Source organism: Ziziphus jujuba, chromosome 1 (assembly GCF_031755915.1).
Source record: "Ziziphus jujuba cultivar Dongzao chromosome 1, ASM3175591v1".
Lineage (NCBI taxonomy): Eukaryota > Viridiplantae > Streptophyta > Magnoliopsida > Rosales > Rhamnaceae > Ziziphus > Ziziphus jujuba.
In genome coordinates, this window is record NC_083379.1 from 24,262,278 (window position 1) to 24,334,366 (window position 72,089).

General features: G+C 32.4%; 2 protein-coding genes across 2 annotated transcripts; one reads left to right on the forward strand and one right to left on the reverse strand.

The window, feature by feature from the left end:
• Positions 1–5,522: 5,522 nt before the first annotated feature.
• LOC107425203 (protein UNUSUAL FLORAL ORGANS) lies at positions 5,523–7,012 on the forward strand. The gene has a single exon (XM_016035160.4). It carries the CDS (start codon positions 5,571–5,573, stop codon positions 6,888–6,890), a length of 1,320 nt encoding a protein of 439 aa, XP_015890646.3. The 5' UTR covers positions 5,523–5,570; the 3' UTR covers positions 6,891–7,012.
• An 827-nt stretch (positions 7,013–7,839) lies between these two features.
• Positions 7,840–18,420, reverse strand: LOC107425316 (GTP-binding protein ERG). Its single transcript, XM_016035304.4, has 8 exons — positions 17,672–18,420; positions 16,186–16,275; positions 14,932–15,077; positions 12,913–13,071; positions 12,720–12,790; positions 9,603–9,706; positions 9,329–9,468; positions 7,840–8,265 (listed from the first exon to the last, which is right to left on the reverse strand). The coding sequence occupies exons 1-8, from the start codon at positions 18,185–18,187 to the stop codon at positions 8,181–8,183; spliced, it is 1,311 nt and encodes a 436-aa protein (XP_015890790.3). The 5' UTR covers positions 18,188–18,420; the 3' UTR covers positions 7,840–8,180.
• Positions 18,421–72,089: the final 53,669 nt, after the last annotated feature.

Here is a 72,089-nt window from a genome sequence, read left to right on the forward strand (position 1 = left end):
AAATAGCATCTTGATTTCTTTTTAGAAAAATCCATTATTTTCTTTATATTTATATCGAATTTCTTTGAAAGTTGCTAATTTTTTTTTTTCCATTGGAAAATAAGTGAAATTATTTTATATCATTACTCAACCTAAATTTCTTTTTTTTTTCTAGTAATTATTAGTATTTCATATGATTAAGACCTCTATTTTATTAATTTAATTAGCTTTTTAAAACTTGTATAAAGTTAATTAAAGGCTCTTATGTAAGAGGGGAAAAAAGTTTTTGACTCCAAATTATAGCTAATAAATTTTAATTTAAAATTTAAAATTCACGTAAATGAAAAGTTTTGCTGTAGCATTTTAAACATTATCATTGCCTTCAAAAATATCTTTCATCCTACAATGAAACCCTAAACTAAATTTCTGAATCCGCTACTGTATATATATATATATATATATGTTCGTTTCTACCACAGGCAAAATAGGGCACTAGTTAAAACATTCAAATCATAGCCTTACTGATGTCTGGATGTCTGTTTTATTTTATGGGGTAACAATGATGAATTTCTAAACTAATGGGCTCAAATTGTATTTACCGTCAAACTCATTGGTTTTTTATGCATTTTTCCTAATAAAATATTGTAATAGCAAAGCAACAATATTATTATTTTTATCTAAAAATATTTAAATAACTACATATTAGTAATTATGGAACTCATGGTAAAATAAATTAATTTTTATGTGAAGAATACTTGAGACATGTTATTTTATCACGTAGAAGGGGAAAAAAAAATTATGGTTAACATGCTTTTCCTCCTTGAGGTTCAGTTTAAACTCAATCAAATCCCTTTGGTTTCTAAAATATGCCTCCCCTACTGTTATATCATACCCCTTGCGTTTAAAATATTCATTTAATCTTTCCAACGGTTTCAAAATACTCTTCTATGCCTTTCCTTCTGTTGAATTTAACATCAATGTGGATCATTTGCTCTTCTATATGAGTATAAATGACATATATTTTCAAAAACCAAATAAGTTTCTTGGAAATAAAAAACAAAGCTGAGAGAACTAGGGAGAAATTATCCTAAAAAATTATTTGGAATCAAGTTAACTATTAAGGAATATATATATATATATATATATTTTATATATTAAGTTTTTTGAAACCAAAGGGACTATCAACAATCAACTTGAAATATCACTAAATCTGTTAGAGGTTTAGATGATATTAACCCTAAAATTTATAGGGGTAACATCATTTGAATAATAGTGTAGATGTGCATATTGGGAAACTTGGCATGCTGGATTCATGCCTAGTCCTTGTTGTGTAGGGGCCGGTATGGACTCGTTCACCTTGTGCACCATCAATACCTATTTTATAGGTAGGCAGCATCAATTTCTTTGTTTTTCTCACTATCACAAATAGTACTACTATATCTCATTGTTTCATCTCCTTTTTCTTTTTCTTTTTTTGTGCACGTCTGAAGAGGCAGAGAAGGGTACGTGGAAGTTGGTAATAACAATCAAACCTTGTTTGAATACATGCATAAATAAATACGGTTGTCGCTGTTGCATTGGGTTTCTTTAATTATGAAGTTTTTGAATTTAAATTCCATGGCTACATATATTGTTCTACATTGTGGTGACCCTCCAAACTAATATATAATCTGACCCGAGCAGTTCCTAATTGGTTTGGACTTTGGAAGACAATATATATATATATACTAAAACAGGATGGATTTCTCTCCCCCGCTCTCTTGTTGTTATGTATATATATTTGCATACTTTATTTGTGTATTCTAGAAATTAAATAAAGTAAGATGGATCATGTCCTGACAACTAAAATATTCATGTCGCGTGGGGCCTCTAGCTCTCTTCTATAAAATATGGCTTTAGTTCGTACGATATGCTTATTTATTTGTGAAAGTTAGATATGTGAACGGCAAAGTAAGATCAACTTCCCATACAGCTGCCTACTTTCTCAGACCCCTAGAATGATATTAAAGTCTGAGCTACATCTGTTGGATGGGGCATATGTAGTTGATGTTGCATAATTAGTGGGTAAATTGAGAGCAAATAGAATTATGCATGCATACATACATATGCATAGATAATATCCACGAAAAATTAAGACAGTAAAAAAATGCACTCGAGTAACGTTTGGTATATATACTATTTGTTTCATGCACATTTTTATATTGTTTTATTATTTTTTCACACCATATAAGGTTAAAAAACAGTAGGACACTCCATGAAATTTTGAGCAATAAAGTCAAAGTGTGATACCAACCGTATACATGGGGAACGAAATCTTTAGTGCAACGAGATGAAAAGAATAATATATATATATATATATTAAAAATAAATGACCCAATAAATGATAACCCATGTCAACGAAAAAGAAAGAGAAAGTAGAGAGGTTGCTTGAAGGGAAACACAATTTTCCAAATTAGTGGATAAAGCTTTTTCCAAAAATGGAGATTTCTTAGAGGAACACTTAGATTTCCAGATCTGATCACCCCAACTTTTTCCATTTTTGAAAGGTAAACTCTGAGACAAATGATAATACTAAATAGATTGACACAAACAAGACAATGTGATTGTTTATTATTGTTTTTTATTTTTTCTGACTTGGATTTTGCTTCCCTTAACAAAACCAAACAAAAGCCAAGAGTGATACAGAAAGAGAATATTATGATTCATACAAAGGAGAAAAGGGGAAGAGGGGGGTGTGAGTCAGAAAGCGCAAAAGACAGGCTCTTAAGTGCGTACTTTAATTACAGAGACAGTGAATCATATAACTATATAAGAGGCTTCTTTCCACCATCTGAGGTCTGAGCCTTCAAATTCAAAGGACATAAAAAACCAGAGAACCTTCTCGTAGTTGACGCCAAACTGCATCAAGATCCATCAATGAGATGGCATGGGATTGGACGTATGATCTGACAAACTGTTTGCATGTGTGATACAACACTTCATTAGGGTTACCCCAGACTCCATGTCTCTCTCTTAGCCTTTACCCTCTAGTTCATATATTTTCAACTTATACATTATGCATGCAAATTTATAATTACCATGTAAAATTTAATTAACATTGAGTTATTTGGCTCATAGTACTTCTTTTACAATGTACCTTCATAATTTGACTTTTAGGTTATGTTCCGATTAATTAGGTTGAAAAAAAAAAAAAAGGTTTTTTATTTCGTACCATCTACAATCATATATATATATATGCTTTACTACTGTAGTACATTAAGTTTATTGTTTGCGTACTTTATGTTTTATTTTTCATTTATTGGAAAACAAATATATAAATTTATATAATTATAATATTTTATATAATATGTTTTGAATAGGCTATCTACGTTAGAGTAACGAGAGGTAGAATGTTAATGGAAAAGCACAAAAAAAAAAAAAAAAAAAAAAAAGCTTAGCTACAAAAGTTTAGTTTCAAATCTGCTCCGCGTTTCATTTTGCTCCAAAATTTTAAGTATAGTAATGTCAAAATTTCAATATTACCCCCTTTATTATATATTTTGGTAGAATTAACAAATTTGACCATTGAACATTCAAAATACATGTTAAATGAGAGTAACTTAAATGGTAAGCCATTCATTTTCTCTACATGAACTTTAATTTATTTGAATGATAAGTCGAAATTTCATTCACATTCTAACAAATTAATTTAATAGGGAGTATTAATTTTAAATTATCTTAGGCTTTAAAAAACTGATATTGCTATTTATACTTTAGGGCTAAAATTGAAATTTATGGCCAACTTTTTCAAATGAACCATATTGAAATTAATCCAGAAATAAGCAAATAAACTTTTTGTTGCGAAAGAGTCAAATGCATATTTAGTTGGATTATTAAGCAAATATGGACTCGACATCCAGGTACGCAAAAGTTTTCTTCTTTATTATTATTATTATTATGATTAGTAGAGCTTCTCAGAAACAATGAATTTTTTTTAAAGGTGTTTTTCTTTCCTTAGTTCTTGACCTGTTGGTCAGTTAGGGATTGTTGTTTCTTCTCTATATTTTTGTTTTGTTTCCCCTCATTTTTTGTATGACTTTTTCTTCTTTCTTTAATAAAATTGTGGGGTTTCCACATCCTTACTGATTATTATAATTATTATTATTATTTCTTCTTTTTATTTTTAAAGGCTTATTGTTGTTTTCGTTGTTCCACAGGAACAAATGATCATAAATCTCATTTATTAAATTGATTGTAAGATTATAATATTATTTCAACTGCTTATTGTTTATAAATTTACTATGTACGATGATTGATATTCTTCTCATAACTTTTTAAAAGCTGATCAATATACTTTTAATGGCAAAACGTTATAACACAACATTAATTACCTCCATATCTTTCTTGTCTTTTTATTTTGCTATATGACTTCACCAACACCAGTTGTTCGTTTATGATATATCTTCTACACAGAAAGTAATATTCACTAAGCTGAGGAAGTACGGGTGCATTCACCTGGAACAGTTCTTGTAGAGTGAATAAATGAGTAAAGGAGTTCAATTATGGTTTTTTCCAAAAGTTTAGAACGATGAGGGTGGATTGTCATTTTTTTCAATATTCTTTTTTATATGTAAATTCGATATCTTTTGAGCTAATTTTTAGATCTTTATATATGTTTTGATTTTTGAATTTCAAGAGTTTTTGAATAGCTGACTTTAATATTAAATTGAATTATTATTTTTTAGAAAAATATAATCGAACTATCAATTTTTTTTTTATATGTATTTAAAATTTAATGGACTATCAATTTTTTTTTATATGTGTATTTATTTTTTTCTAACAAAATGCAAGTACATTCGAGTTGGCTCTCTCTCTCTCTCTCTCTCTCTCTCTCTCTCTCTCTCTCTCTCTCTCTCTCTCTCTCTCTCTCTCCCCGCCTGAATGTTGCACTTGTCTTGCTACCTCGGCCTTGACAAAACAGCACTGAATAGACAGATGCATCGATCAGAATCTCTCACCAAAAGAAACAACAAAACAAACCAAAGGAAAAACCAGAAAGAAAGAAAGTCCAAAACTTATCCTATTTAAACACTTGTCCAACCCCCAATACCAAAAGAAAAGCAATCCAGAAAGAACCAAAGCCTCATGAGTTTCAGTACCTTTCTTCTTCATACGAACATAACACTTTGTTTTCTCTCTCTCTGTATTTGTAGCTAGTAGTTTTCTTACACCAGACTCCTTCTCCCTGCTGCTAGCTCCAAACCCTTTCTCTTTGACAAACATGAGAAAGTTGGCATACTAAAAACAACCAATTTCTTCTCTAACAGAGCTGTCTTCTAAAACCCCCACCTGAGATTTTCCATTTATATGTTCTATTTCCAAGCTTTCGCCTATTATATCCCACCATGCACGTCTATTTCTATCTCTACTTTTAAACATTACAAGCAAGTTTTACATATATAGGCCTGTAATTCCTTCACCTGCTTACCCTTTTCCTACCCACCCCCCCCAAAAAAAAAAAAAAAAAAAAAAAAAACTCTAGACCAGTATTATCGCTACTGAAACCAAAAATCCAAGATCACACACACACACACACACACACATATATATATATGGAAGCATTTCAGCATCCCATCGGCTTACCATTTTCCTACAGCTTCACAACCAGTACTAGTTCTTCTGCTACTCCCGATACCATCAGTGGTCTCCGGATGGACACCAGGATATGGAGTAAACTTCCACAAAATCTGCTTGACCGTGTGATCGCGTTTCTTCCACCGCCGGCTTTTTTCAGAGCTCGTTGCGTCTGCAAGAGATGGTATGCTCTTCTTTTCTCCAACAGCTTTCTCGAGCTGTACCTTCAAGTAACACCTCGCCGCCATTGGTTCCTCTTCTTCAAGCACAAAAGCCTCAAGAGCTACATATACAGGAGGGATAACAGTGGCGGAAGCAGTGCAGGAGATGGTGGTGGTAGACAGGAAACAAGCTGTGAAGGGTACCTTTTCGACCCTAATGAGGTTGCATGGTACCGACTTTCCTTCTCTTTGGTTCCTTCGGGATTCTCTCCAGCTTCATCTTCAGGTGGTTTAATCTGCTGGGTTTCATATGAAGCTGGACCAAAGTGCATGCTTCTCTGCAACCCAATTCTCGGTTCTCTGACTCAGTTGCCTCCAACACTAAGATCTCGGCTCTTCCCTTCAATAGGCTTAGCTGTTGGCCCTTCATCCATTGATGTGACTGTCGCCGGAGACGACTTGATTTCTCCATATGCAGTGAAGAACTTGACTGCTGAAAGCTTTCATATTGATGGTGGTGGCTTTTATTCAATATGGGCTACTTCTTCTTCGCTTCCAAGGCTCTGCAGTTTCGAATCGGGTCGAATGGTGTATGTTCAGGGCAAATTCTACAGCATGAATTATAGCCCTTTCAGTATTTTAGCTTATGATATAGCGGCAAACAACTGGTGGAAGATCCAGGCCCCAATGAGAAGATTCCTAAGGTCTCCAAGCCTTATGGAGAGCAACGGCAAACTGCTCTTGGTTGCAGCTGTAGAGAAGAGCAAGTTAAACGTGCCCAAGAGCTTAAGACTATGGGGATTACAAGCTTGCGGGACGACGTGGGTGGAGATGGAAAGAATGCCTCAGCAACTTTATCTTCAGTTTGCGGATGCGGAAGGTGGTAATGGGTTCCACTGTGTTGGGCACGGGGATTTCATCGTGATCTCCATTCCTGGCACTAACAAAGCGTTGCTGTTCGATATGTGTAGAAAGATGTGGCAGTGGATTCCTCCATGTCCGTACATCCATGGTGATCAGGAAGATGATCATGGAGGTGGTGAACTGCATGGTTTCGCTTATGAGCCCAGACTTGCTACTCCTGTGACCAGGCTTCTTGATCCGTTGACGCTTCCATTTCATACTTTCACTGGTTAGTCAAAAAATGTATGGGTTTATTTTCCGCAAATGGCGTTTGATCTTAGTATCTTTGGGGTTATTATTGTGATGTAGTAGCTAAATGTCAGAATTATAAATCTGATATGCCGTATTTACTATGTCTAGCTTTTTACTCTCTTTGATGTTGCAGATCCATGAAGTCTTGCTTTCAATTTGCGTCCTTTTAAGCCAAAAAATAAAAATAAAAATAATAGGGAAGGCATCCTTAAATGTGTGTTATATTCTGGCCCTGATGACAATCCTACCTGGGGAAAACAATATTTATGCGAGAAACTTCATATCATTGAATGAAACCACAACTTGTGAATTTCTTCATTTATAGTATAAATGTCGTAGGTCAAAGCCACATAGCAAATTTGAAGGGTTCATTGCTTGCTTGCATGCAGTCTTTATTAATGTTTTTTTGGGACATCGCAGTCTTTATTTGTTCGATGTCGGCGTTTCCGTTAATGTGGATTTAAATTTGGAATTATTCTTGTTAAAAACAAATGGTGCCACCACGTGTACTTCTGATATGTGTCACTAAAAATTTTAATTGGACTTTATATTGTTTCATAGAGATAAGGTCTTCTTAATTTAAATATTGTTTCATAGAGATAAGGTCTTCTTAATTTAAAATATATATATATATATATATATAAAAAAAAAAAAAAAAAAAAAAAAAAAACACAGTCCATCAATAGGCAAGACAGCCAAGGACCTTAAGGTACCTTCAACACAATTCCTTTCCTCCTTAATTTATTATGCACTAATGAACGGAATAATACTCATAACCACGACCGAATAAAAGTAAAAAACCGATGCATAATGAACTTTGGAACATGATTAGTATATTTGTAACTCCTTTTTAAGCATAAGAAATTTAAGTAATAAAAACAGAGACGACTAAAACAAAACAAAGACTAATCCAATAAATAAATTAAAAAAATAAAATGAAATAATCTCGATTTAAGTTTTCATATATCAGGATATCAGTACGACAAAAAAAAAAAAAGCAAAAAAAATAAAATAAAATAAAATTGGCAGACTAGATAATACGAATTATAAACTTTTGCAACTGTAACAGAGTACAAAAACATATTGTGGCCAACAGCACCAAAATCGGGGTCATCCATAAATCAAGCTGATAAGTCACTGCCACTAAATGGTGCTAAATTCTAGATGGCCTTCATAAAGTTAATCATTCAAGAAGATTCCCGTACGCGTAAACTCAGATGCCTTTTTATGTACACTTCAAGAAAATACAACAAGAGCATGCAATTCTTAGCATCATTTAAGTCGAACCTGGAGGATGAGATGCACTTCCCTCTTGAAGATTGATCTTAGCTCCTCATTGGCTTCAACGCCAATTCTCCTGTTTCAGAATTACAGATTTCTGAATGAGATTGTATGAAATAGTGATTCAGATATGTTATATACTTGATCAGTACAGTGCAGGTTTACAAGAGCATCAATACAAGTTTTCCATAGTAAAATCTACACTGATCTCTACTTAGCTTCGCCTGCCTCCCAAAACAAACAATGACATCTATTTACACATAAATGCAGACGCATGCAATGAAATAGCTTCGTGATTAGAGAAATCTCACTTACCATTTTCATATTGAGTTTCTTTTTCTATTTTTCTCTTTTTCAAATTTTTTTTATTTTTTTATTTTTTATTTTTTTTTGGTGTGTGTGTGTGTGTGGTGGGAAGGGGGTTGGAGGACTAAAGGAGATAAAATTGACATGGTTTTATGTACATGCAGGCTGTCCAAGTACCTGGAACTTTAAACGAAAACAATAATATCCAAACTACACGGAAAATTTTTTTTTTTTAAAAAAAAAAATAAAATAAAAAAAAGAGAGAGACCAACCTAATAGACTTGTGAACAGTTCTGGCAAAGTCTGAAGATAAACTTAAAATTGATCAAGTGATATAACACCAGGCAAAAATCCAACAATAAATAATGCAATAGATGTTTATATATCAGGGGACAGATTGATGATTCACATACATGGTCCAAAAGACTTCAATTTATAGGAGGAACACTATGATCTTTTTTTAAGGGTGTAACAGCCAGACACACGAGTATATATTTCAAGATAAACTGGCTCATATTGCATGCCAGTGGGATTCAAGATCTTTTGTTAGTTGTGTAGATCCTGATCTTATTTCTCACATTTTGTGGACATTATGAATCAGGAATGTGGCCCCTCGGCTGCTACCTGATTCTTGGCGAGATTTCCCTTTTCTCTGCCTTTTTGGTTTATAAAATGCACCATTTCCAGCCAATTTATGGCCTCATTACCCAAAAAAAAAACGAAAAAAGAAATTGTACAGCCTCCATGTTGTTAAAGACTAAAATAAGTCACAATGTGAGGAATAATATATAAAGGTGGTTCATCTTGGAAATACGAGAATTTCAGTAGAGTACCCTATTTTGGAGCCATTCTTTCCGACAAGAATCTTGCGCTGACTTAATTTGTTGGTGATCAAATGTTGTTCAATCCTAAGTGAACCATTTCGCAACTCCTTCCAATCCATCAAACGGTGTTGGATACCATATGGGATTTCCTGATTGATATACTTTATAGTCAGCATTTAAAGATTAAAATTCTCAAATTGTAATTTTAATACTTGAAAGTAAAACCTCATAGGATATAAATATTACAGCCACAAAATATAAAATTTAATAAATCTGAACGCACCTGATGAACATGGTCTAACAACCTTTCCCGGACAACCTCCAAAGATATGTTCTTCATAACTTCCTCACTCATATTAAGCGGATCTTCATCCCAAGGTCTTTTGACTGCCTAAACATAAAAGCCAATTGAAAGCCTAGAATTATGTTTGAATAGACACAATTAACATAATTAGACAGAATGATAGGTAGATGAACACATACAAGAAAAAAGTAAATTTTAAAATGATTTTTTCCATCTCCAGTATTATAGTATGTGGAAATTTTCCAACCTGAGCATGGAAACAACAGGTATATATTGAAGCCATTGGGAGCAATATAGTGTTTGTTTCTTTTTTCAATCAATACATACATCAATTGTCCAAAAGAAAAATCAATTCATGCATGAGATTCAATACTTCCTGAATTGTTTATATGCATATATAGAATAGTATTATAGCAATTAGTAAAAGATTTGTAAACAATAATACGGCTATACTAAGATGACAGATTTTTTAATTGATTGGATTTGACCGAACATGCACATGTGTGGGTGTATTGGTCATTAGTGTAATACATTTAATTGCTTCTTACATAAATTGAAACCTAGTTTCCAACCTATGCAATACACAAAAATAAAAAGAGCATGCTTTAACTACATAAGGGTTATTAACCATACAGATATTTGAAACCCATAAACATTTAGAGAAAAACAAAACACGCTTAGAGAAATTTAAAACATTTTTTAATCTCTTTTATATACAAATCATAGCCATAAACTTGCATGAGCCATCTAAACCATATATGTTAACATGAATACTAGGGCCTAGCCTTGCAAAGGGTGTGGTATAGCCTATGATATTCACACATTCAAATTTCAAGCTTTAAACGCAGATAGAAAACTGTATATGATGCATAAAATCTTACTAGGATGCAAGTTCAAATTAAGAATTTTAGCCACCAAGATTAATATTGAATCCTGGACGTTGAACCAACCAAAATTCTGCAAAATACACAATGACTGAACTGCATGAAAGTTTAATGCCATTTTAGGGGCATCGAATTTCCATTGTTTAATATTTTAAGAAATTTTCCACTATCATCTTGATTCTAGAAAGTCTTTGTCCATCATTATGGCCAAGAATAGGATATTTTATTGTTTAGACATCAAAAATGATTTCTCTGAAAAGAAAATGATCTTCATGGTAACTCCAAAAAATAAGTATACAGAACAACCTCCAGTGTGTGTTGTTGAAGGAGAGTCTGAGAAGGATTGTTGACTTAAGAAGGTTATTTATGGACTTGAACAATCCCCACAGTCTTGACTGGATAAGTTGAAGCTGATACAGATCAAAGTATGAAGAGCAGAATATGAATCACAATAAGTATACAGAACAACCTCCAGTTTTTGTTGTTCAAGGGGAGTCTGAGAAGCATTGTTGCGTTAAGGAGGCTATTTATGGACTTCAACAATCCCCACGGTCTTGATTGGATAAGTTGAAGTTGTTACAGATCAAAGTATGAAGAGCAGAATATGAATCACTCTGTTTTTGTTCGTCAATAACCAATAATCCAGTACAGATCACACTTCAAACAAGTGATAAAGATGGGTCTACTGAAAGAGCATTCACACAAATACTTCGACACAAAGAGGGAACTGAGATTCCTGAATTCCTTGTACACTATTTTCAGAAAGAAAGTGCATCTTATTGATCTTCTAAAGAGACTAGGAAGGAAAAAGCCAAGGCTATTTAGGGAACTTAAACGTTGATTGGAATAATGATGAGACAATGATCCATAAGTATATAGATGATTAAGTTAGCTGATACGCTTAACTGTACCTCAACTTCAAGTTTTTGAAAAATTTGTTAACCAGTTTCTGCATAATCCAAAACTTGTATACTGCTCTAATGTATGTCACATTTTTAAGTACTCTAAGTGCTCTCTTAGAAAGGGGATGCTTCTCAAATCTTCTAGCTCACTTGATGTAATTAGTTTCCCCAATGCAGATGGGCTGGAGGTTGTATGGGCAGGTCAATTTCTGGCTAATTTGTAGTCAGATCAAGTGCTAAAGCTGAGTGCATAATCATGGCTCATACTGCGAATGAAATGATGTAGGACAGGTCTCTTCTTATAAAAGATGGGAATCTCATGGAATGAAGCCAATGAAAATATTGTTACCGTAAGTAGGAACTCATAGCACCTCTAATCCTATCTTTCATAAGAAAACAAAACAAAACATAATGTAGATGGTAGTTTTGTGAGAGAGGAAGCTATATTAGGACGTCAACTAATTCTGCTATCCCGGACATTGTTGTTCAGGATTGCCTGGAACACATGGGATGCATAATTTGATAACACGTCCCAGCAATGTAGTGGAATGTGTTACCTCGCAACCCTGGAAGCTATTTTACAGGTTAAGAGAATTTCTATTAGGATGTTTATTACATAATCATGCCCTTTTCAATAATTTAGGATTTTATTGGGATTTGATTTGATTTAGTTACCTTATATGTTTAGGCTTCTTCATAACAAATAGGATTCTATTAAACCACTAATATTAATTGACCATTGAATACTTCCTCCCTTTCTCTAGTTACTCCTATTTTTATATTTTATCTTTCCACTCTGTTTCTCCTTCCTAGCCCTGCACTTAACTGAACAGAAGGTTACTACGTACCTGAATTTTGAAGATCTATTAAGTGGTATGTGTAATCAAGTTCTTGAAACAAAACACTGCTTTAATTCTGTAACAAGTTGTGCATCATCTACTAAAGTTCCTACTTGAGGAGGAGTTTTTGAGATATCTAGGGTTAAGCTGCAATAATATTTATACCAGGGCTTAACTTCTTAGTTTTGGGACTTTTTATCATATATATCTGATGTAAGGGTTAGATGCTGTAACAAAATTTCTCTATTCTTCTATTTTTCTTTTCTTTCTGTTCTTATTTCTAATAACCCTAAAGATAGAATTGTGTCGACATATTTCTTAAGCAATTCAATAACTTCACAAGAGAGATGAAATTTAGACAATTGGTAAAATGGATGTTTCAATGTTTGTTAATAATCATAATGTCAAATTCATTTTTGACATGTACATGGAACTTTATGGCAAAATTTTTGGCATAATCAAAAGTATTACATGCCTGCTCCACCAAGTATTGAGTAAGATCTTTCACTCCAAAGCCCTTCAATCCAGAGATCATGAAATACCTACCAGATAAAACGAATAGACAAATCAAGAAAAGAACTTTTAACAACCAGGGCCAATTTTCAAATTCACAAAAGAAAAGATAAAACTTATTCTTCTTTCTCTTGCTACAAGAAAACCACACCTTTCAAAACCAGGAAGCCCATTGAATTGTTCTGCAACCTTTAACAGATCTTTCTTTTTCTCAACTAAGTCAACCTTGTTCATACATAACACTCGCTTTTGTTTTGGGTGTGGTTGTGCTCCCAAACGCTGAATCAATCCTATCACTCTTTGATCAGGACTATAATGACAGAAGAAGAAATGACCAAGTGATCAATAATTCAAGTATGATAGAGAATGAAAATAATAACAAAAGCATATCAATAGCGTATTAACAAATTGGCAAAGAGGGAAGACATTTTACAGGTTGAGAGGTGTGAGCAATTCCATTCAGATAAGCGTACAAGATAAAAACCAAAAGCCTATCAGAAAAAAAGACCCTCTATTTTTCTTTTCACCCAAATACATGCAGTAGTTCATAGGCTTGATGGTAAAGTAGGTTGTAATAAGACGGGTTGTCAAAATCCAAAATAAAATGTCCAATGAGACTTTAATGAATGATCTATAATGCAGTCTAGAACTCACATAGATACAACCTCTACAGTGAAAGGATACCACCAAGCAAAAGCTTATGCTAAATCCTTGTAGGAAGGCAAATAGTTTACTAAATGCTTATGGTTATTTCATCCTTTTACTTACTGGTTAACGTTAACCATGTATGAACTGAACCCTATTTTGTCATCTCCTACAACTTCATTATTGTACGAGAAAATGAGATCTTATTAAAAATAGCGAAGAGCTATACACTGAGTATTTCAATCCAAAAAAAAAAAAAAAAGAAAATCTGAAATTACAAGGAAAAGTAAGAAACATATAATAATCTCAAAACCAATAGGTTACAGAGCAATGACTCCTGTCTCAGTTAGTTTTACAGAAAGAAAATCCATCAAACTATTTATCTCTAACACCAAAATGACGCTATGACTTTACTCCATAAACTCTCTCATTCTACCCAGAAATCCTATTATAAACATTTCCAACAAAAAATTATATGCACCAATGGCCAAAAGAGAAGAGAGAGGTAACAATCCACAGAGAGAGAGAGAGAGAGAGAGAAACTTCTCTTTGAAAATCTAACAAGCTTACTAAATAAGATATGTAGTCTGAAGAGAATTACAAACCTAGAGAGATTCTCCAGGAAAAAGAACTTCACGGTGACAAAAGGCAAAACACAGGAAACACATATGACAAATAGTTTGATAAAGTGATACAAAGTATCAGTATAATTAAAATGGTACCACGTTCATAGTAATAATGAGAGAGAGCATAACTGCTTGTTAAAAAAACATATTCATAATTATTCAGCAAATAAACAATTCCTCAAGGTTGATGGCAGAGCCAAATAACAATGAGTTAATTTCAAAGCATTAGCTTTTATGTAATATACTTGAGCACACAAAGATAAGAAAAAATTCAGTTTCCCTAGAGTCATTGCTATTAGTATAAAAGTGGTGTAATCATATACACATTAATTATTAAAAAGAAAATGTATTTGAAAAGACCAACCTCTCCAAATAATCAGAGTAATCAAAGTTAATAAAAAGATGAAAAATAAAAAAGATATTAGACATCATGTTCACTGTCCAAACCACAACCAAAATACAGTTGTATCATGTAAATTTATTCTTGATTAAAGTAGCTGTTGCATGGCCAAGAATAACCAAAGGCTGTTTTGGAACAAGCATGATAACATGGTACAACTGTTGTAATTAGGACATTGCAACCAAAGTGAGAAATTTCAGACAGAAGAAGCTAAATTAATAAAGAAGAAAGCATTTGTTGAGAGTCAAAGCCATAAGAGCTTTTGAATAAATGGCAATCTAGATGCATATTCTTGTGGTATAATGTTCATGGCAATCTAGATGCATGTTCTTGTGGTATGATGTTCAGGTTTGGGTAACTGGAAAAGTATCTATGTTTTTATGGACCTAACAAAAAGCAACCTGCCAAATGCTTGTGCTTGATAGTATAGGTTTCATTAGATAAACATAACAAAAACATATATGAAATGGAAAATAATTATGTGCAATGGATTACTGACCTGGTTAGATGTCTGTGGACATCAAAAATTACAATGACCACATCATACAATTCAACTGATCTCCATGCACTTTCTACACGAACCCTTATATCCTTGTATGGTTTTCCACTGCACTTCAACCTTAGCCCTGGGGTATCAAAGAAACACTGTGCATGCATAACTGAAATCAATAAGCTAAATTTCCACATGAAAGACAGATAGTACAACCAAAAGGTATTAACTTATTAAGAAGCAGAACAAAATTTATATATCAAGATAACACAACAAACAATTAACATTCCCCTCATGTCAAGGCCCATACAAGAAAGGAACAGGAATTAGGCCTTACACATGAAACTATAACATGAAGGCATGTCCATTTACAGGAAGGAAGTTGGCTAACATGTGCGACACAAAAATTAGGAAGAAATTGGGATTAGCAGATTTAATCACAAGACTATGTTCAGCTGCTAATAATCCTAAAATCTAAAATACAAGGAAGGGGACCCAACTATAATATGATATGTCTTAAAATACGCATCAAACTAACACAATAGAAAGTTAACAAAGTCAATGGCATAAAAGGAGTAAAATCCATGTATATCAACTTAAGTTCATCAAAACAGGGAAAATCAAATGCCACCTTTACAAGAAAAATATATTTCTCTAAATGAAAAGAGGAAAAAAAAAAAAAAAAAATTTTCACTATAATCAACAATGCACTTCAAAAATGAAATTAGAGAGTATTAGAATCCCAAAAAAAAAATTTGGAAAACAACTATGATTTACATAACAAGATACATAAGAATTATATTTGATTCAGATCAAAATTATCTTGTAGATGAAACTGGTATGGCTGTATGGGAATGTAAGCATCAATAAGCTGGGCATTAATATGATAAAAGATTCATGTCTCATATATGTAATGTCACTTCTTTTTGTAATGTAAGCCCAAAGCCCCAAACTTTAGAAAACAATAAACTAATATTATGTTTGATAAATCCAAAAACATAAACAGAGGATGAATTGTTCCCTCTACAAACATAATACCAAACATAATCTATTAACCATAAGATCCCTATCTTCAAAGAGAAAAAAAAAAATGTCACTGATTTAGATTGGTGTTTTATCTTCTAAGTCAAGAGGGGCAAAGAAATCAATTTCATGTTGTTGATTGATATGATTGTATTTTATTTTTTCCATGTACATGCTCCCCAAACACAATCTCATCATAAGATTTGAAAAAAATTAACTACTAACAAAATAAGTACATACAATTTGGGTGTTTCCTTTTGTCATGACTCCTAAGACTTCATGAATAGTTGTGTTTGTCTTCCTTGAAACAGCTGCAACCTTTGTCCCAACCTATAACAAGTATAGAACATATCAATCGCACAGCTGGTCATCAACAAAAGCTGCTTACAATACGAGCAAATAAAATTATAACAATGCTGGATCTTATAAGATAATAAACTGTATTAATATTTAAACTATACCAGAACCTTTTAACGTATGGTCTTAATCTACAAATTCCAACATACAATTAATTGTTCTCTAAACTTATTAACAATAAAAAACAAGAAGGATGGACATTCTCAACATGTTGCAACCTTGTTCTAAGCATCACACTTGCAAATGCAATTCCGAATGAAACATGCCTACTGCTCTGTGTAAGTGTAAGATCAAAATTGGCAAGCCAGACAAGATATTCTAAGTGGACCACGAGGCCAAAACAAAGAGGGTTAGCATATCTTCAAAAGATCCTTGTCCTTCACAGTATCTTATTATCAATTTGTTGGAGGCCACTATCAGAAGGATTTCTGGAACATATATCATCCTCAACAAGTATCCCAATTCAACAATTCCAAATGCACAACAGAACCAAAATAGCCCTTCAACATTGAAATTTGTCACCCTCATCTGCCATGCATGGAACTTAGGAAATTCTGAAGAGGATATCAGACAACCCAAGAAAAACCAAATATGATCTACAAGATGTGAGATTTACGTAAGAGGCAAAAAATTCCATCCATTTCCAGCTTCCTTTTAACATGTACAACATCTAATAGAATTGTTGCCTATTGATTTACAAGTCAACATCAATGTTATTCTTGGAGACTAAAATTTCAATTGCATCATTAAGAAAGGTTTATTTCTACAGCCTCCTTACTTCACCCTCAAAACTACTCTTTTTTGTTACCAGAACCAGTTCACTTAAAGAACAAAGGTTCTATCATTTAGCCAACATATCTTCACGCCTCATCATGCCAAAAAGATATTCTTGGGAGTTTTCAGTAAAAAAAAGTTAATTCCTATATTATCTTTTTCAGAACATTCCAAAAACAACAGTTAGTAAGATTAAGATTCATACTCTTTAGTGCTTCTGCTTTGTCCACATCAAACCATTCAACCATCAGAGATTTCAACACCATAGGGAAATGAACAGGAAATGCATGGCAGATGCAAAGAAATAGACTTTGAATAATTCTTTTGTGTCCCGTCCTACTTTTTGTCCACTTTCCAAACACTTCACAAGCATTATACAAACTTGGTTAAGCAAGAAATCGTTTTAAGATGGGTGATAGTAAGACTGCTTCTTATACTAAAACCAATGAAAAAAAATTACTCCTAATTATATCATCCTCCTGATAATTCAAACTAGTATAATTAAGCCAAAAAGAAAAAAGAAAAATTAAGTTATTTATGAAATATTGAATCACAAAGCTAGGAGGGAATAAATAAATAAATAAATAAAACCCACCATATAATTAGTAAGTGCAGATTTCCCTGCGTTTGGTGCACCGATTATCCCGACGAACAATGATTTCTGGTCCTCCTCCTTCACAACCAAATCCTCATTCTCGTCCTCATCTTCCTCTGCCCCCTCCAATGCTGCCTCAAGCAGAGCCTTGGCAAGCACTCTCCGCCTCTTATCCTCCTCCACCTCAAAAATTCTCAATTTCCCTTTCTGGGTATCCTTCCCAAATATCAATCCATCAACTTTCTCCCTGTATCTTTTGTCCCAAGTGGGTTGCCGAGGACGGGTTTGAGTCTTGGCATCTGAATCAGTGCTTGTTATTGTATAATGGGAACTGTCAAAAACCGAGTCTGAACCACCATTTTCACTGTCTGAGACCGTGGGGCTGTAAGAGGGGTCATTCTCTTGCGCTTGGGCAGCGTAAAATCTATGGAAAAGTATCGGATTTAGAGGGATTATATGGGGCTTTAGGGAGAGGGCCGAAATAGTTTTCAGAGCTCGTAAAGCTGCCATTCTCATAAACTACGGGCCAAGCATGGGCATATATATGTATGGATAGATAGAGAAAGATGGAGAGTAGGAAGAGTCAAAGAGACGGTCGGATGCCTGAGGTTTTGGTATTGGTTTTACTATGAAGGATCTTTCATGTGATTTCTAGGACTAGTTTTATTGGAGTTGCAGAGTGCGGTTGCCGGGGCTTCTGGGGTTTTTGCGTTAGGGGTTTTCGAAAGCCTCGTCTTAATTTTAATAATCTTTTTTTTTTTTTTTAAATAATGTCATTTGTATTTTTCATATTATATATATATTTATTTATTTTTATTTACAAAATGCAAATATTTTTGTTATACAATTATTATTTTTCATTATATACATATATATATATATATATATATATATGTATTTTATTATATTTGTTTGGTTTCCAATTTGATAAATATGATCGAATCAAATTTGACACAATAGGAAAAATGGTGGATTCATTTCTTTAAAAAAGAATTCGTAGAAAAGAGAAATATTTTTACTTTTTTTTAATCAAATTCGTAAAATAGGATTAATAAATGTGAAAATTTTTTTAGTTGAATTCGTAAAATAGAATTGAAATTAATATTTATTAAACATCAGCGAATATAAATAGAATTATTTATAATATATATAATTAAAATACTCTCTTTCATTTTTATATTTTATGTTATTTATATTTTATATTTTGTGTTATTTATAGTATATATAATTATATATAATTTTAAAATTTATTATATTATGATATATTGTGAATAATAAAATAAATTATTATTTTTTTGTTTATATATTATATATTTTAATATATATTTATTTCTATCTCTTTGGTGCCCTCATTTTATTACATAAAAAGTATAAAAATATAGAATCAAGATGGATATTTTTGTTGACTCCCAAAAAAATTGTATATTGAAATTCAGAATAATAATGATACCTAAAAGAGAATTATTTTTAAATATATTCAAATAAATGTTTACATTAAAAGCATGGTATTTATACAATCATATAACTCTATCAATTTGATAACAGACAAGTCTAAATTCATACATGAAAGTTAATAGTTTTATGAGATGAAATCGATGTCTGTACATGACAACGAAGAGGCTTCGAGACCCTACAAAAATAGAAGGAGATCAAGTCAAAGCTAGAGTACTGGTGGGGTGTCAAGCCAAGGATGTTCCAACGTTCAAGTCAATTTGTTGGTCTTAATCAAATGATCTTTTAAGAGTTTTAGGTCAGAACTACTCATATCTTATTTGGCAACGTTACATTGATTAAATATCCATTTGTCACATAATTGGGGACTCAATACATGTTAGGGTTCGATTGGGAATCTTAACTCCCATGTTGCCCTATTCAAGTGTCAAATAAAGGCATAAAATAGATCGTGTTGTGCTGGCATGATCCATTTAAAAGCTGATTATTTCATATTCGTATCGTATTTGTATTAGCCCATTTATTTTCTATGTGGTGCTCGTGTTGACCCATTTAGTTTTCATGTCGTGTTGGATGTGCTATGGAACCAAGCACATATATGCCAATGTTGTGGACATGATGAACACATGCTGTGCACGTGTCAAGCATTATTCGTGCTCGTATCCATGCCAAATTTATATTTTACATATTTTTAATAATATAAACTATAGTTGAATAAAAATCATCTAAAATTTAATATGTTTTATTATTTAACTGATAGATAACACAATAAGTATTTATAAAAAAAATATTAATATGTATTAACAAATTTATATATAATAAATGAAAAAAATTAATGTCTTATATGTTTATAATAATTGTTATAAACTTGTGATACAATAAATAGTAAATAAACTAATGAAAAATAAATGATATATTATATAAACTAAATAGGTTAAATGAAAAATCAACTAATAAGCTTAATAAATGAATAAAATTAAATTGTTATAGTATTTTAGTAAGAAAATTATAACTACGAAATAAAAAATAAACATAAATATCGAAACAAATAAAAATTAAAAATGTCTATATGACACAATTGAAAGCAATTTTATCTGTTTACAAATTGTATAGATGAACTTAGGTTTTTTTTTTTCCTTTTAATTTTTTAACATACTTAGTTTTTATTAGATAGCCAAATTGTGAATGTGCCCCCCCTTCCTCCCACACCCTAAATTTGATTTTATTTTTTCCCCCACTTGTTTTTTTTTATTCATCTGTTATTAATTTATAATCATAATTATTAAATGTAGTTATTACCTACTCATTTTTAACAATATAATAGTTAATAATTACAAATTTTAAAAATAAGGATTATTTAAAATTATATAATTTAATACAATTATCTCATAGTATGTTATGGGCTCATGTCGTGCCTAGTCCATGGGCTAACTTTTAAGGCTCAAGCATGGCTCATTATGTGTTTCATGCTTGGCATGCATGGTTTGTGTCGTGCCATGTCCATGCTAATATCCAATTTTAACATTTTGTGTTTGTTACGTATCTAATTAACATGCCGTACTTGTGCCATGTTCAAGCTGCCCGGCCCAATTTTATACCTCTTGTGTCAAATAAAGGAAGGTTAAGCTACTTCGGTTTGTTTAGACTCCATATTTGAGGACTACACATTTTTATCAAGCACATCCTTGAGTGCATGCCTTGTTCAAGATGGCACTTTCAACCATTGCTTAATGGTCCATATATCTAGGCCTTTCTCATAAATGAGGCCTGTCAATGCGCTTTAGATCTAGGCTCCTACCCTTTGGCCTTATTCCATGAGCTCTATTAGTTTTAGCTTTTCAAGAGCCCAATTAAAACACTTTACAGTTTATCCCCCATTTGTCGGTCTAGAAGGTCCCTAAATGGAGGGAGAAATGCATGGTTTCATTGAATTAGGATCAGCCATGTATCATCTTCAACCTTTATGAGTGTGGTTTAAGTTCATTTCCCCCTTTTGTGAAGGTTTGGTCATGATTAGCACGTTAGGCAAGGCTTTAACAATGAATCATTAGATAGAATAAGGTGTCCCTGGGAGATGCTCCCAGTTCCTTGATTGTTGATTTAAACGAGTTGCTTTGATCTGAATCATTTATTTTGAAACTTATCTTATCCGAAATCTCTTTTCTTTTATCTTTCATTTAAATGTATTTGAAAAATCGACGAACATTACCCAAAAAGAAAAAAAAAAAAAGAAAGAAAAACACTTTTGGAACTTTCATATTCCTTCTTACAAACATTGTGCCTTTCGTCTTGAACCTAAGCTGGTTTCCTTTACTCTCAATCTCTTCTTATTGAGTTTTGTGTATTTGCTTCTGTTTTACACCATGTCACTATACTTCTTTTTTCTCTTTCTTATTCTCTTTTCCCAATATTTAATCCTTATAGTGACTATGAATGGTGGTTACAAAGGTAAAGACTTCACTGATCCCCCCACCTCCAATCCCTAGGCGAGTGTGTAGGAACAAAATTATAGGGCTGATGGTGCCTCATCCCTTTACCCTCCAGAAGGTCAAGGCTTAAGATTTCTAACATAGTGAGTGAAGTTCCATATAGTCTTTTCGATTTCAACTTTAAGAATCTTAAAGATAAGTTTCATTTTCATATCCTAGATGAAATTATCCTTAGGAAGGCCGAAGCTGAAGAGACAACCAATTCATTTGGCTCCTAGCTATGTCTAGTATTATAAACTAAGCCTTGAGGTAGGAGTTTGTTTTCCCTTTTATCATTTCATTTTTTATTTCTTTATGTTCTTCTTTTTGAATCATAGTTAACTAATACCCAATGCATAGAGGATGCTGTAGGGATTCATTTCTCTGTATTCAGTTAAAATGGTTTTGTTAGATTTGGGGGGTCTTTCTTTCCCATTTTACCATCTAATAGCACACATATGAGAGGGAGAGATATTTATTCCCTTCCCATTTAAACAAAAAAGACTCTGCCGACTTTGCTTCCCTTAACAAACACTAGAAGGATAGGTTTTTCTTTATGAGTGATTCCTGGGCAAGTGGCATTGAAGGTTCATTGCCCATTGTATAGGACTTTCGCTGTAAGCCCCTAAATCTTTTACCTTTTATTTTTATTTAACTTTGTCCAAGGGGGCTTCTGACTCTTATTGGTTTGGTTTATAACTAAGGCATCTGACGAAGCTCCTTCTTTGAATGCTCAGTAACTAAATTAGTAAAGGAAGTTGCTGAGGGCTTGTAAGGGAGACTTCCAAAAGTTCATTCAAAAGGATCAGCGAACCTACCATTGTCCCTAAGGTATTCATTTCTTTTTCCATTTCCTTAAGAATCAAATCTGTAGTATATCTTCTAGTCAATAGAGTCTTATAAACTCTTGTAGGAATAGAAGAAGTACTATAGATCTTAGTTATTAAAGCTGGTGCCCAGAGTGGGTGTGTCTGTAACCAAGGGTAAAGTTTTGAATCTTGTCCTTTAGTCTCTACTCTTCCACCGGTTTGTCTTACTCGCTTTGTTGCAACTTGAAGATTTTATCCTGGTATGGTTCTTTTTAATGATGATGATGATCAATACTACTTAAGGGAATTACATAAGGAAATGGGCACATTTCACCCCTGGGAGTATTCCCTTGGTTTTTGAACTTTTAGAATCCTCCTCTGTTGTCTTAAGAATCTCCTATGATGATCCCATTGCAACCCTTAAATCTTCATGTTAAGTTTGCCCTCCTTATTCGCTTAGGCCTTGCCCTTTTCTTTTTGCTTGAGAAAAGCATAAAGACATTGTTATTTGATTGCCTAAGTCCACTTTTTTTGGGGAGGGATTTAATGCAACCAACATGTTTTGTGAAGCCATTACATTCCCAAAGATTGTTAAATAGTTGAACGACTTATCCAAGGGGGCAATGATCAAAAGACGCTTGATAATGACATGCATGGCAAGCTACCTTTGTTCGTTGCTTTTCCTTTTCTTGTTTCTAAATTTTGCATAATTTCTTTTACCTTTTGACTTTTATGTCACTCCCATTTAGAGCCTTCAAGCATAGCACCTCACCTTCTAAAGGTTTAGGGTGCATTAGAATGAGTTTGAGAGGTTAAGGTTAACGGTTAACCAAGATGAGTTGGAAAGACTTGAAATGATAGACTTCAAACCAAGGTTGAGGCTAGGAAGTATCAAGATGAATGGGTTGCCTTGGATTCCAACCTCAAGGAGACAATGACTAAGTTGACCATTATGCTGATTAAGGGATGGGCACATAACTGACCGCACTAAGATAATTTATCAACACGAATCGAATTGATTAAATTTTTTGATTATTGGAGAGTGGTCTATCAGTTAATCGATATTGAGGGGAGCATATGACCAATCTTGGTTACCAGTTTTATATATTAGTTTGTGACAATGCTTAGTTATGTATTTTTGTATACCTAAGTAAAATTATACATAAAAATTCCCTAAACAGTTTCATATCCCTAATAACTATGCTTAAGATCTCTCGACTCTAGATCCCAATCAAATCATCATATCACTAATCTCCAATGTCAATGCTTCAAGCTTCATTGCTTTCGGTGTCAAAGCTTCACCATCTCTAGCAACAAAGGAGATCAACATTCTTGAGTCCACTTCTTTCACTCAATTATTCCCTCATGTTGCAAGGAAACTAAATAATAGCTAGATCTCTTTTCTTTTTCTCAACTATTTCCTTCTCTTACTTAGGTAATTATCATCTCTCAAACAATCACTTTCTCTATCTCTCTCTCTTCTTACTCTCTCTATCTCTCACTTAATGATGCCCAAAGCTTAGCACACTCAGAGATAAATATTTAGCTGTGGACAAAACATTTGGTTGGAAAATTTCCTAGCTCCATTTTAGGTATAAGGTTGATTTTCGAGTTTTTTTCCTGATAAAATTATTTTTTGTGATGAATTTTTAAATTGATTTAACTATCTTGAATCCTAAATTTGTGGGTTTTGCTATCTTGAATTTATGCCTTGTTTTTGATAAATTTATGGATTTTGTTGTCTTGAATTTATACCCTATTCTTGATGAATTTATGCTTGCATTTTGATGGTTGTGGACATGCAATTTGAAAAATAAAATGGTAAGAATTGGCTTAATCATGAAATATATGCAAATACTTTGTTTAGATGGTGTTTTATTGGAAGTAAATCGTCAAACAAAATATCTAGCTTCAATAATTTGTTTAGTGAATTTACATACTTTCACATGTTATAGTACTTTCTAAGTCGATTTTGTTACATAATCTTAGTTTTAATTATGTTAATCCTATAATGAGACACTTTAAAAGTTTTTGTTGCTAGAGCAACTATAAATTTTGCACTAAAAAGTTTCTTAACAAATTGATTCTTAAAGCTTAAACCTCCAACTAGAAAAATTATGAGTACTGAGTGTAGGCATTTTTTTCTTTAATCAATCAGTACCGTTACATTTATATATATATATATATATATATGTATATGTATTAATAAGTTGGTATGGGTTTTCTATAAGTAGAGCAAATAATTAACACACTAAATTGGGTTTATTGAACAATTTCTTTTAAGACTGCAAATTGCACAACACAAACATCAATTTAAAGGACCTGAGCCGGTTAATATTTTAATATATGAACTATTCTTGGGAAACCTTTTAACTATGAATCCAAAATAAAAGCTAGTTGTTGACCGAAAATAAAACAAAACGAGAAAGGTTAATTGGAGCTAACTTAATAGTAACTGATCTCAGTTTTTATCAACCATCCAGCTTCATCATAGTGGAAAAATTAGGCTGCTTAAGTTGAGGCAAGTTTGTTCCAACATTTTTCTAAATAGATGCAAATACCTTTTTTTTTTTTTTTTGAATAATAAACTATAGATGAAAATACCTATTAATTGAATTTGTTTCTTTTGATTGATATATTAGTTCAATTTAGAGTGATGCATTTGTGTTTTCTTTTTATTTTGTGATCTCTTTTGCAATTCAACCCGCATTATACATATATATATATAGATATACTTATAGTAGTTGTGATTAGCAGTGGCCTAAAGATCATCGTCATCAATATGAGATAGTGTAGTTTTTAACATTTCTTTTTTTATTCCATTTTTGCGCATGAGTTGATTTTAGTTTTAATATGTAATATTCGTTATTTTGTTTTCTTCATTAATTTAGTTACTAAACTAAAGTTATTTGATTATTTATTTCATGATCAACCCTAATTCATTTATATGACAATCTTTTGTGAAAAGATCCTAATTTAATAAGTTTGTTTTTTAGTCTACCTCATTTAGATTGTTCTCATGTGTGACTCAAATTACAATATTGTTAAATATAAATGGTGTACATTGCATTTAATATTACATGAGAATTCTTTTTTTTTTTTTTTCATAATTTGGAAATTGGAATTATATTTATTTGTTGTTTTTATTGAATATTGTTTAGAATATTCTGCTATCCTTCAATTATGATAGATTTAATTCCTAATCAATGTGCTATTTTGGGATTATTAGATCTGTCATAATTATTTTTTCCTTTATTGTATTATATGGATATTATAGTTGTGAATTTGCTAGATTAGTTTGTAGGATTATTTAGTTTTTATTTTTTCCCATCAGGAGTTGTATATATATAATGCCCTGCCTACTGGAATCCCATTACTCTCTTATTCTACAGTTATTGTCCCCAATTTAGCCATCGTATAGGACTTATAGGTCTTATAGTATATATGATTGTAATTCTTTCTCCAAGATAAAACATACAAAAATATTTTATTTAGTTTTTTAATTTGTCCTTGGTATGCAAGCAAGGTTTACATGTAACTTGGTCAAATTTTTTTCTCTCACCTCTTTTTGGTGATCTATTTATTTATTCTATTTTTCCAACTCAAAATAGAGTATTAGGCTTTGATTTGCTTTCTGCAAATTTTTTTTTTTTATTGCTGCACATGCAACAAAACTTTTTTTCTCATTTTTAGAATGACAGAATCTTCAAAATCTTTCACCACTAGTTCTTCGATATTATGACCATTTCTTTTATCCCTCATACTTCATAGTTGGGGCATTCAAACTTCTCCACTATTAAATTAAATAGATAAAAATTTATGAAGCGGTTCGAATTTGCGAAGATCACTCTCATAAGCAAAGGAAAGATGAAGTGTGTGAATGGGACAACAAAAGCATCACTGTTCGATCACCTTTAGGGTTTCATTTCACGCATAGACATAGCTTTGTTTAGGTCCTGACTCTAATATTATTTGTTAAGGCTTAGAGTTCCACCTTAAAAGGCTAACCCAATATGGGGAATAATTTAAACCTCTTTTATACCCTTTAGGATCCCTATATTTAGCTGTTGTGGGACTTTATTCGCATACTCACTCTAACAAATATGTTGGGCTACTATAGATGGATGATACTTAGTCAAAAACAACAAAACGAGAAAGGGTTAATTAAAGTTAATTTAATAGTTAATGATCAACCCATATCAACCATTTAGCTTTGTCATGATGAACAAACCAGACTACTTAAGTTGAAACAAATTTGTTCTCATTCTTTTTAATAGATGCAAATACTCCTTTCTTTTTAATAGATGCAAATACTCCTTCTTCTTCTTCTGTTTTTCAAATATACTATAGATAAATATACCTATTAACTATATTTGATTCTTTTGATTAATATATTAGTTCTATTGTTTTCTTTTTGTTTTGTGATCTATTTTGCAATTCAACTTGCATATATATATATATATATATAGATATATATATATTATAACTATCTATTGTATACATACATATATGTAAGTAATATTATCCTAAAGTTCATCATCATCAATACGAGATAGTGAAGTTCTTGACATTTCTCTTTTATTTCATTCTTACATACGAGTTGATTTTAATTTTAATATGAAATATTAATTATACTATTTTCTTAACTAATCTAGTTACAAAACTGATGTTGTTTGATTATTTCCAAAGTATGTGTAATTCATTTTTATTGTGTTGTATTTCATGATTAATCCTAATTTATTTGTTTGACAATCTTTTGAATTTATTTTATGAAAGGCTACTTATTTAGTTAGTTTGTTTTTTAGTCTACTTTTTTTAGATTGTTCTCATGTGTGACTCATGCTAAAATATTATTAAATATAAATGGAGTACATTGCATTCAATATTACATGAGAATCCTTTTTCTTTTTTTTTTTCTTTTTTTTAGCTTGGAAATTGGAACCTACAACATTTTTATTTGAATTTATGTGAATGAGTTGCCATGAATAGGTATTAATGGGTTTTTATTGTGTTTTAATGGTGGCCATTACTGTCTTTCAATTTTGGAATTTGAGATGAATGGGTTTTAGACAAAATTAGGAGAAAACAGCGTATACATCTTTCCCCTTGTAAGCATTTTTTGAAAATAGAGAAAAAGTGTTTTTGCATAGAGTGGTAAAGTTCAGGTATACTGAAGGTTCGAAGAGGAAGACTTTGGTGGTGCCGTGACCAAGTCTTAGAATTCGTTGTATCATGGGAGACGATCGTTGAAAAAACATCTGCACTAGTGGGACGGAAATCATCTTAAGAAAATTGTGGTACCACACAAATCTCGGACAAATTCGTCAAAAGCTCATCAAATCAAAGGCATAAGTTTTAATTTCATTTCTTTATTTTTTCATTTTTTATTATTCCACATATACATACATATATTTTCCTACAAACTTAAGACAATTTTCTTTTATATGTGTTTATATATGTGGATTTATTGAATTGTGTGTTTTAAGAAAAAGTATTTTTGTCATACCCATGTATATTAATTTTGGGTGGGCATTTGTTTAATTTTTGTTTTATCAAAATTATTTTCATAAAATTGCTTGCTTATGTTATTATGAATTTTTTGGCATTTTTTTAGTGAATTTCATCGCTGAAATAGTGAAAAATTGTGAAAAAATTGTAACCGAGTCAGTTGACCCGTTTACCAAGAAAACTGGTCAAAATTGATCAAACTGAAGGTTGAAGACCGGTAGAAAAAGGGTAAACTAGTTGAAAATCGGGTAAACGGGGTGGATTATATGTTAGTGGGCCTGAATCTGTTGGATTTGGCTCAGTTTTAAAGCTTAGCCCGTGGTTAGAACAGGTTACTGTGTAGCCCAAAACCAAGGCCCAATAGAAACTTAGCTTGTGAGAAACCTAGCCCAATTGTTATGGGTACGCCATGTGCCTTGGACAGAGTGGTGCCACATGGTGCAGTCAGATGATGACATGTGTCGCATAGTGGCTGGGCGATGTGGCGTATAGTGGTGAGGCCACGTGTTGCCAAGTGGCTGGGTCATTTATCGCATGTTGGGGTGAAAAGGTTATGACCAACAGCAAACTAGCTTGAAGTGTTAGTAATAAGAAAGCTTTTGGTGATGCTTTTGGAAATAGTTGTGTGTGAGTTGTGTTTTTAGGTTTTGGTTATGGTGTTTTTTTGTTTTTAGGGTTCTTAGAGTGTTCTAAGGTGTTGAAGAAGAGAGAAGGAGAAGGAGAACACATTGGTTTTTGAAAATGAGGCTTTAATTCAGCCATCTCATTCATTCAACAATATAAGCATGAAATTACAACTACTTCACACATGCCAAGCATGTGAGCTTACAAAATGAGTATAGAATTTAAAATTTAAAAAATAAAATGGTCAATACCTAAATTTTCACACACATAAGAGGTATAAACCAGCTGCAACATATTTATTCAAAATATAGTAAAAAAGTAGCACATGGTTTGAACTAAATTCCCATTGTTTAACTAGTTTGGGTAAACAATCAAACTAGCTTCACCTACTTAATTTCCCTTTGTATCTACTTAAAAAACTCAGGTTGAAGCATCTTTGGTCATCAAGAAATATTGTTCCATGAGATAGGAATGTTCTAGAACTGGATCATGGATTAAATAGCTCCAAAATTGATCCAAACTCTGCACATTGGGCCCATCAGATACAGCAATCTATTTGGAATAAAAAATGGAGTTTCCCATGTCATTTTAACCTAAAATTTGGACCATAGTCTTCTCTATAGGTCTGTAGATATCCCTAAAAATTTTAGCCCAAAAATCTTTTTACAGCCTGAGATATAATACAAATAGTAGACCTATATTGCTGGAAATTATGAATCTAGCACCATAGGCATTTTCAAGCATAATGTTCCTACTCTTTTGTGCATAGTTTTGCCTATGTTTTTACATAAATAACTTAGGAATAAAACATCATCAAAATTACCTTGCATTAATTAAAAACATACAAGAAAATATAAACTTATAAAAGAAAGAATGTGATACCATGGTGTGCATGCTAGCCGAGCAATGCATGCACCATCAAGTGGCAAAATTGCCACACTTCAACGTCGAACATAGAGACGCTCCACGTGTTAAGTAGAGATGAGACCATGTGTCAATCAACAGATAGTGACACGTGTTAGCCCAAAAGAAGACCACGCGCTAACAAATGGGGACATATGTTGGCCAATAGGCCACATGATGGACACATGTCAAGTTAAGATGTGGACATGTGGCTATTGGTAAGCGGCATCAACTGCCACGCCAGTAGAATGCCATATCATCAGACACATCGATTGGCATGTCAGTGCCATGTTAGCATGACTGGTTGTCACATTAGAACAGTGCCATGTCAACATGACATTAGTGATGATGTCAGTAATGATGTTAGCCCTAATGGGTGTATACAGTAATTTTAAGGGAGTATACAGAAACCCAAAAAAATCACATTGTTGTAATTTCTAATTGGAAATTCTAGGAATTAGTTTTTTGGGGTTTAGAACAACAACTAACTGATTTCTATTTTTTTGTGATTTTACAAAAATGGCAAGTGGAGATAATGTGATTACTGATACAAGGTCAATTGTGCCTGTTGCACAGGTGCCAACTCCATCTCTTGTACCGGTTGCTCTACATGCCAATCATGTTGAGCGGCCGAAAAAATTTAATGGAGCACACTTTAAGAGGTGGCAACAGAAAATGTTGTTTTACTTGACCACTCTGAACCTTGTAAGGTTCTTGACTGAAGACACACCTCCAAGTAATGATGAGAGTGATAAAGAGACACTCATGGCGATGGATGCGTGGAAGCATTTCAATTATTTATGTCGAAATTATATCTTGAATGGCCTATCAGATGCTTTCTATAAGGTGTATTGTAGCACAGAAACAACAAAAGAACTATGGGAAACTTTGGACCATATGTACAAAACTGAGAATGCTAGATCCGGAAAGTTTGTTGTAGGTCGATTCTTAGCATTAATGATGGTGGATTCAAAGCCGTTGATGAGTCAAGTACATGAATTGTAAGTGCTCATTTAAGAACTTCTTACAAAAGGGATGATAATTAATAAAGCCTTTCAAGTAGCTGCTATGATTGAGAAGCTACCTCCTAGTTGGAGAAATTTCAAGAATTATCTCAAAGAGGAAAGAAATGAATATGGAGGCTTTAATTGGAAAACTTCATATTGAATAAGATAATAAAAGATCTTTGAAGGCCGAGGTCAAGGCCAATGTTGTGGAGTATGGTCAAAGCTCCAAGAACAAGAAGAAAATTGGAAGAGATTCCAAGTCGGGGCTTAGAGGAAGGATCTCTAAGAAGGCAAAGTTTCAAGGCAAATGTTTTAACTGTAACAAGATGGGTCACAAAACGGTGGAATGTAGGCTACCAAAAAAGAAGAAGAATAAAAAGGCACATGTTAGGTCTAAAATATTGATGATTTTATGCCATATTTATAGCTTAATATTTGTTAGTTTGTGTTAATTTATTATGGAAAAATACTTAATTATGTATTTTTCTTAATCTAGGTAAAAGAGGAAGAATTTTAAGAAAACAACCATAAAAATGGATTCCTTGGGTCGAATTATGGTGGGAAGCAAGATTTGAGCTCGAGCGGACTAAGCATTAAAAAGATTCCAAAAAGATACCTTGAAGATTCCATAAAGATTCTATCGGGAATTTCATGATGGAAGTGGATGTCATATGAATCATCACGATCTGAGGATTTCAAATGTCTCATTATTTTTGGATTTCGAGGTGCGAGCAAAGAGTTATCATCATTTAAAGTTTAGAATTTATAAAAAATAATATTCTAGTTAAATCTCCACCATTGATCAAAAGAGGGAATCAAGGCAATTTGAGGGCCAAGATAAAAACAAGTGGCAATAATTGGTTAATTTATCATTAATGAGGCACATGTCATGTCACATGCTTCATTAAGGGTAAATTAGACTAATTAACTATTTTTTTAGGAGGAATTAGATAAAAGGAAAGTAGTAGAGAGCAAGTAATATACAGTTTCCTTTTTACATATGAAATTCGTCCAACCCTTTTCATGGCCTAAAAAATGTATCTTCCAAGACTCCCACATTGAAAATAAAGAGAGAAAAAGATTCCCAAGGTCCTATATATATAGCCCCCACCACATTGAAGGAAGATATACAAGTTTAGAGAGTTATTTAAGAGCTTTTAGGAGGCTTAAATAGAAACAAACCAAATTTTGGGAGTTTCTAAGATTCTTTTAAGGGTTCTAGGGTTTTAAAGTTTTAGAGTTTTAGAAGATCAATTATTGGAGAGCTTGGAGGAGGCAGAGAGACGTGGGCTTGCTTGGAGAAGAAGGCTACGACTTTGAGAGCTCTTGGAGGAGAATTTCTTCAATAGTTTTTATTCTCTTTTCCTTTCTCTTTAATTGTGAATCTTATTATTTTTAATAATTATGGATGTTGAAATTATTTTTACCATGAACTAATTTTCATAGCTAGGGCTATGATGTAGCCCTAACTATGAAGGTTTAATTATTTTAATATATGTTGAGTTATATTTAATTAGTAATATTTTTTTTAATAAATCATTGGTATACTTAATGCTTTCATAGGCCGGAAGGAATGAATGATTTTAATAATATTTGAGCTTGGAAAAGGATAATATTATGGATCTCCAATGATTTACATGAATGCATAATTGATTGGAAAATAGTTATGTCTCATGCCATATTATTTGCTTAATCTATGCTTGATGAATTTGCATGATTTAATTTATAGGCTGGAAGGAATAAATTAGGTTATGTGAATATTATCAATTGTGAGTGGAAACTACTTTTGATTAATTTTGTGATTAAGTGTGGTTAACAAAATTACTAGTTAATTAAATTCACATATTTAAGTAATTAAATTGGAATAGTTAGTGGTGAAATCAAATGCCCTAGTATTCATAATTATTCAATTCTCTCTCTTACTTGAAATTGATCTAATTTTAATTGATTGCTTTTGTTTAATTCAGTTTATTTAGTTTTCAATTGCCATCTTAAATTTTAGTTCAAATATTATCAAAACCTAATTATCTTTGGTACTTAATACTTAATCCCTTGGGTACGACAACCCTATTTTTCCACTTTATTACTTCAAAACGATTCGTGCACTTGCGAGTTGATTTTACACATTAGCACAAATGGTGGAGAAAATCACACAAGTGGTTGATGATATTGATCTGAGTGCTGTAGTCTCTGAAGTGAATTTGGTGGGATCAAATCCTAGAGAGTCGTGGATTGATACTAGTGCAACCCACCACGTATGATCAAACAAGATCTTGTTCACTTCCTTTGAACCAACTAAAAATGGGGAGAAACTGTTCATGGGCAATTCTTCCACATCAGAAATCCAAAGGAAGGGCAAGATAGACCTGAAGATGACATTTGGAAAGGAGCTGACTCTGAACAATGTGCAGTATGTTCCTGATATTAGTAAGAATCTAGTGTTTAGATTGCTGCTAAGCAAACATAGTTTTCGCTTAGTGTTTGAGTCAGATAAGGTTATTTTGTGCAAGTTTGGAATGTTTTTGAGAAAGGGCTATGTAGTCAATGGTTTATTTAATTTGAATGTAATGACTGTAAAGCCAAAAGAAATGAATAAAGCCAGTACTTCTTTTGTTTACTTGCTTGTGTCTTCCAATATATGGTATGGTAGAAAAGGTCATGTTAATTATAATTCTCTGTGGAAGTTAATTAATTTGAATCATATCCCTATATTTGAAATTGATTCCAAACATAAGTGTGAAACTTGTGTAGAGGCAAAAACTACGAGGTTATCATATCAAACGATTAAAAGGAATATTGAACCTTTGGATTTAACCTGTGATATATGTGATTTGAAATTTGCACCAAATAGAGGTTGTAATAAGTATTTTATCTGTTTTATCGATGATAGCAAGAAATATTGCTATGTACACTTGTTCAAGAGCAAGGATAACACCATAGAGAACCTTCCTAAAAATACTTACAAGTGTGGGGTTGTTTAGTCAAATTAGTGACAGCTATTCCTAAGAAAGTGAAGATAGGTCCCAAAACAGTTGATTACATTTTCATAGGATATGCATAAAATAGTAATGTATATCAATTTCTTATGTATAGGTCTAAGATTCCTAGTATACATAAGAACACGATAATGGAATCGAGAAATGCTTCATTTTTTGAGCACATTTTTCCATATAAGGTTGAAGAAGGATTGAGTTCGTCTAAACGAGCATATGATGCTATCAGTGAAGATACTCATGATAGTGATAAAAAACAGGAGATTGAAGTTGAGACTGAGGTTGATATGAGACGAAGTAAGAAAATAAGAATGGAAAAATCCTTCGATCCAAATTTTCTTACTTACATGCTAGAAAGTGAACCTTAAAGCTTCCAACTCTCCTAAAGGGAATTTATGGAAAGAAGCATAAAAAGTGAGATTGATTCCATCTTGTAGAATCACACCTGGGAGTTAGTAGATCTTCCTTAAGTTAGTAAACCATTGGGTTACAAATGGATCAATAGATAAATACAAGGTAAGACTTGTAATTAAAGGATATAAGCAACAAGAAGCCTTGATTATTTTTATACATATTCTCCGATAACGATAATAAATTTCATAAGGATGGTACTAGCGATCGCTGCATTGCGGGATCTTAAAGTACATTAAATGGATGTTAAAACAACCTTTCTTAATGGAGATCTTGATGAAGAAATCTACATGGAGCAACCCTCAGGTTTCTCTGCACCTGACAAGAAAAAAAAGTTTGTAAACTGGTGAAATCTTTGTATGGATTGAAACAAGCTCCTAAACAATGGCATCAAAAATTTGATAGTGCCATGCTAAATGATGGATGCAAAATAAATGAGTATGACAAATGTGTCTATGTAAAAGATACAAAAAATCGATATATCATTATTTATTTGTATGTAGATGACATACTTATTGTAGGTAGTGACGACAATATGGTCAAAACTACAAAAGTCATGTTTAATCCAAATTTGACATGAAAGATATGGTGCTTGCCAATGTGATTTTAGAAATGAAAATCACTAGGACTTCGAATGCAATCATTCTTAGCCAAACACATTATTTGGATAAAATACTGGCTAAGTTTAGTAAAGATGATACTGGTATAGCAAGAACACCCATAAATGTAAGTTTACACTTATCTAAAAACAAAAGGGAGAGGGGATCTCAAGTGGAATATGCAAAGGTGATTGGAAGTCTGATGTACTTGATGAATTGTACAAGACCAGACATAGCCTACGCTATAAGTAGACTGAGTAGATACATGGGTAATTCGAATAAAGATCATTGGAAAGGAAAAAGTGCTAAGGTATTTACGATATACTCATGATTATGGACTGCACTATGCAAGATATCCTGCTGTATTAGAAGGATTCAGTGATGTGAACTGGATATCAGATATCAAGAATTCAAAGTCCACTAATGGCTATGTATTCACACTAGCAGGTGCAGCTGTAACATGGAAATCTTTGACACAAATTGTTATAGCGGGATCCACAATGAAATCATAGTTCATTATATGGGGGGGTTGTAACGTTTTTATTTGAATTTATGTGAATGATTTGCCACGAATAGGCATTAATGGATTTTTATTGTGTTTTAATGGTGGCCATTATTGTCTTTTCATTTTGGAATTTAAGGTGAATAGGTTTTTGACAAAAGTGAGTTTTGAAAGGAGAAAACAGTCCATACAACCTTCCCCTCGTGAGCATTCTTTGAAAATAGAGAAAAAGTGTTTTTGCATAGAGTGGTAAAATTCAGGTATACTAAAGTTTCGAAGAGGAAGACTTTGTTGGTACTGTGACCAAGCTTTAAAATCCATTGTATCCTGGGAGATGATCATCGCAAAAACATTTGCACCAGTGGGACGGAAAATCGTCTTAAGGAAATTGTAGTACCATACAAGCTTCAGACAGATTCATCAAAAGCTTATCAATTCAAAGGCATACAGGTTCTAATTTCATTTCTTATTTTTCCAATTTTTATTATTCCACATATATATACATATATATTCTAATAGAACCATATTTGTTGTTTTTGTTAAATATTGCTAAGAATATTTTTCTGTCATTGAATTATAACAAATTTAATTCCTAGTTAATGTGCTATTTTTGGAGTATTAGATTTGTCATAACTATTTTTTCCTTTATTGTATTTTGTGAATTTCCTAAATTATTTTGTAGGATTATTTAGTTTCATTTTTTTTTTCATTAAAAGTTGTATATGTAATGCCCTATCCACTGGCATCTCGTCACTTTTTTGTTCACTGATATTGTCTCCAATTTATCCAATACATAGGACTCACAAATCTCATAGTATATATGGTTGTAATTTTTTATCCAACATAAAAATATACATAAATATTTCATACAATTTTTCTATTTGTTCATAGTATGAGAGTACGGTACACACATAACTTGTGCATTTTTTCGCTCACCTTTTTTTGATGGTATGTTTGTTTACTCTATTTTTCAAATTCAAAGCAGAGTATTGGAAAGTGATTTGCTTTTTGCTCAATTTATTTTATTGTTTGCTGCACATATAACAAACCATTTTTCTTATTTTCATATTGACGGAATATTTGAAATCTTTTGCTACCAGTTCTTCCAATACCCCAACCATTTCTTTTATCCCTCATACGTCATAGTTGGAGTATTCGAACTTCTCTATTGGTAAGTTGAAGAGCTAAAATTCTATGAAGGGGTTACAATTTGCTACGATCACTCTCATGACCAAAGGAAAGATGCAGTATGTGAAAGGGAGATAGCAAAAGTACCAATGTTCTATCACCTTTGGGGTTTCTTTATTGGAGTTTGGTGTGGTTTTGGGTTCACTTGGCCAAGAGTGTTGTACACAAAGTGTTAGTCTTGTGCACAACCTTTGATCCGGTTTTTGGTTTGATGTTTGGGTAATTTTTGTGTTTGTTTTTGGTATAGTGATATTTAAGATTGTTAGGGTTTTGTTTTGAATGAAGAAAAAGAAGATGAAGAAGAAGAGAAGATGTTAGAGTAGGCCACACAAAAGTAGACAGCACACTAATTCATTTTTACTTTTCATTCATTTGTTACATATATAGATACAAAACTTGTCTCATACATGTGAGGTGTGTGTGGGACCAAATGAAAGTCTTTAAAATTTAAAATTTACACATTTCCCACTCAAAATTATGATACATGACCGTTCACTAGCTTCACATGTGAGTGCATAATCATGACAAGAGTTGGTGAGATTTTGAATTTCAAAAAACTATCTCCACCTAATCCTATACTACTACTTTGACCAGATGGAAGGCTGGGATATCTTCATCCAAATTGCTTGAATTTTGGCATGTGGTATGTTTAAATACCAAGGATGAAATCTGGAGAAGAGAAAGTCCAAAAGAATTGGGTAAGGCCTCCAATTCATCTCAAACCCGTGGGCCATAACTACTGGAAATCTCAGCAGTTATGCCAACTTGCAACCTGCATATCTTGGGCTTCCCAAGGCATTTTTGAGTCATTCTTTTTTCTATAGTTTCATTTACATGTCTACTACAACATATACAAAAATTATAAACTCATTTTAAAAGCCCAGAGAATGCCAGCCCCAAAAATGGACCTATGTTGCTGAAACACTATTTCCAGCACATAGCCATTTTACAAAATAAAATCAATACCCAACAAAGAGACAATTCCTAAGCTAAACACAATAAAACTTAGGTATTCAAAAGACATTAAAAAGAACATAAAACATAGACATAAATATTGCATTACGTCATTCAACAAAATATTTCTTTTAAAGAAAGAAAGTGGGCGCAAACCTTGGTGGATTTTGGTTTGCACAAGGTGACAAGATTACCACCTTTTCAACATCCTTTTCATGCATGCACATGACTCTGTTTAGGTCCCAGCTTTTATTCCACTTTTTAAGGTTGGGGGTCTATCCTAAAATGTTAACCTAATAGGGAGAGTAACCCAAATCTCTTATGTGCGTTTTAGGATCTCTATCTTTAACCGTTGTGGGACTTTGTTTGCATACTCACTCTAACAAATATATTGGGATACTATAGATGGATAATGCTTAATCAGTTGCTTTTAAACTTTAAATTGAGTTTACCTCTAAATCAAAACCTACTAGCCTTGCTAGTGCATCTCATTTAGGTTTATCTCCATGTCCTTTATCTAGTACAATACCAGCATAAATACCTAGGGGTAGCAATTCGTGTCACCTTGTTGTGTTTGTGTCAACTTGTTTATTGATTGTGTCGAAACTGCTCAACTCGAACATGGCCCATTTATTAATTTTGTCAGATGTTGGGGTGAGAAGGTTATGATCAAGAGCAAGCTAGCTTGAAGTGTTAGCAACAAGCAAGCTTTTGGTGATGCTCTTGGGAATGGTTGTGTGTGAGTTGTGTTTTTAGGTTTTGGTTATGGTGTTTTCTGGTTTTTAAGGTTCCTAGAGTGTTCTAAGGTGTTGAAGAAGAGATGAGAAGAAGGGGACCACGTTGGTTTTTGAAAATGAGGCTTAGATGTGTAGCCATCTCATTCATTTAACAATATAAGCTTGAAATTACAACTAGTTCACACATGCCAAGCATGTGAGCTTAAAAAATGAGTAAAGTATTTGAAATTTAAAAAGTAAAATGGTCAACACCTAACTTTTCATACACAAAAGAGGAAAAAATCAGCTGCAACATGTCTATTCCAAATATAGTAAAAAGTGGCACATGGTTTGAACTAAGTTCCTATTGTTTAACTAGTTTGGGTAAACAACCAAACTAGCTTCACCTACTTAGTTCCCCTTTGTATCTGCTTATGAAACTTGGTTTGAAGCATCCTTGGTAATCAATAAATATTTTTCCAAGAGCTAGGAAAGTTCTGGAACTGGATCATGGGCTAAACAGCTCCAAAACTGACCCATACTCTGCATACTGGGCCCATCAGATATAGCAATCTGTTTGGAATAGAAAATGGACTTTCCCATGTCATTTTGACCTGAAATTTAAACCATAGCCTTATATATATGTCTATAGACATCCCTCAAAATTTCAGCCCAAAAAGCCATTTGAAACCTAAGATATAAGATAAACAGTGGACCTGTGTTGCTGGAAATTATGAATCCAGCATCATAGGCATTTCAAGCATAATGTTCCTACTCTTTTGTGCATAGTTTTGCCTATGCTTTTGCATACATAACTTAGGCACAAAAAATTATCAAAATATACCTTGCATCAATTAAAAACATACAAAAAATATAAACTCATAAAAGGAAAGGAGTTGATACCAAGGTGTGCATGCTAGCCGGTGACATGCACCATCAAGTGGCAAAATTGCCACACTTCAACATCAGAAATCTTCAACTCGAACGTGATCCATTTAATAAGTAGGTAAGCTAACATGATCTATGTGTTGGAGTTTGGTGTCGTTTTGGGTTCACGTGGCTAAGAGTGTTGTACACAAAGTATTAGTTTTATGCACAACCTTTAATCCGATTTTTGATTTAATGTTTGGGTGATTTTTGTGTTTGTTTTTGGTATGGTGATATTTAGGATTGTTAGGGTTTTTGTTTTGAAGGAAGAATAAGAAGATGAAGAGGAAGAAAATATATTAGAGTAGGCCACACAAAAGTAGACAGCATGATGTGATTCCGCCCGAGCCCGCTCAACCGATAACCCGCTGGGGTGCTGACCCGACACGGATGAAGACTAAGCCAATCACAAGAGCTCAAATTAAGAGATTTAAGGACAACCTGGGAGCATTTATACTGGGGGTAATCAATCTCAATAGAGCTTGTCCATACTTGAAGATAAAAAGCCTATTCTAAGCATCCAAGTGGTGGAAGCCGATACGGACCCGGGTAGCAGTTTTAGTGCAAATATGGACAACGGGCAGCATGAAATGGTTCCAACTCTTTATGGATTCAATACATATGTCTAAGAGGATATGGAATCAAGTCAATCCATCTTCAAAGGCATTCAAAAAGGGGTTGTACGGACAGCTTCAAATTTGGCCTATTTTTTACTGTATTTTGTGCTAGCTTTACTGTATTTTGCTGAGTTGGCTTTTTCTTCCTCTTCCAAGCATGGGCAACGTGTGGGACTTCATATTCAGATTATTTGGTATCCTACAAAGCATATTGAAGCTGATTTGGAGCTCAATTTGGTCAAAGATTGGTCAAAGTCAACTTAGTCAAAAAGCTAGTATTATAGTTTCCTAATTTGATTCTACTTTTTGTTTTAGGAAATTATCATTACTTTTTAGTTTTTATTTATTTATTTTCTGGAAAAATAAGTTTAGGAAAGTTATTATTTTATTATTTTTATTGTAAATTAATTAATTCCTAATTCACTATAAAAGAATTAATTAATCCAAATTAGATTAGGAAAGGAGTGAGAATTTCGGCCACCATAGAACCCTTCATTGTGTGGCCGGTTTTTCCTAGGGTTTTTAGGGTTTATTTTGTTTCTTTAAAAGCCTATTTAAAGGCTTATATTTCAATAAGAATACAACTTTGATTTGATTGAGAAAATAATTGTGAGATTAATTATCTCTTTGTTCTTTGAGAACACCTAAAACACCATTAGAGAATTGGTTGTTTTAGCTTGACTTATTAATAGATTTTCCATCCCCTATTGTGGCGTCTACATTATACCAAGGTTTCGAACCACAGGTTGGTTAGGGGTTGAGGTCCATTCCATTAGAACTTGAACTTAATTAAGATCTAGGCTAATATAATACGGGGTTTAGGAGAAGGTCGTCCTAGGTTCGTATCACAGCACACTAATTCATTACTTTTTATTCATTTGTTGCATATATAGATACAAAACTTGTCTCATACATGTGAGGTGTGTATGGGACCAAAAGAAAGTCTTTAAAATTAAAAATTTACACATTTTCCACTCAAAATTATGATACATAACCGTTCAACCATCAGCTTCACATGTGAGTGCATAATCATGATAAGAGTTGGTGAGATTTTGAATTTCAAAAAACTGTCTCCACCTAATCCTATACCACTACTTTGACCAGATGGAAGGCTGGAATATCTTCATCCAAATTTCTTGAATTTTTGCATGTGGCACGTTCAAATATCAAGGATGAAATTTGGAGAAGAACAAGTCCAAAAGAATTGGGTAAGACCTCCAATTCATCTCAAACCCGTGGGCCGTTACTGCTGAAAATCTCAGCAGTTATGACAACTTGCCACTTGCATGTCTTGGGCTTCCCAATGCTGTTTTGAGTCATTCTTTTTTCTATATTTTCATTTACATGTTTATTACAACATATCGAAAAATCATAAACTCATTCTAAAATCTTAAAGAATGCCAGCCCCAAAAATGAACCTATGTTGCTGGAAACACTGTTTCCAGCACATAGCCATTTTATATAAAATAAAATCAATACCCAACAAAGAGACAATTCCTAAGCTAAATACAATAAAACTTAGGTATTCAAAAGACATTAAAAGGAACATAAAACATAGACATAAATCTTACATTAGGTCATTCAATAAAATATTTCTTTTAAAAAAAAGAAAGAGGGTGCAAACCTTGGTGGATTTTGGTTTGCATAAGGTGGCAAGATTACCACCTTTTTAACACTCCTCCTTAGTAATCTTGCTAGAGACATTAAAGAGAGTCCTTAATGCCTCAAATCTGGTCTTTCCAAGTGGCTTTGTGAAAACATCCGCAAGGTTGTCCTCCGAATTCACATACTCCAAAGAGACTTCTCCATGATCTTCAAACTCCCTCAAGGAATGATATTTCACCAGAATTGTACCTGGTTCGTGGCTATTAAAATTGCTGAAGTGTTGCCACATTTGATGATGGTTGGAATTTCTTGAGTATGAGCAAGCAATGTATTCGGCTTCAGCGGTACTTTGAGCCGTTGTGCTTTGCTTCTTTGTATTCCATGAGAAAGGACCACTTCCAAGTGAAAATAAGTAGCCAGAAGTACTCCTTATATCATCAATGCAGTATGCCCAATCACTATCTGAATAGCTAACAAGCTTCAACTCATCCTTTGCATCATACTAAACTTCATAATTATTAGTGCCTTTGAGATACCTAAGAACTCTTTTGGCACCTTTAAGATGAGTTTGGGTGGGTGCTTGCATGTATCTTGAAAGCACACACATGGCATACATAATATCCGGTCTAAATGGGCACACATAAAGTAAACTACCAATTAAGGATCGATAAAGAGTAGGATTTACCTTTGGTGTGCCATCCTCCTTTTGGTACTTCTCTCCTTGGATCATTGGAGTGCTCATTGGAGTGATCATTGGATTGCATTCTTCAAGGTTAAATTTCTCCAAAAGATCCTTGATGTACTTTGTTTATGATATAAATATTCCTCTTTGGCATTGCATTACTTCCACACCAAAGAAGTAATTCATGAGACCCAAGCTAGACATCTCAAACTCCTTCTCAAGTTCATGTCTTAGTTTATCCACATTCCTTGGGTCCTCACCAGTGACCAACAAGTCATCCACATACAAAGAAACCACTATCATGCTTCCTTTAACCCTCACATACAAAGTGGGTTCATTTTGGCTCCTCCTAAAGCTATGTCCAAGCAAGTAGCCACCTATCCTTCCATACCAAGCCCTAGGTGCTTGCTTAAGACCATATATGGCTTTGTGAAGCTTATAAACCTTATCTTCATGTCCTTCAATCGCATAGCCCTTAGGTTGCTTCACATACAATTCTTTTTGCAATATACCATTTAAGAATGCCAATTTCACATCCAAGTGAAACACACTCCATTGCTTGGTAGCCAAAAGAGCAAGGATGAATCTAATGGTTTCCATCCTTGCTACGGGTGCAAATGCCTCCCCATAGTCAACTTCGGCTTGTTGTGCATAACCCTTGACCACCAACCTTACCTTGTGTTTGCAAATGGTGCCATCTGGATCGTATTTAGTTTTAAAGATCCATTTGACACCAATTGCTTTCTTGTTTTTTGGTTTAGTGACCAAGGACCAAGTCTCATTCTTCTCAATCATCTCCATTTCCACATCCATTGCTTCCTTCCACTCTTTCTTCATCAAGGCCTCTTGCACACATGTAGGGTCACCGAGTGCAACATTACACCTTTCATAAATCTTGGACAAAGATCTCTCCCCTCTAACACCATCGCCAACCTCCAAATCGGCTCCAATGATTTCTTAGAATAGATCATCATCCTCCTCATTGTCTTCATCATTGTTGTTTTGAACATTTCTTTCTTCATTTTCTTCTTCAAACCGTGGCTCATTCTCATTCACCAATAGCTCCTCCATACTCCAATCCCATTTTGCATTCTCATCAATCTTCACATCATCCGTCAATAGCATATCATTCACCAAAGCATTTGTATTCTTCATTGCACCATAACTAGAGTGACCAAGACTTTTATGCCAAAGTTGAGAAATGGAGTCAACTTTTCCTTTCAAAGCTTGTTCACTATCTAGTAAATTTAACCTATAGCTTTTATCTTTCAAGGCAACGTTAAACACCTCATTTCCAAAAGCATTTGATATCAAACAACCATCACAACCAAAGTTCAAAACATATCCTTTTTCAACCAATTGTGTAACACTCAACAGGTTTTCACACAATGAAGGCATATATAGAACATTTTGGATAAGTTTTGTACCTTTATTGGTGTGCAATAAGATGTCTCATTTTCCTTCTACATTCATGAAGCTTCCATTCCCAATCTTCACCCTTAGCTTGTAAGATCGGTCAAGCTCCACAAGATTGGTTTATTCAAAAGTCATGTGGTGTGAACAACCACTATCTACTAACCAACCAAAACCACTACTTGTAGCTTTAAGGAATGTAGCCACAAATAAGGTCTTGGCCTCCTCATTCACAACATTTGCTTGTTGCCTTCCTTACTTGCATACTTTGCCACCATGTCCTCTTTGCCCACATTTGTCACAAGTTGCATCCAGTCTCCAAAAGCACTTATTTGGTGCATATCTATGCTTTTTACAATGGGGGCATGGTGGATAACCCTCACGGTTTTGTTGTTGTCCTCTTTATTGTTGCCTTGCCTTGTTGTTGTTGTTGGAATTGTTGTTATTGTTGTTGTTAAAACCTCCATAACCGGTTCCTCCTTTATTCTTGTTGTTGTTCTTTTTATTCTTCATTTTGCTTTGACTAGACATAAAAGCACTTTCCAAAGACTCCTCCTTTCTTATGGCTCTTCTTTTTTTGGTTGCTTGGAGGGCATTGATAAGCTCATTCAAAGTAATCTCGCTAAGATTCCTTGATTCCTTAAGGGAAGAAATCTTAGCTTCTAATTTTTTGGGTAAGCTCACCAATACCTTCTCTACAACTCTTTAGTCGGTTAATGGCTCTCCAAGGACTCTAATTTGGTTCACAACCTTTAGTAGTCTATCGGTGAAGTCCTTAACTAACTCATTTTCTTTCATTCTAATTGTTTCAAACTCTCTTCTTAAGTTTAAAACTTGCATTTGTCTTGTTTTAGTGTTTCCTTGAAATTCTTCTTGCAACTTTAACCAAACTTCTCTAGCATTTGTACAAGACATGCTTCTAGTGAAGATGGAGTCACTCACCGAAGAATGAAGGGTTGTCAAGGCCTTGAATCCTTTAGCTATCTCGGTCTCATGTGCAAGTCTTTGTGCTTGTGTGGCATTTGCTCTCAACTCCTCAACTTCATAACCTTTTTCCATCACATCCCAAAGTCCAAAGGCTTGTAGGTAGGCTTTCATCTTTATGCTCCAAATGGAGTAATTTTGGCCCTCACAAAACTTTGAGAAGCCATGACACAAAACCTGATTTTTGAAGAAAATGGCTTTTTGGTTGGATTTTTGGTGAGTTTTCTAGCTAGATTTTTGTACCACTTCAAACCAAAAATGAAAGGAATGAAAGGGGGGGGGGGGTTCTCTCACAAGAAAATAGGCTAGAAAGAAAGATCACAAGGTCCCTCAATGGTTCAAACAAAGCTCTGATACCATGTTGGAGTATGGTGTGGTTTTGGCTTCACTTGACCAAGACTATTGTACACAAAATGTTAGTCTTGTGCACAACCTTTAATCCGGTTTTTGGTTTAATGTTTGGGTGATTTTTGTGTTTGTTTTTGATATGATGATATTTAGGATTGTTAGAGTTTTTGTTTTGAAGGAAGAATAAGAAGATGAAGAAGAAGAGAAGATGTTAGAGTAGGCCACACAAAATTAGACAGCACACTAATTCATTGCTTTTCGTTCATTTGTTGCATATATAAATATAAAACTTGTCTCATACATGTGAAATGTGTGTGGGACAAAATGGAAGTCTTTAAAATTCAAAATTTATACATTTTCCACTCAAAATTATGATACATAACCGTTCAACCACCAGCTTCACATGTGAGTGCATAGTCATGACAAGAGTTGGTGAGATTTTGAATTTCAAAAAACTGTCTCCACCTGATCCTATACCATTACTTTGACCAGATGGAAGGCTGAGATATTTTCATCCAAATTGCTTGAATTTTGGCATGTGGTATGTTGAAATATCAAGGATGAAATCTGGAGAAGACCAAGTCCAAAAGAATTGGGTAAGGTATTCAATTCATCTCAAACCCGTGGGCCATAACTGCTGAAAATCTCAACAGTTATGCCAACTTGCAACCTGCATATCTTGGGCTTCCCAAGGCATTTTGAGTTATTATTTTTTCTATATTTTCATTTACATGTCTATTACAATATATAAAAAAAAAATCATAAACTCGTTCTAAAAGCTCAGAGAACGCCAACCCCAACAATGGACCTATGTTGCTGGAAACACTGTTTCCAGCACATAGCCATTTTACAAAATAAAATAAATACCCAACAAAGAGACAATTCCTAAGCTAAATACAATAGAACTTAGGTATTCAAAAGAAATTAAAAGGAACATAAAACATAGACATTAATCTTACATTAGGTCATTCAACAAAATATTTCTTTTAAAGAAAGAAAGATAGTGCAAACCTTGGTGGATTTTGGTTTGCACAAGGTGGCAAGATTACCACCTTTTTAACATTGTGTAACCCATTTATTAAATGGTCAATTTGGGTCAACATGATTTGTTTATATAAAATTGACGCATTTACACTAAATTGATCTGTTTATATGAAATTGACCTATTTACACGAAATTGACCTGTTTATACGAAATTTACCTAATTAAATAAATTAACTTATTTAAATTAATTATTTCATATAAAATAAAAATAATATAGTCATTAATTAATCCTAAATTAAAATATATATGTAAATCCATATAATTATAGTTACAAATTTACACTAATATAACATATGATATGATAATGTAACAATCTCATATAATAGTTAAATATAGATATATATATATATATACACATAACAAACCTAATACTACTTATCTAAAAATAATATAAATTTTTTTTTATTAATAATCATGTTTTTAATTTTCTAGATTTCCTATACTCTTAGACATTAATTTTATTTTTTTCGATATCCATAAATCCATACATGTATCAAACATATTATATTTAAGTAAACAAATATTATTTTAATAATATTTATTCTTTATTTTTTTAATTGATAAAAGAAAATAATACAACTTTAAATAAGTTTGTAATTTAGTAATAGAAAAATATTAGTTAAAATTTTATTAATGGTAAATTTAATATATTAAAGTTATAATTTAAATGGGTTGTAATCGTGTCGGATTGGATTGATATATTAATTGACACATTTAGTTAAATGGGGTTAATTTGAATCAATTTTAGGTTAAGCGGGTCAACATGAAATTGATATGTTTAGTTAAATGGGTTAATTTGGATCAATTTCAGGTTAAGCAAGTCAATTCGAAATTGAACGTTTGATAATCATGTTAAATGGGTTGACAAGAATTTAATTTGAACCTATTTGTAATAAACCCATACCCGCTAACTTCATGTCATTTTCAAGTTGTGTTACTGTATCATAACCTAAATTATTACCCTTATCAATACCTTCAAAATTTCAATTCCTTTTAGTATTACAACAAAGTGAAAAGAGAAGAAACTTACGTACATTTCAGAGGTTTAGGATAACTTTATGAAGGTTGAAGGCTACGAACCCAAGGAACCTAGAGCCGCATGCAATTATTGTGGTAAGGACTATACATATGATACTAAAAGAAATGGAACTAGTACATTAAGCACCATTTGAATTCAAGTAACAACTGCCCTATAACAAAGAGATTTTTGCTAAAACGTTATCAGTTTAAAGGTTGGAAGGATGGTGAATGTGTCGATTTTTCAGTTGAGGCATTTAATAAAGAAGCTTATAGACATGTATATGGTTGGATAATTATTAAGAATGAATTGTCATTTACCATTATGGAGGGAGAAGGATTTAGAGACTTTCATGCCAAGGTTTGTCCATAATCTGATCCACCATCTCAAAGAGCTATCGTAATAGTGTGTATCAAATTTTGTTGCAATAGAAAAAGAATCTTGTAAGCTATTTCATGAAGAATAATATAATTGTTAATATTACAGCAAGCACATTGATTTCAATTCAAATTTTTAATGACATGGTATTAACCACTCACTTTGTTGATAATGATTGGAGACTATAAAAGAGGATTTTAAACTTTTGGCCAATGGGTAACCATAAAGGTGAAGCAATTGGGAAGTTAGGTAAGAATTATTTACTTGAATGGCATATTGAGAGGGTTTTTACATTACTATGGATAATGCCAAAACAAATGATGTTGCTCTTGCATAGTTGAAAAAAAGATTGAAGCATTGTGAATTTCTCCACATTCTTTGTTGTGCTCATATCACTAATTTGATAGTGACCGATGGATTAAAGAAGTGAAACCACTCAATTGATCTCATTTAGAAAGGCATCATTTAGTAAGATATTAGGTATTGAAAAATCTTCTCCTTCAAGGTTAGAAAAGTTTAAAGCTTGTGTGTAAAGCAAAAGATCAAGTGTAACAGACTTTTGACTTAGATGTATCCACCAGATAGAATTCCATTTATTGATGTTGGATGTAGCTCACAAGTATCAAAAGACTTTTGAATTAATGGACAAGTATGATGAGCAATATGCCCTTTTAAAGATGTTACACCTCAAGCATTTGATTGGAAGAAAGCACATGTGTTTCTTCAAATTTTGAAGCCCTTTTATGATAAAAGCTTACTTTCATTCAAATTGATTTTGATAAGCTATAACCTAAAGAAGTTTGTGATGTAATTTAAAAAGTGTGAAGGAAACCTTGTACAAATTGTTTGATTTTTATGTTGCTTTACCAATTCCTCTTAGCACTCAATCTTCAAGTCATGTTCAAATTTATGAATCAACCAATTTGACATATTCTTTTAGTGGTCATGGTGAGAAGAAAAGTTATATTTGATGTGTTTAAAAGAAGGAAGATAGCTAGTGGTCTCCATATTAAAAATGAGGTGGATAGGTGCTTGATGGAGTTAGATGAAGATGGAAAAAAATGTGGTATTTGATATGTTAGATTAGTGCAATTTGATAGGTCCATATTCCATTATCTACCATTGCTTCAAAGTCTACTTTTAGCACCAAAGGGATTGTTTTCAATCCATATAAAGCTCACTCACTTTGAAGATGGTGGAAGCATTAATATATTCCCAAACTTGGATTAGAACAATCCTTTTTCCATTGGACATCTGTATTTATGATTAGTGTTTTGAATTGTGCCAAGATATTGAGGTAAGTGTGTTTACATTTTTCAATTAGTTTAAAATTTTTACCTTAAATACTAATAGTATCTTTTAAATATAAATATTATATTATAGTGCGATTTTAATATTTTGGCTTTTGTGTTTTTTTTTTCTTTCTCTTATCAATTTTTTTTAGATACAAATGAATATCCATCTTCCACTACCACTAGCTTGGAGATCAATAGCCAAGATTGATTAAATTACTTGTAGGTAAGAAAACCATCATTTAGTTATCTATTTGGTTTTTTTTTTTAAATTAATTTGTTCAAATTCGCCATACTAATTGCACTTTTGTTTGTTTACAATTTATTAGCTAGCTTAAACATGCATTTTGAAGTTTCAAGTGGCAAAAAAGATGAAGTTTGAAGATTGACTGGCTTAGTTTTTAGCTTTTAATTTAGTGAGGACATCTAATTTATTCATCTAGTTTTTCATGATAAAATTTAATTTGGTATGAACATGTAATTAGTACTTGTTGTACATTTTGTATATTCATTGTGTTGTAATGTTCACTCCACTATGTTGTAACATTGAATGGCAGAGACAATGGTCGAGTAAGCTTTCTTAGGCATGTTGTGATTATGTGGTCATAATTTTGAAATTTAATGATTCGACACCCAACTCTCACTCTCACTTAGACCACTCTGTAAACTTAACAAGGCAAATCAAGAAAGATGACGCTTTGCTTTGCTATGTTTCTTAATAAAAGCTTTTTACAGCAATAAATGCTAGAAAAAGTATGGGAGAGTAAGAATGATGGGATATAATGGGATGGGATTCATTTATCAAGTTACTATTTTTACATTTGTCAAAATCATTCATTTAAATTCATACAATAATCAACAATAAATAAATTTGTATAATAATCCAGTTGGCCTAATGTTTCTTATGAGAAATTTATAAATTTATTAGGTCCAAAATCTACTAAAATATGCTTAAAATAAAGGCTCAAAAAGTATATAAGTTTGGCCTAAACTTATATCTAACATAGTTTTTAAAGCTCAATGATTAAAATTGGCCCAAAACCAAAACTAACCAATGTCTAGTCGGCTTTGATCAATTTTTACAAGATTTAAATTTGTTATTGTTAAATGACCGATTGAATGACTAAATTTTATGATCTGTGTAAACCAACCAATATCCACCCTTAGCATTGATAGAGAATACCAAGTTAAAGCATGCAGTGAAATAAGGGAAGAAGAAGATTGCTGAGCTAGAGAACCAAATGGCTTATTCGGGTTTCATGGAATAGTACAACTCCTTCCAAAAGGGTTATTAGGCATGCCTTGATGATCATTGTGCTAAAAAGAGTAGTGGGAAGGCCGTTGATGAAACTACAACTGCCCTACTTAGTGCTGCCCCGCTATCATCCCTAAGACCACCATAGAGTAGGCCATACTAAACCCAAGTTTAACGGACTTGAGGAAGGAAAGAAGAGCCTTGAAGATTTGCCCCTTATCAACCTTATCCAGTATTATGACCATGGGGAAGAGTCTAATTAAGCAACATCTCTACTCCAATTAGGCAACTTGCAACCTTTCAAGCTTTTGAGAAGCTTAAATTTAATTTTAATTTACTTTTTTTTTTCTGAAAGGCCTAATAGCCCATTTCAAGACAATTGCTTTCTTTGTGGGGATCTGGGTTGTAATTAATACTTTTTTCACCTCTCTGGAGGTTCTTCTCTCTTTCTTTTTTCTTCGTGGATGACGCCCCTAGTTTTGGGCTTATACTTGTTTAGATAACATGCTTTTATGCTTTTATATCACTTGTTCTACTTTGATGACTTATTGGATTTTATACATATTCTCTACCATCTTCTTGTAGGTTTTTAAGTCTTCAAACTTTCCCAAAGTTTGGAAGTAACAAGTTTTGAGGATCTTAGGCTCAAAGAATACAAAAAATAATTAGTGGTCTCTCACCCAGGCACGTTGGGCTTTTGTGCCCTTAGATAAAACTCTAGGCCTTTATACTTTTAGGAAAATTCTGGGCTTCTAATATGTTATCTCCATGATTAAGAAGCCTTTTTTTTTTCCCTTTAATTTAATCTCTCTCTCTTTGTCTCTATTGCCTACTCCATAACATAATAGCTTGAACTTGTTATTCTTGATTTTCATTAATTTGTTTCTTTGATAAATAGTTAGAAATTTGTTGAATTTGTAGTCCTACTCTTTTAATTGATGCCTTAATGTCCTACACCCAAGAATCATGATAGTTTTGCATCTTTATCAAAGTTTTTTTCCAATTTAGATGAACTAGAAACATTAAAATTGCATTAATTTAAATTATCATAAAAATTAGAATTAAAAGAAATATTTGTCTCATTGAAGTAATGAGCTTGGTATTATTGTTGGAATTGATCTCCTTGTTGTCATCTTTGATATCCTTGATTGAAATTGCCACCCATCCATGAGAAATTTGAATTGTCATTCCATTTGAAATCATATGTATTAGAATGGGAATTACCTTGTTGTCCTTGAAAATTGTTAACATAATTGACATTTAAAAATTGGGCAAAAGTACAATACATAGTTTCATGATTTTGTCAACATCTATAGCATGGTATAGCTCGAAATTTGTAGTCTTTATATTGTCCTTTACAAGCTTGTTGGTAGTTGTTGATGCGAAAATCAACCATCACATTTACCCATCCTCCTTCACTATTGATGAATCTCTAATACATGCAAAATAGGTAAAAATCATTAGAAAGCCTTTGGAGTCGTCGATATGGCACCACTTAAAGATCCTTTGATGGTTAAATTAGAAGAAGCCGAAACCATTGAACATTTTAAGAAAAACAAATAAAATAGACGTGTAGAATTAAAATTATTGCGTATCTTGATGATGATTTTATGCCTTTATATAGATTCATAATTAGAGCTCTAGAAAGAATAAATAAATAAATAAATATATTTTTTAAGGATAGAAAATATTTTAATTAAGATCCATAATCTATTTAGATTTAGATAATCCAAATAGATTGGACCATAAAATCCTAATTGTTTTAGGTACTTTAGATTTACCTTTTTTGTCCAAATATTTAAGGAGTGATAAAATATTCTGCCATAGTTACCCCCCACCTTCTTTAAGTGAAGAATCGCTTAGTGGAGTAATGATGTTGATTTTTGAGTTGAGGATTACTCTGATTTTTTTGAGTTTTAGATTGTTAATAACTAGACTCGTATTCAATCTAAAAGACATATTCACTATGATATATAGTTGTGTTTGATCAGAGAAAAGTAATTTCCATGATAGGCAGTTGTATTCAATTTAAGAGACATATTTAATACAAGCTCATTTTTACTGATTAATCATGGATGAACCCCAAAAAACTACGTATGGCTTATCGTTCTCACTAGTCCAAGACTAGTTTGAGTTCTTTCTAATTGAAAATTAAAACCAAATCACCTAACTCGTAGTTCTTCTAGTTCGAGACTTGCATGTAGTTATTCAAGTCCAAGACAGACTTATCAATTTTCTATACTACGACAGCTTATAGCTATCATAAACTAAGACTAAATAGATCATACTAGTCATTTTCGCATAAAAGTTGAGTATTGGGTACGCATAGAAAAAATGCAAATGATATGAATGACTAATGAGATGGATACCTAATGAATGCTTATGCATCAAAAGGAGCCAGTAAATAGGTACTTGTACTTAGAAGGTACTAGTTCAAAATTAATCTTTTTGAAAATAAGATGAACAACTTGAAACTATCTGGTCATAACTCTAGTATTTAAAATGCTATGCCACATGTCAATGATATTATTATAGTCAGACAGCCATTGCCTTCCTTTTTTTCCTCAGTTTTATCTAAAGATTGTTTCATCATTTATTTATTCAACTAGTCGAGAAGTCACAATGTAAGTTTTTTTTTTTACACAAGCTTTATACTAACTTTAGATTAGTTGTCAAGTATTTTTTAATGAGACAGCATAATGGAAGGATAAACAAATCTTTTCCTATCAATATAGAAATTTTCCACCCATACATATAAAAGCCATATTAAAAGATATGTTGTGAACTATATATATGCATAAATGATTCACATAATGTTGAATAGCTTTTATGAGCTTTTGAGAAGCTTTCTTATGAGCCTTTGTAGGAAGCTTTCTTATGAGCCTTTGTAGAGCAATCTTATTGCTAATTGTTGACTTGTGTGAGTTTGTAAAATTGAGTCGAGCAATTTAGCAATGAATGATTGTCAGAGCAACAAAGTACCATTAGTGGGCAGCTTAAAGCCTATTAATAAGTCTTATGATTGTGAGTCTTCATGCTCTATATTTTATCTTGAGTATGATGGAGACACGAGACCCTTATCCTATAACGAGTGAAGATCAAATTTTTTGCAATCAAGCATATTACTTCTAGAATATGCCAACAAAGAATTAATTTAATAATCATAAATTTGATAAGGCACCAATAATCAATTATAATACCTTTTGCAAAGTCATGAAACCCTATACACATATATCTATATTCAGATCAAAGAGAAAAATTATTGCCCAATAAATGAAACATAAGGACAGTAAGGAAGGGATTTAATGATGAAAAAACTATATTGGTGGTCAAAATAAAATTCAGGAGAAACATTTTCTTAGCTTTTGCATAGGGTATATTACACTGCACACCCTCGAGGTTTTTCTTAATTACAACCAGATATCTTCATGAAGTTATAAAAATATAAGTACGAGGATATCCAGTTGTAATTAAGAGAAACTTAGGGGATGTGCAATGTAATATACCCGTATATATACAATTGCAAGCCGTCTCCCTTGTATTAATTCCTAGCCATCATTAATCATTGTAGAAAAGCCATAATAATCTGCAACTTTTCCAACTAACTAACAGTTATTACTCATAATATAAATATATGTATATCTACGATATGTTAGGGTTAATTTCAGACACCTCTCTTAATGCTTGACTTAAATACAAATTTTGTCTTTAGTTTCAAAAATATCATTAATCTTTTGTTAGCTTCCAAAACTTAATCATTTTTCACCCCAATTGTTTCATCAATGCCCCTTAAAATAATATTATTCACACCCCATTAAGAGTGCAACTTGTAACTTCAAAAAACAAGGGATTAAATTGAAATTAATGCAATCTTCAAAGGGTTCAAATGTAATATTCTTAATATATTAAGCATGTATATATAATTAAATATAAAAAGTTCCTTTTATTTTGCACAACGTGTGGAGAAAATTTTCATTTAGCTATTTTGACTACCAAAATTTTAGTTAGGTAACCCAGTAATTCCAATTTAATGTAGTTGCAAAATTATTTTCAAAATCATTTTTTTCCTAAAATATAATTAGAACCAAAGGATGTTCCCTTTACCAAAGGATTGTAATTAAATGTTATACAAACCTTGAATTGGTTGAACCATAATTTAATAGACTTTTATACCTCTAATAGGTTTTAGGTGGAAGATTGATTTGTGAATGTTAAAGCTTTCGCAGTCATGTTTTCCCACAACTAGTGGAACCCATCTTTCTTTCATATTCATATATTTCAAGTTTAACTTATACTATTTATACTGTGTTGCAGATAAGATGACATCCAACGTAATAGTATACTTTCATCAAATTCTTCCTTGACAATTGCTAAGGGGCAATGCAGAAAAAATAGTATTCATTCTACCTTTACTAAAATAGTCCAAGGTTTCTGCGGACTACACAAAGAAGTCTATGACCAATAAAGCTTTAGTTGTCCGCCAGGTCTTTAAAGGCAAAGTAGCAAAGGGGCTGAAAATGAGATAAGCTTGGTTCAACAATAGTAGCTTGGCTTGGACATTTAAGGCCTTAATTGTCGCTACAGTTTTAATTGCTTTCCCAACGGCTACAAACATCTCAACTCCTGTAAATGCAATAATTAGGACTCCTAAAAAGATTTTGATCAGAATTTAGAAGGATCCATTCCTTATAGCTACTGAGGTTGGATTTAAACCCTCAACTCATATCATGATTAGTTCAATCTTAATTAACTTGGTTACTATTAAATCTGTCATGGTAACCTTTGTTGAAGAGGATAAAATTTCACATTCTTCATCAGAAGAAACCTCTAAATCTCCAAAGAGTTCTAGTAAATGTCCAGCATGCCTATCTGTCATTGGACAGGGTTCTAGCTTATCCTTTAAGATAATACTAGAGAAGTCAAAAGGGAAGTAAACTACCTAACAGATGGCAAATGGGAATGCTTAACATGATGAAAGGTTGAAAAAGCATTATGAAAAACCCCAGAGGAAAGATAAGTAAGTTGAAGATTCAAGTTCCCAAAAAGCTACCTTAAAACTAAAAATAGTTTCCAAAGCTAAGGGAACTAAAGTTCTATTTATGGAAAAAGAATGTGCTCCCTCACACAACATTGGTGCTCAATCTCAAACTTCTTAATCTGAAGGAACGGGTTGACACCCAAATGGAGGCAAGTGAATGGCTCTTCATGGCCGGATAGGAATTTGCAAAGGAATCTACTATTGATGTAAAGACCCCAAGTGGTTTAAAACCGTATGAGAGGCCTACAATACATGTATGGTCATGACAAATGCAATTAACTCAAGTTCCTAAATGATATGATTTAAATGCTAGTTTGTCCAACATTTCAAAAGAAGCTGATCTAATTGATGACTTAAATGCTAATTTGCCCATCATTTCAAAAGAAGCTAATCCAATTGAATGGGCATTTATAAATGCTTATGAACTTATTTTTGGAGATCCTAAGTCACTTTTTCAGAATAAAATTTTTTCGAAGTGTCGGTTTCAGGGATTAGTTACCAATGATGATCCTGAAATTGGACACATCTTAGTTTTTGGTACCATAGATGCAAATTTTGAATAATAACTATAAGAAATGCAAAGGGTATTTTTAGCACAATTTGTGAGTTCTAAGAATAAAATTACAATAATTAGCTCAAAAAAGAAAAAATAAAGGCCAGATGAAAATGTTAATAATTTCACCCCTAGATTGAGAAATCTTAATCTCTAATGCCTAAAAAAATTATCCGAGTATATGCTGTGAAAATGTGTACAGAAAATCTTCTTCCAAATATTACAACATTCTTTGGCATTATGGAGCTTTAATCATTTGATCAACCTCTCTCAAAGGTAACTAATGTAATAAAACATATGGCCTATTAAAAGACCACTTCTTAGAAGACTCGAGTCGAGGAAGAGAAGGTTGAAACCGAAAAGATCATTAAAAAAGAGATTCTATGGCTACCTCTATCAATTTGAATCAAAATAATGACAACGAAAAGTTAAAAGAAGCAGCAAAGTGACTTACATTGAAGGGAAGGAAGGAAGTTAAATATTTTTTAGCAATGATGATGTTGATGTAAATTTTGACGTGTTAACGGAAGCTAATGCATTAAGACTTCTCGAACTAAAGAGACCAAATGAGGTAAACATGACCAATGATTTGGAATAGTGTCGATATTATAAGATCATCAGTCATTCTGTCAGTGAGTGCTGTGTTCTTAAAAACATCATTGAAGGTGATACGAACCAAGGTCAACTCATGCCTAAACCCGTATTATATTAGCTCGGATAAAAAAATTAAGTTTAAGTTCTTATAGTCACCTCAACCCCTAATCAACCTGTGATTAGAAACCTTAGTATTGATGAAGATGCCACAATAAGTGATGGATGTCCTATTGATAAGTCAAGTTAAAACACTCACTCTCTAATGGTATTTTAGGTGTTCAAAGAGATCTAAGAGAATTCTATCTCACAAATAAATTTTTGAATAATATTAAAGGTGTATTCTCATTGAAAAATAACCCCTTAAATAGGCTAAAGTCACAAAACAATGAACTCTAACTTGCTAGATAAAATTTGGCCCAAAGGAATTAGGAAACAAGCTTGGCTGAATTTTTCATGCTTCCTAAACTAATTTGGATTAATTAATTTCCTTATTTTGAATTAGGAATTAATTAATTTACAACTGAAATAATAAAATAATAACTTTCCTAAGTTACTTTTTCCAGAAAATAAATAAATAAAAACCAAATAAAAAGCTAATTTCCTAAAACAAAAAAGTTAAATTCAAATTAGGAAACTAGTTGACTAATTTGACCACTAAGCTATCTTTGACTAATTTCCAACTTGTAAAGGCTCTAAATCAGCTTTCATATACCATGTAGGATGTGAAATAGGATTAATTATGATTCCCATATGTTGCCTTTGATTGGAACAAAGAGAAAATGCTTAATCAGTAAAATATAGTAAAGCCAGCAACAAATACAGCAATTTTGGCCACAAACTCCTTCTATGCACAAACGGCTTCTTTGATGGCTTTTACTTCTACCTTGACTTGTTTCCATGAACTCTTAGTGATATCAATTGAGTTCAAGAAGTGTTGAACCCATTCATTGCTGCCCAGAGTCCATATCCATATCGACCTTCACCACTTGGATGCTTAAAACAGGTTTTGAATCTTTGGGTATTGTCAAACCCTTTTGAGAATTGATACCTTCTTGTATGAAATCAGCCAGGTTGTCCTTAAATCTCTTGTCTTATACCCTAGTGATTGGCCTAGTCTTCAACTGTATCGGATTAGCACCCCAGCGGATTGTCAGTTGTATGGGTATAGGCGGATTCTCATCAGAAGGGAAGGTAAAAAAAAAAAAAAAAAAAAAATTGACTTCTCTAGCAGGGACAACATCAAAAGTGAAAAATCTTGCATTAAGCAATATTCTTTAACTGATGTAGCAATTCTGGTAGCCTTTGAGGTGGATAATAAGATCATTATTATTTATGCGCACTTTAATATGCCCAATAAAGGGGACTTAAATATCCTTTTATATGAACTTATCAAATGGAGTCTGAACTAACTCAACTTTATCAAAATTAACAATGATCATCACTAGAAAATTATATTTATACCAATTAAAAAATTATTAAACCTAGTTACCATATGTTATAAATAACCATGAAAGGAAAGAAAATTTTTGCATTCCTTTCCTTTCTGTTTAATAACATCCTAAAGGGAAAATTTTACTTAACCTGTAGTGTTTTGAAATTTTTTACACATACAATCTTAACAGTCTTTTGAATGTTGTATGCCGACTAAAGTATTAAGAAAATGAAAGCTCCCATCTGAAGTTAAGAATCCAATTTTATTTCTTGGTTTATTATTTTATAAGAATGATGAAATTTTAAATAAACTTTTGAAGCATCTGATGCTTTGAACTTTTATCTACAATTTCCTATCTCTTTAGTCTAGTCCAAACACAACCTAAGGTTAAAAAAAAAAAAACATTTTAAATTTACTCACATGATCATAAGTAAATTTGTCATTATTATTATTAGGATCATGATATGGGAATTAATGGATTATAGCCTCTACTTTGAAATGTTAATAAAGCTTGATGGAATCTTTGTCAGAAGGAATCACTACAAAGGCCTGATGAAATCTCTACCATGTGACTAAGAAGTGATATAAAGCTAGGAATCTTTGTAGTAGAATTATTAATGTACTACGAAGCATGTAATATCTTATGTTGCATAATGTACCACATAGCATGTAAAACAGTAGTAGAAGAAGAATTAGTATACTATGAAGCATGCAATATCTTATGTTGTGTATTGTACTATGAAGCATGTAAAAGAGTAGCTTGAAGCTTATATAAAGGGAGCCTCTTAAGTTGAAAAGGTACAATCCCATCCTAATTGTTCTAAGGTTGTTCGAAATAACAAAAGGTTTTATTTTATTGGTATCAGAGCCTTCCTTCCAAAAATCTCTTCCATATATTCTCCTTCATTCTCACTAAAACTAGGCATTCTCATTATACTCTCTCATTATAACCAAGTCTGTTCTTTCACATAAAAAAAAAAAAATATATATATATATATATATATATTAGTTAAATAACTTTCTTGAATTACATAATTATTTTCAAGCTTTTTAATAGGATCAGGGTAAGATACCAGATTGGCTTTGTGAGTGACTAGGCCCGAAAGACCCATACATTTGCTGTACTCTACACCTTTAAGACTTGCCCTCTATAGATCTTTACTAAGCTATTAAGGTAATGGCGAAAGTAACTTCACTTAGCAATCAAGAACCACTACAAACCACAGTTTCACAAACCAATTCCAACCATTTTGGAAATTTTAATTACATATCCAAATGCAAGAACTCACTTCCTCTTCCTCTTTTGCCTTTTACCCTGATAAGAATGCACCTATCCTTCACCCACTTAACCCATACAAGTACTACAAATTTGCATCCTCTTCTTGTATTATTAAGGCTTTTATCTTGTCCAGACCATTTGAGTTAGTCTTTGTGTATAACTCATCCATAGTGTCCGTCTAAATAGTAAACACTTCTTATATCCCTCTTCTTAATGAAAATGATTTAAAAAAATATCGAACTCAAAGATATAGAGGTCTCCATATTATAGCAATATGATTAGGTTTACAACCTATCTTTCTTTCAAAAAAAAAAATGTAATAGGATTGGTTGCACTCCTGGAGCAACTTTGGAATGAGTTTGGTGATGTGCTCATTACCATGGTAGAAGTTGGCTTAACAATGGCCATGTCATGATGCAAATGGACCCAAACTGCAAACTGGGCTTAATAAAGCCAGATGTTGTAGACACACTTCAAGTCATGACCTCATCTTAAAGGTGTAAGTATTTGGAGATGTAAAAATCCTATAGTCTAAAATCTACAAGAAAGGCCAATTAACATTTCCCCTATAATGGAAAAATAATCATGAGAAAAAAGGTAACCTTACGTGATCCATGAAAATGTAAAGATTACAAAAGACATAAACAAAAGAGTTTTGTCTCCTTTTCCTTTTGAAACCAGGCCTCTATACCCATGCGAAAGGTGCTAAGTCTAAGGAAGAACTCTTATATAAAGTGCCTTCACATGCTTCATGGATCCATTGTATACAGTCATCATTTCAGCATGATAAATATAGTAGTAGTTCCTTAAGATAATTTCTGCAACATAGAATCTGGTGAAACCACAGTCAAACAATGGGTTATGAAGAAATTATGATTAGAAGAATTTGGCCTCATTAAAGTGGCAACCATTTGGAACAATGTTAACAACAATGCTTAGAATGAGATGCTTAACAATATTTTTGAAAGACAACAGCATGAGATCCAGTAATCAAATCATATATTATAGAATATTCAACTACTTAAAGACAAAATCTTTTCAACGGTACTAGAACCTTTAAAAAGAAGGCATCAAGCACAACCATGTAACTCAATTGCTTCAACGTCAATTACACTAATTCATAGAAATGCATGAGGTAAGCAAAGGCTTTTAAATAAACTAGATAGATCCCGAAAATATAATATACATCATGATATCTCTTCTCAGAGATGGAAAAGCAAGCCTTTAGGTCCAAATGACATCTAAGAAGAAAGTGTTAATGGGAACCTAAAGGTCTTTTGGAGAACATACAAGCTTTACCTCCAACATTATGGCCAATTAATTCTGCTAGCTTGGATGATTTTGATGACTCCCAAATAGATCATCTTTAGATAACAATAACTCTATTTCTAAATCTCTTAACATATTTGAGGAAGGATACATATATATATATATATATATATGCAGAATCTGGCATAACTTTTCGAACAGGATATTAGAAACTAAAGTCCTGCTCAACCACAGCAGGCACAACCACTCGAAGACCTTTTAGCTGCATGCAAAATTCCTAGTGGATATGATCACGCAATAGTTGTAAATCATCCATAGGTAGAGACTTTCATCCTTAAGGACAAAGACAAGAAAATGCATATGGTGTACAAGAGGAATAGACAGTAGAACCACTAGGATTGTTATCCTTCATACATATGACCATAAGCAGTTTTGAGATATTGACAAAATTGAACCCAACTAAAGGATGGCATATTTAGAAAAAATAGCAGCATAAGAAGAATGAGAAATCTTAGAAATCCAAAATTAGAACTACAAGAAATCATGGAAAGAATTGCTACTGGAATTGTTGGATCATTGAGAAGGTGGTGGTTTCATTACAAAGAAAAAGCCAAAGAAGTCTATTTTAATAACCCACAACAAATAAGCGTATTGCTAAACATCATGGCAAATGAATTGACAAAAGCAAAAGCTAAAGATGAAAAGAAAGTAGAAAAAGAGTTCATGCAGAATAAATATTGTGTGTAAGGAAGCTAAGGGAATACTTACTATTGGCAAAAATAAGGACCTACTGAAAAGAACATTGCTCTTAAATATGCTTATGCCAATTGCAGAACTGGTAGCAGTAAAGTTGAAAACATAAAATATTTAAGATCTAGCGTATACTAGTATGGAAAAAATCTATAGAATAATAGAGGATATTCTGCAAGAACACAACTATGCTAAAAAACATTAAAAAATGGTCAAACAACGAGAAAAGACTTAAATGACAAAGTACTGCAAATAGGATATCCATAAATTTGGATGCATAGAAAAAACCAAATGCTATTGCAAGAAAAAAAAAAAGAAAAATAAATCAAGAAACCATCCATGAAATTGAAACCATATAAAGGAAAGCAATGTAGGTTTATAGAAGAAAGCTCCTTTACATCGAATATAGGTTATAGAACTCTAAAATTTAATGCTGCTGACTACAAGTGGATAACATCCTCTATCTCTATCTTGGTATATGAAGATTCTTCAACAGACAAATAAGATGAAAAACTTTAGAGGCAAGCTCGATAGAAGAAGAAATCAAATATTTGCATTAATAGAAAAACTTGATTTATCTCATGTACTAGGAGAATACTTTCTCCATATATCAAAATTGTTTTGAAACAGCAAGATAAAGCCATTGCATTGACTCCTCGGTAGACACAATAGCAATTGTATCAATAATATTTAGCAATTGCCTACAAAAATCATATTGGATTCCTAGCAGAATGGCTTTCCGTATTGCCTTGGAAAAATATTTTTCAATTCCTATTGCACTAAGCCTGTTAGTGTCCAACTCTTCCTAGATTTACAATAAAGACATTCTAACTATATCACCAAATATTTTGGTGAAAATGCAATCCTTGGCATCGATTTCCTTACCCGGTGGTCACTCTTTTCTTTTAACACTGATGGACTCCAAGTTGTTGGCCCACATAAAGTTCCTTGGGTAGCCAAACACTAACTTTTTGAGATGGCTGAAATAATAGAAAAGGAATTTAAAAAAAAAAAAAACTTCTCCTTTAGTGCTATGCAAAGAGATCAAATAAATTTTAGGAGAAAGCAAAATATTTTGTCTCTTTTCTTTATAATGAAGGATGGAAAATATCACACCAAACTGCTTTACATCTCGGAATGTCAAATGATCAATAACTATGCAAAGAAGAGATTAACTTTCTTCTAAAGATGGGATTATTCAAACAATCTAGATTGCAATAGGCAAGTCCAGCATTCTCTATCAACAAGCACACAAAACAAATAAGTAGAAAGAAAAGGTTGGTCATAAACTATAGGAAGATTAATGATTGTCTCTAAAATATCATATACCCAATCTTCCAAAGAGATTAGCTCCTAAAGAGAATGCATGAGCCCAAATATTTTCTAAATTCAATATGAAATTGGGATTTTGACAAATTGATCACAGAAGAAGATAGACACAAGACAACCTTTGTTATCCTACATAGACATCATGAATGAAACGTCATGCCTTTTGGATTGAAGAATGCTCCTTCAAAATTTCGGCACATTGTAGTTGAACTATATGTTCTATTCAAGGAACATTGTCTAGTTGATATAGATAATGTCCTTATCTTTAGTAAAACTATAGAGAAGTGTAGGCAACAACTCAAAGAATTCTAACAACTAACATATAGGCATGGGTTAGCCCTATGGGAAACAAAAACGAGAATAAGACTAGCAAATGTGGACTTCTTGGGATTAAAGATTAGAGTAGGGAAAGTTATTCCTCATTACCACATTGCTAAGAAACCCAATGATTGCCCTGATGAATTAAAAGGAAGAAAAGAAATCCAATTGTTCCTTAAAATAATTAATTATGCTTTTTGCATACACCACACCTCTCCATATCCCCTCAAAAATATCAAGAAATTTGAAGAAATAAGAAACTCCATGGTCAATAAAAGCAACACAAGTTGTCAAAGCCCAAAAAGAAATCTGCTAGAATATCCTCCCATTAAAAATATCAAAAAATGGTCAATTGATACTACAAATAGACGGATCCTAAAAATGTTGGGTAGTACAGCTTATTGAGAATGATGGTAAATTAAGAAAAGTTTATGGATACAAATCAGAATCATTTAATAAGGTTCAACAACATTATCTTCTTCAAAGAAAGAAGTTTTAGCGGTAATAATGATCCTGAAGATCATTAGCACCTTTGTACAAAGAACCACTTATCAAGGAAGAGGTATTCACTCCACTAAATTCACCAACTTTGGATGATGTTGTAGAATATTTCATCAATGAAAAGGAATATATAAGACTATGTTTGGATTCTCAAACACAGATATTGAGAATTACGATAATGACTATTTCCCCAATAATGGTTGGGATTGATCTTTATGGAAGCATGGTGGAGATGTGGCACAATGCTTGATGGAATCTTTGTCAGAAGGAATCCCTACAAAAGCTTTATAGAATCTTTGCCAAGACACGTGATTAGGAAATGATATAAAGCAACGAATCCTTGTAGTAGAATTATTAGTGTACTATGAAGCAAGTAATATCTAGTATTGTGTAATATGCCATGTAGCATTCAAAATAGTAGTAGTAGTGTACCATAAAGCATATAATATATCATGTTGCGTATTATACCATATAGTATATAAAATAGTAGCTTGAGGCCTATATAAAAGGATCCTCCTAAGTTAAAAGGGCATAGTCCTATTCCTAATTGTAGTAGATTTTTTCAAAATAACAAAAGGTTACATTTTATCAGGATGCTTGTTATGATTTCCAGGTCTATCTGGTTTGTTTAAAAGCCTTTACCTTGCCTCATGCATTGTTTAGCAAATTTGCAATGAATCACTATAACTAGGTTGGAGCAATTGAGTTCTATGGATGTGCTCAATGCTTCTTTTCGGAGTTTCTAGTAGCATTGTAGAGGTTTTGTATTTGAGTAGTCAAAACTCCTGTAACATGTGATTTAAATGCTGGATTTTATGTTGATGTATTTTAGAGATGCTGTTAAGCATCCCATTCTAAGCTTTGTTGTTGACATTGTTCCAAGTTATTGCCACTTTAATAGGGCTAATTTCTTACGGTCATAATTTCCTCACAACCCATTCTCAATGTGGTTTCACAAGATTTTGTCTTACATAAATTATCTTAAAGGATATTATTTTATTTATCATGTTGACATGGTGTCCTTACATAATTGATCTACAAAGCATGTTAAGGCAGTTTATAGGAGTTCTACCTTGGACCTGACATCTTTCACATGGGTATAGAGGCTTGGTTTGAGAAGGAAAAATGATGGAAACCCTTCCTTTTATGTCTCTCATAGTCTTTGCCTCTTTACAGATCACCCGGGTTTGCTTTTTTTTGCTCATAATTATTTTTTCGTTGTGGGGAAAATGTTAGCTGGCCTTTCTTGTAAATTTTAGGTTGTCGAACCCTTACGTCTCTAAATACTTACACCTTTAAAATGAGGTTAAGATTCATAGAAAACAAATGATATTGGATCTTGTAGGTTAGTTTGATGGAGAGAAAGAGTAGTGTCTATTGGTTTCATGTCTGCATTAAGGAGCTATGTCATGGCTTGAAATGTGTCTATAACAACTAGCTTTATTAAGTGATGCGAATCCGCTCGAGCCCATACAACCTACAACCTGCTAGGGTGATGACTCGATACGGATGAAGACCAAGCGAATCACTAGGGTTCAAGTTAAGAGGTTTAAGGACAACCTTATTGCCTTTATGCAGGAGGTAATTCATTCTCAAAAAGGCTATCCATACCCGAAGATACAAGGTCTGTTTTGAGTATATAAATGGTGAAAGCCGATATGGACCCAGGTAGCGATTTTTGTGCTTTTATGGATTCTGACCAGCGGAAAATGGGTTCCACTTGATATCACCAAGAAGTCATGGGAACTGGTCAAGATTGAAGTTTTGCTAGTCATTTAAGTGGTGTGCACATGAGAGAGAAAATGGCCAGTTTTTGCTGTATTATTTGCTAGTTTTACTGTATTTTACTGAGTTGACTTTCTCTCTTTCCTCCAAGCAAGGGAAATGTGTGGGACTCCATAATAATCTTATTTGACATCCTAAAAAACATATAGAAGCTGATTTGGAGATCAAATTGATCAAAAATTGGTCAAAGTCAACTTAGTCAAAAAGCTAGTATTCTAGTTTCCTAATTTGATTTCTACTTTTTGTTTTAGGAAATTACCTTTACTTTTGGTTTTTATTTATTTATTTGCTGGACAAATAAGTTTAAGAAAGTTATTATTTTATTATTTTCATTGTAAATTAACTAATTCCTAATTCAAAATAAGAGAATTAATTAATCCAAATTAGATTAGGAAAGGATGTGAAATGAGGCAATTTCCTAATCCTTTTAGGGTTTTATTTTGTTCATTCAAAGCCTATTTAAAGGCTTATTTTCAATGAGAAATCAAGCTTGAATTTTATACAGAAAATTATTTGTGAAATTGAATTATCTTTGTTCTTTTGAACACCTAAAACACCATTAGTGAATGAGTGTTTTAGTTTGACTTATCAATAGGTCTTCCATCACCTATTGTGGCGTCTTCATTATATACCAAGGTGTCTAATCACAGGTTGGTTAGGGGTCAAGGTGACTATTAGAACTTAAACATAATTAGATTTTGGCTAATATAATACTGGTTTAGGAGCAGGTCGTCCAAGGTTTGTATCAGTAAGTCCAGTGAGAAGTTTGGTTCCACTTACATGGTAACATGGGTAACTTCTACCATGGTAATGAGCACATCATCAAACTTGTTCCAGTGTTGGTCTAGGAGTGCAACTAATCCTATTACATTCTTTCACGAGGGAAAGATAGGTTGTAAACCTAATCGTATTGCTCCAATATGAAGACCTCCCTATGCTTAAACTTGATATATTCTTAGATCATTTTCATTAAAAAGAGGGAAATACGTTTCATGGTTAGAGGTGTTTACTTTTTGGACAGACGCTCTAAATGAACTATAATAGAGATTAAATTGAATGGTTTATGAGAGATACGAGCCTTAATAATACAAAAAGGGGATGAAATTTCATAGTACTTGTATAGGTTAAGTGGGTGAAGGAAAGGTGCACTCTTATCAGGCTAAAAGGAGAAAAAGGAAAAGCAAGTAGGTTCCTACCATTAGGATATGTAATGAAAAATTTCAAAATCTTTGGGATTAGTTTATGAAACCGTGGTTTGTAGTGGTTCTTAATTGCTAAGTGATGTTATTTCTGCAATTACCCTAATACTTTAATAAAGATTTATGGAAGGCAAGTCTTAAGGGTATAGAATATAACACACGTATAGGTTTTAGGGTGAGAATCGACCTACACCTGCACAATCTATAACCTGCTGGGGTGCTGATCCTGTGCAATTGAAGACCGGACCAATTACAAGGGCACAAGCTAAGAGGTTTAAGAACAAACTGGTTAGCTTCATACAAGGTATGATTAAATCTCACGAGGTATGATTAGGCCTGAAGATTATAAGCCCATGCTAAGCATCCAAGTTGTGAAGGCAGAAATGGACCTGGGAAGCTGTTTTAATGCATTTAAGGACTCTGGGCAGAAAGGGATGGATTTGTTAACTTGTGAATGTGATTAAGCTCACCAAGAGATCATGGAATCATGCCAAGGTAAAAGCAAAGCTATTTAAATGCCACATTTGCGCACACATTTCAATAGTGGCCGGTTTTGCTTGTTTTGGCAGTGGGAAGGTGGCTTCTTGAAATCCAAGCTAGATTTTATCATTCCAATCAATGGCAATGTGTGGGGACCAGTTCTAATCCTACTAGGCATCCTAAAAGGCATATTGGATCTGATTTAGAGCTTAAATTGGCTGGTAATTGGACAAGAATAGCTTATTTGGAAAACTAGTCAACTACTTTCCAAATCTGAAATTTGACTTTTTGTTTTAGGAAATAGTCTTATATTTTGGCTTTTATTCAATTATTTGCTGGACAAATTAGTTTAGGAAGGTTGATATTTTATTGTTTTGATTGTAAATTAATTAATTCCTAATTCAAAATTAAGGAATTAATTAATACAAATTAGATTAGGAAAGGGTATGCAATTCGGCAATTTCCTATTGTTGGCTGAATTTAACCTAATTGATTTAGGGTTTAAATTCTTATAACTTTAGCCTATTTAAGGCTTATTTTTCAATTGAACAATAGTTTAACTTATCATTCAAAATGTATTTATGAGAAGAATTCTCTTTGTTCTCTTTGAACACCTAAAACATCGAATAGAGATCGAGTATTCATCATATACCAAGGTTTCTAATCACAAGTTGATTAGGGGTCAAGGTGACTATTAAAATTTGAACTTAATTTCGATCCGGGCTAATTTAATACGGGTTTAGGATCGAGTCGACCTAGGGTCGTATCACCAATCTGGTTTCTAACACTGCTCTTATTTAAAAGCTTGAAAATAAAAATGCAATTCATAAAAGTGTTTTAATTAGTATTGTTTTCTGATATGGAAGATCAAACTTGGCTACAACCACAGAGCATAATTAGAACACCAAGTTTTAATGAGAAAGAAGGAGAATATGTGGAAGGGATTTTGGGAAGGAAGGCTTTAATACTAATAAAATGGAACCTTTTGTTATTTCAAAAAACCATACTACAATTAGGAATGAGATTCTACTGTTTGAACCTAGGAGGCTCCCATTATATAGGCCTCAAGCTATGTGGTACAATATATGATATAAGATATTACATGCTTCATATTATGCTAATAATTCTACTATTACTATTTTACATGCTACATGGTACATTACACAATACAAGATATTCCATGCTTCATAGTAAACTAGTAATTCTACTACAAAGATTTATAGCTTTATATCACTTCCTAGACACATGTCTTAGTAGAGATTCATTAGGATTTTGCAAGGATTCTTTTTAACAACAATTTCATCCCGATTTAGAGTATTTGAAATTATGAATAAATGTGCAAAGCATCAAATGCTTTAAAAGTTTGTAACAATTTCATCATTATTAAAAGGTAATAAATAATAAAATGATAATTTGTTTAGCCATGACCAAGTAATAAAATTGGATTCTTACCTTGTTATGGAAGCTTTCTTTTTCTTAATGCTTTGGTCTGCATATTACATTTAAAGGACTTCTAAGATTTGATATGTCAAAATATTTCAAAATACTACAAGTTAAGCAAAAATTTCCCATTAGAATATTGTTAAACAGGAAGGAAGGGAATGTGTAAAATTCTTTCCTTTAAGTGGTTATTTATGACAAATGATAATCAGGTTTAATAATTTTTTTTAATCGGTATAAATCCAATTTTTTAATAATGATCATTTATTAATTTTTAGAAAGTTTGAGTAACTTTAGCCTCTAAAATGAATGTTTTTTTTTTTATTGATCTAATTAAAGGTTTTAACTAACCCAATTTACTTTAATTGAGTTTTCAATAATTTTCTTTTGTTAGATCACCTTTTCATAAACAAAATAAGTTTTGGAATTTGTAGATGGATTGTTTCAATCAAATTAAATTGTCTAAGCTTTCTAAATGGACATTTTAATATATTTGGCCTTCAACCATCAAAAATAAAATATTGCTAATTTAAATTAATATGGCGCACAATCAAATTAAATGCCAAATAAAAATATATATCCAATTAATTATAAATGAATATTAATTTTCAAATGTTTTATTAGTTCAATAAAATTAAAAGAATCATTAAATAACAATCCAAAAAGGGATTTGAATTAATTATTATATTAAATTACTGAATATTAAATAAATTCTATCAAGTAAATTGAATCCAATGACAAACTATGACATTATTACATGTATAAAGCTCAACCCAAATCAAGAGCTACCAAGTAATAAGTTTAACAATAAAAAATGGTTTGACTATTTCCGCTTGAAAGTGCAGAATGAACCTAAAAGGAGGGCTGAATAGGTCCTCGGCAATCAAAAATTTCTTGAACACTGATATTGATTGCCAAATAGGAACCTGCAAAAGCTTAGGACTATTTCATATCACATATCCATGCCCCTAAACTATAGTATCACAGTTTATATAATTTTTAGCAATAGAAGACTTAGTCCTCCTAAAATCTAATAAATGAATTGCACTAAAATAAATAGATAAGGACTTAGTCCTCCACAGTAGATATAATGAAAAACAATAAAGTGCTAGAATATAAATTTCTTTAACACTGATGTTGATTGTCAAATAGGAACCTACAAGAGCCTAGGCCTGTTTCATATCATATCTTCATGTCCCCAAACTACAATATCACAATTTATATAATTTTCAGCAATAGTAGACTCAGTCCTCCTAAAAGGTGATAAATGAATTGCACTAAAATAAATAGATGAGGACTTGATTCTCCTACAGTAGATATAATGAAAAAAAGTAAAGTGCTAGAATATAAATTACGGAAAAATAAAAATCAAGCACACAAATGTTCACATGGAAATCCTATATGGAAAAAACACGGGTACCAGTCACCACTTGTAATATAAATCCACTAGGTAAAAGAAAACAATACAATTACACAGTTCTACATAAAGTGTAGGGAACAATATTGACATTCACAGCCATTGTGATAGTAAGGTGACTTTACCTTCCAAATCTCAAATACAATGGCTTTAAACCTACTACAGTTGCTATTCCTCATAAAGACTCCACATTATGGCTTTATCTTTAAGGCGTCCCTTGTAAGGGACTTTGCTACATCACTACAATCGAATGATCTTTATCGCAATAATCACATCATTACAATGGTCATCCTCTCAAAGGAAACTCCTCTACGATTTTGTTGTAACAAATCTCAAAGAACAAACACATATATAATGAAAGAAATGTGTTTTGGGATGTTTAGAAGATAGGAAAATCTAAGAGTCTCTCTCAAAGTGAGTAAATACAATTATGGGTGACTCATATGGCACAACATGTAAAAAATAAAATAACAGAGAGACAATTAGTCAATGAAAGCTAAGAGGTGAGCTTATGGTATTTTCTAAGAACCTCAATCACTCAAGCTTAATAAATTTCCATAAATGGCATCTCTTTTTGTGCTCAAAACCTAAACCTCTCTCTCACTTTTTCTCTCTCATCAAACTTGAGAAAATGTAGGGCTTTAATGAAATCAAGGACCCTGTACAAACAACATAGGGAACATCTTTGAATAAGGTGCTTAAAATCCAATGACAAATAAACATCTGGTAGTACCCTGTTCAAACATGATTGGTCTTTCAATCACAAAATGACATATGGCAGGACTTTGTTCGAACAAGATATAAGCCTTGTTCAAATATATAAATCTACTACTCATGGAATGACACGTGAATGACTAATATTTGATAAAACACTAGTGTTATTCGAACAACACTTAGTGTTATTCTTGGGTATACAATGTGTACCGATATGTATTCCATGATGGTGCACATGGCCTATGGATAAGTGCATCTTTATCATCAATCCACATCATTTAAAATATTCCACCTCAGCCATTCATAGCTTAACACTGTTTCAATTGTTTTTGTATTTCTTTCATGTTCTTGTATTTCTTTTTCTTTTTTTTTTTATTTGCTTATTTATCCTATTCTCAAACTAAGTTCGATTCTCTGCACATATGGTAAATAAAAAAGCTTAATGGAGAAGATTTGGGGAATGGTTTGAGAAATTTTCTCTACTTTCTAGAAAGCATAATCACCATAAGAAATTCAACTATTCATGATTCTTAATCCATCCTCAGATCCACTCTCATTATTCGTTTTGGGTATTCATTTTTTTATTTTGTTTATCTTTCTCTTACAAATAAATTTATTATTTTTTTACAAGTTTATTACCAAGATAAAAATGAAATTTATTAAATTTTTATAAATATTCACTAATCTGATAAGGAAAATAAATATTTTCCTACATATTTATCCTATAAAGAATTGCCTATTATTTGAAAGAGAAAGGAAAAAAAATGTAAAGATATTATTTTGAAATCCTTATTATTCATCACTTTTATATCTTGCTTTTCATCTTTTTGCTATGAATTCTTGGACAAGTTCAAAAATATGGAGACTACAAATCATGATACGCAACAGTATCCATTAAATACCCTTTATTGGTTGGATTTGAATATAATATAAAGTCTATTAATGTCTAGAAATGCACGATGGCGAATGTTGATATTTAGCTTTTTAGTAAGCATATGGAAATGCCTACAGATATACATTTTTTTTGTACATAGCTTAAGATATGGGAATTGTAGTTAAGATGATATGTAAGATTGGTGAGTAGATGTTATATAGCCAAATAAGCTATTTTCGTTTTTGGAAATTTAGTACATATACTTAACAATTAGTATAATGATTAACCATCATACTGCAAAAAGTTTCATTCCCCTTCAAATTTGATAAATCAACTCCTTTAAGTTAGATTTCATGCCAATATGTGAATCATATAAATTTACACTTATAGCTTTTATATATTCAATCCTTGTGTATATAATATGAATTGTTCGTTTATATTTTATATTTTCAAATTTTCTAAATTCAATGCTTGCGTAGGACTTCCTTTCCTTATTTTCCTTATTTTGCTTTTTCCTTTAGATTTGTAAGTTTAAGCTTGATGGTTTCAGTTATTATCTTTTTTTTTTTTCCTTGTTATATGATTAGTAACTATGCATTTCTAGTTTTTAAATGACCAAATTGTGTTTTTTTGTACCCTTGTGTTTATCTAGTTTCCTCATTTTACTCGATTTGCAATTAGATTAAATTATGTTGTTATTTGTATATATGTATATATTATCTTATGTTATAGGAACCATAAGTAACTACTAAGATTTATTTATGCAGGCTAAACCCTATTTTTGGTTATCTTTTAAGTTTTTAAAACTTTGATTTGGTTGTATTTTTCAGTTTTTATTGTTTATAGCTTACTAGATATATAAATTGCTTAGAACTAACAATTTATTTGAATTTTTTTGAATTATTTTGTACTATAGTAGTGATATATGTTGGTAGTGATGCTGAAGAAATTGAAGATACAAAACATATAGATCGACAAAAAAATGAAGGTAATGATTTAATGAAAAAGATAGTAAATAGTGAAGATGAAGCTTTTAATCTTTACAATGCATATACATTAAAGATTAGTTTTAGCAATTGAAAAGGAAGGGATCATATATTTTGCTGGTTTAAAAAATAGACGCGGTTGTGAATTTTAATGCTTTAAAGAATGTTTCAAGTTAGATGGTGACTTGATTAATGAGAAAAAAATGAATAAATTAGAAACCCAAAATGATTAAAAACCCAAAATGATTATAAAGTTTCAATTCAGTTTGTAAATGAAGATGGAGCTTACAAGGTTGCTTCATTTAACCTAAATATAATCATGAGCTTGAGAACCCATCAGAAAGATATTTATTAAAATCTAATTGTTGTGTTTCAGAACCAAAAGTAAGTATTTTATATTCCATAATCACTGCTCGCATAAGGAGAAAAGATGTTTTTTCATACCTTGGCAAAGAAGTAGCGGTATTAAGAATGTTTGACTTATAAAGAAAGATTATTATAAAAATGTGAGTAGGTAAAAGATGATGATAATTAGTGCTGGAATTTTTCAAAGTCATAAATATTTTCAAGATAAGATAAGTTGAAGATTCTATGTTTTTTTATATTGTTTAGGTTAACTATAAAAATCGATTGATAATATATATATATATATATTTTTTTTTTTTGTGAGATGGAAAATCACAAATTGATTATGATTGTTTTGGTGATGTACTAGTTTTTGACACTATATATTGTACGAACAAATACAATTTAATATTTGCAC

What these genes read in the sequence shown, in the direction of transcription:
- LOC107425316 (XM_016035304.4), bottom strand. Translation starts at nt 18,187, where the DNA reads ATGAGAATGGCAGCTTTACGAGCTCTGAAAACTATTTCGGCCCTCTCC. An exon ending in CTGCACTTACTAATTATATG is followed by an intron (nt 16,276 to 17,671) that starts GTGGGTTTTATT and finishes TACTTGTTATAG; the next exon opens with GTTGGGACAAAGGTTGCAGC. An exon ending in CAAAAGGAAACACCCAAATT is followed by an intron (nt 15,078 to 16,185) that starts GTATGTACTTAT and finishes ATGCATGCACAG; the next exon opens with TGTTTCTTTGATACCCCAGG.
- LOC107425203 (XM_016035160.4), top strand. Translation starts at nt 5,571, where the DNA reads ATGGAAGCATTTCAGCATCCCATCGGCTTACCATTTTCCTACAGCTTC.